Raw genomic sequence first — 66,224 nt, 5'->3', positions numbered from 1 at the left:
TAAATCAGTGGGTTTTGCCTCCTATATCCCACCTGCAAATTCTGAGATAATCTATCAAATATATATATATATATGTGAAGGACAATGAAAACACTGGGTTTCTAACACCATATCCTTCTTATGCAAGGGCCTTAGAAAGTGAAAATTCTGTCATAGGCTCTCAGTGAGTCATCTGTGGTCACTGCTTCTCTAAAAGTGCAGACCTTCTCAGCACGTCTGCCGTGGAAAGGCCGCAGATAGGTGGAAGGTTTGAGCCTGGAAATAAGGAGATCTGAATTCCAGTCCTGACTTTGCTACTGATTTTCAGCGTAACTTTGGGAAAGTCACGGATACTCTAAAAATGAGCAATTTGGACAAGACTAAGGCTCTTTCCTGCCTTCTACAGTTTATGGGTTTTCATCTGCAAAATGAGGCAACAGATACACTTCCCTACCTTTCTGCTAAAGCCTGGCGTCCCTAAGCAATTCAACCAGAAATAATAGACTTCCTTAGAGGCTGTACAGTAGCCAGAACACCCAGAGAGCAAGTAATCCTCATTTAGAGAAAGTCTAAATCCTGTGCCCCACAGATGAATTCAGTTGTCAGGGAAGTAGCAACCATGTAACATGATCTGAACAGGTCCTTGGCAACAGAAAGTCTACCTCAGCCTCTCTCTGGTCACAGGCAGAGTGGCTTCTAGCAGTGTGTTGGGCCCTCAGCTCTCCCATGAGTGGGCAGGTTGCCCTATTATCTCTTAAGCCAGAATGGGAGTGTTTCCAAGACAGTTACCATCATTCCCAGCAGAGAGCCACAACCTGACATCAAAGCCAGGATCCTAAAAGGCCAACAGCAACTCAAGATTTGGCTGAGGTCCAGGCGGGAGAGTCCCAAGTGAAGAACGGCATCAAGAGGTTTGAAGAAGGCCCCAGTGCGCTACTAGAACCATTCAAGGGAATCAAATCCAGGCCCTTTCCTCTGGAGTTAATCCCAAGTTCATTTCTTCTAAGATGATGGGAGTCAATAGTCTTTTCCTTGTTTACTTCAAATTTAAAGCCTAACAGTGCCTTCTCAACATCCTTAGCATCATCACATTAATTCAGTAATACATGAGAGGTGTCTGGATTCTGAAATCCAAGCAGCAAACGGGACGTTCTCACGCCCACCCTCAGATGCAGCCTTCCAAGGTCGGAAAGTGCCTTCTGCTCGGGTTAGCATGGCTCGTTTGAATTCCAGTGCAAAGTTCATTACTGATCAATAGGCCAGGTCCACAAACAACCTCATTTGGGGGCTCGAAAAATCCATTTCTAAATGAGTAATCTATGACTGCTTCCACTGTACAAAGTCAACTGTTAAGTGACAAAATAAGAATAGAGCTCTTTGGGAAGACATAGAATTAACTATTGAAGATCTCTATGGACTGTTAAAAGTTGATGTTTGGCCGGGCGTGGTGGCTCACGTCTGTAATCCCAGCACTTTGAGAGGCTGAGGCGGGTGGATCAAAAGGTCAGGAGATTGAGACCATTCTGGCCAGCATGGTGAAACTGCATCTCTACTAAAAATACAAAAATTATCCGGGCATGGTGGTGGGCACCTGTAGTCCCTGCTACTCAGGAGGCTGAGGCAGGAGAATTGCTTGAACCCAGGAGGTGGAGGTTGCAGTGAATCGAGATCATGCCTCTGCACTCCAGCCTGGTGACAGAGCAAGACTCTGTCTCAAAAAAAAAAAAAAAAAAAAGTGGATGTTTGAGTTTAATCAGAGACATCACAGCTAATGTCTCACAAATGACTAGATCAGATTTGTTTTTCCTCCTCCACATTAACAAACACTTCAGAACATCAGACACCATACGCTCTGGGGAAAATAATAAAAGCTAATATTTATTAAATACTCATGATGTGCCAGTTGCTATTCTAAGTACTTTACATTTATGTAATCCTCATAATAATTATGTAATCCTATGGAATGGGGCCATTGTCATTTTGCAGATGGCAAAACTGAGGCACGGGTAAATAAGTTGCCTCAGATCACACGATGATGCAGCAGAAAGATTTGAAGACAGGCTGCTGAACTCTAAAGCCCGTACTTTGCTACACTGTTGGTCAAGCTGTAAAATCCTGTATAAAGTTAGACCCAGCTTATACTGACTCATGGGCCACTGTGAAAATGGAAGAAGTACTGGCTAATAGCTCAGCCGTTGGAGATGCTTGGCTGCAAACACATGGAGCATGTCTGTGTGGCATGGTTCCCTTTAGCACTTGGCATCATGAAGTAGGGAGAGGGCCTAACTTGGAAAAAGCCAAAAGAAAAGCAATCCTTAAACAACAGTATTTGCTCAGAAAATCATCGAGGGATGATGGAGGAAAAGGCATGATCCAGTCCCCACTTGGATAGGTAGAGTTCCAGTCAACTACTCCACAGATGGGAAGTGAAGCCCGCACTGAGGCTTGATGCATAGCAAGTCACATGCTAGAAGGAGTTTGGTATAAGACAATAAGAAAGAGGACCACTGGCAAACTGGGAAGCATATGATGCCAAAGGCACTAAAAACTGTTTTATAGTTTAAGCACTTATGAGTGCTTGGCTAAGCACATCACATTTGTGGGTCAAAGTGACCCATGGGCCACAGCTTTGTCCTCCTGGTACCGAGATGACTTCCTACAGTTCTCTGGAAAAGAGGTTGTGAGCAAATTCACAGTATGAGAAAGCCTGGTTTACTAAAAATATCCAGCTATTTTTTTTTTTTTTTTTTTTTTTTTCGAGACAGAGTTTTGCTCTTGTTGCCCAGGCTGGAGTGCAATGGGTGATCTCGGCTCACTACAACCTCTGCCTCCAGGGTTCAGGTGATTTTCCTGCCTCAGCCTCCTGAGTAGATGGGATTATAGGCATGTGCCACCACCCCTGGCTACCTTTGTATTTTTTAGCAGAGATGGGGTTTCTCCATGTTGGTCAGGCTGATCTCAAATTCCCGACCTCAGGTGATCTTCCCATCTCGGCCTCTCAAAGTGCTGGGATTACAGGCGTGAGCCACTGTTCCTGGCCTACTCAACTTTTAAGTTCAATTAATTACATGGGGTAGTGGATAAAAGCACAACTTAGTCAAACTACTTCACTCCATTTAGAGAATCAGTTTACTCTTAGGCAAAGTGGGGTTTAATGCCAACTGCTTCACAAGAGTTGTTGAGGATGAAGAGCAAGCATGTAAATGAATAGGCTAGCATGGCCCCGAGTATACAATATTAAGGTAAATTTTATTGGTTTACTTCTACCGTGCGAAGGCAATGGTGGATTTGGTCGACGGATGACTGAATCGGGGGCACTAGTGCCACAATTAAGCTTTCTTTACCTCTTGGCTTTTGCTCCTGTGTGAGATTCTTTTGATCTGACTTCTCTGCATGGCAGGAGTACATGGCACTGTAGGTCTCATGTCCTTAGAGCATATGGCCAGTGAAGCGAAGGGCTGCTTTCCCTAATTCCAGTATGAACAATACCAGATAAGGACAATTAGTCTGGCTTGGCTCAAATGTTCATCCCTTAGGCAAGTGCTTCTCAAAGTATGGTCCCCGATCAGCATTAGCATCCCCTGAGAACTTGTTAGACATACAAATTCTCAGATCCCACCTTGACCTAAAAGCTGTAGGTTTGAGGCCTTCCAATCAGAGGTGTTTTTTGTTTTCTGGTTTTTTGTATTTTTGTTTTTTGAGATAGAGTCTCCCTTTGTTGTCCAGGCTGGAGTGCAGTGGTGTGATCTCGGCTCACTGCAACCTCCGCCTCCCGGGTTCAAGCAATTCTCCTGGCACAGCCTCCTGAGTAGCTGGGATTACAGGCACGTGCCACCACACATGGCTAATTAGTAGAGATGGGGTTTCACCATGTTGGTCAGGGTGGTCTCGATCTCCTGACCTCAGGTGATCCTGAGGTGACATGAGTCACCATGCCTGGCCACAGTCTGAGTTTTAAAAAACCTGTAGATGGCCGGGTGCAGTGGCTCATGCCTGTAATCCCAGCACTTTGGGAGGCCGAGGCAGTCAGATCACTTGAGGTCAGAAGTTTGAGACTAGCCTAGCCAACATGGTGAAACCCATTTCTAATAAAAATACAAAAATTAGCTGAATGTGGTGATGCATGCCTGTAATCCCAGCTACTCGGAAGGCCGAGGCAGGAGAATTGCTTGAGCCTGAGAGGGTGGAGGTTGCAGTGAGCCGAGATCGCACCACTGCACTCCAGCCTGGACAACAGAGGGAGACTGTATCTCAGAAAAAAAAAAAAACCTGCTGATGAATTTGATGCATACTAAAGTTTGAGACCCATTGCCCTAGAATGGCAGTGAGGTACCACAATTGGCCTACCTTCAGACATATGCTCAGTGGGGGTATTACTAAAAGGGAAGATGGTGTATTGGACAAACAAAAACACCACAAATCCACTATTATGTCCTTTCTTTCAAAAGTTGATACACAGGAAGTATGATTTACCCTATTCCCAAGAACAGGTGAGGATGAGGACAGTGGGTGTACTGGTTAGAGACAAGGCTTATCAGAAAGCTGCATGTTCAGGCCAGCTGCAGTGGCTCACACCTGTAATCCCAGCATTTTGGGAGGCTGAGACTGGTGGATAGCTTGAGCCCAGTTTGAGAACAGCCTGGGCAATACAGCAAAACTCCATCTCTACCAAAAAACAAACACACAAAATCAACCAGTACATGCGCCTGTGGTCCCAGCTACTTGGCAGGCTGAGTTAGGATTGCATGAGCCTGGGAGGTGGAGGTTGCAGTGAGCCAAGATTGCACCACTGCACTCCAACCTGGGTGACACAGTGAGTCTGTCTCAAAAATGAGAGAGAGAGAATTAAAGAAAGAGAAAGAAGAAAATAAAGAAGAGAAAGAAGAAGAAGAGAAAGAAAAGAAAGAAAGAGAAAGGAAGGAAGGAAGGGAAGGAAGGGAAGGAAAGGAAGGGAAGGAAGGGAAGGAAGGGAAGGAAAAGAAGGAAGGAAGAAAGAAAGAGAGAAAGAAAAAAGCAAGCTGCACCTTCAAGGAGAGCTTTGCCTTTGTCGCCCTTCTCCTGGCCACCCTCCAAACTCTTCTTTATAAGATCCCTATTTGCAATGGGAAACTCCTTGAGATGTTAGTTAGCTCAGATTTCTAAGGACCTCTTTTTCCTCATTTTCTCCTTCCCTTCATTTATTACATATCTTTTGAACACCTACTGTCCTGCTCTCATGGAGCTTGTTCTGAAAGTGAAGTCATAGGAGTTAACAAAGAATTTGAACCATGGAGTAAATACAGTCATCTGCCACATAACGACGTTTCCATCAGTCACAGACCATATATATGACGGTGGGTTCATAAGATTATGGTGGAGTTGAAAAAGTCCTGCCAGGTGCGGTGGCTCACGCCTATAATCCCAGCATTTTGGGAGGCTGAGGCGGGCAGATCACCTGAGGTCGGAAGTTCGAGACCAGCCTGACCAACATGGAGAAACCCTTTCTCTACTAAAAATACAATATTAGCCGGATGTGTGGCACATGCCTGTAATCCCAGCTACTCGGAGGCTGAGGCAGGAGAATTGCTTGAACACAGGAGGCAGGGGTTGCAGTGAGCCGAGATCACGCCATTGCACTCCAGCTTGGACAAGAGCAAAAGTCCGTCTCAAAAAAGAAAGAAAAGAAAAATTCCTATGCCCTAGTGATATAGCCATGGTAAGTTTGTAGGGCAACACATTACTCATGTTTGTGGTGATGTTGGTGTAAACATACCTACTGCACTGCCAATCGTCAAAATTTTTTTTTTTTTTTTTTGAGACGGACTTCCGCTCATCGTCCAGGCTGGAGCACAGTGGCATGATCTTGGTACTCCAGATCATTGCAACCTCCGCCTCTTGTGTTCAAGTGATTCTCCTGCCTCTGCTTCCCAAGTAGCTAATATTACAGGCGTGCACCACCATATCAGCTAATTTTTAGTAGAGACGGGGTTTCACCATGTGCTGGCCATGCTGGTCTGGAACTCCCAACCTCAGGTGATCTGCCTGCCTTGGCCTCCCAAAGGGCTGCGATTACAAGCATGAGCCACCACGCCCGGCCCAGTCATATAAAATTATAGCACATACAATTAAATATGGTACATATTACAAAAGTTTAAAAGTTAAAAAAATTAGAAAGTTTATAAAAGTACAGTAAGCTGTTAATTATTGAAAAAAGAATATTTTAAATAATAAACAATGTAGCCCAAGTGTGGTGTTTATAAAGTCTGCAGTAGTGTACATTCATGCACCACTTACTCACTGATTCACCCCGAGCAACCTCCAGTCCTGCAAGCTCCCTTCATGGTAACTACAGGTATACTGTTTTTATCTTTTACACTGTTTTCTGTGTTTAGATGCACAAATACAAGCACTGTGATACAATTGTCCAGGATATTCAACACAGTAACACGCTGTCCAGGTCTGTAGCCTAGAAGCAACAATACCATCTAGGTTTGTGCAATTACATTCTGTGATATTCCATGAGGACGAAATTCGCAATTCATGCTTGTAAGTGGGATGTGTCTGGTCTAGAGGATAAGAAGTCAGCTATCTGAACAAAGTGGAGAAGAGAGCTGCAGGGCAGAAATAATAGCACAAAAAGACTTGAGACAGGAAAGAACTTGGCATTTTAGAAGGCATGAAGACAGCCCATGAGGCTAAACGGTTGATTCAAATGAAAAGGCAGAAAGCCACCTCATCCCCGTTAAGGAGTCTGGGTTTTATGCTCTGCATTACAGGAAGCTATTAAAGTTTTAAGTAGGGGAATGACATCAATTTACTTATTCACCTTAATGTAACTGCTGTGTGAAGAATGGATTATATAGGGTTAAACATGGAAGTTAGTCTCCAGCACCAATTGCTTCTGGTTTGTCTAACGCATAAAAATGCTGCATCTTGGCCGGGCGCGGTGGCTCACGCCTGTAATCCTAGCACTTTGGGAGGCTGAGGTGGGTGGGTTGCCTGAGTTCAGGAATTCGAAACCAGCCTGGGCAGGATGGTGAAACTCCGTCTCTACTAAAAATACAAAATTTAAATGAGCATGGGGATGTGCCCCTGTAGTCCCAGCTACTCAGGAGGCTGAGGCAGGAGAATCACTAGAACCCAGGAGGCGGCGGTTACAGTGAGCCAAGATTGCACCACTGCACTCCAGCCTGGGCAACAGAGCAAGACTGTGTCGAAAAAAAAAAAAAAAAAAAAGCTGTCAATATGCTAAGTTGTAATTAGGTACTAAGACTCAATGAGTAGGTATTTCACGTTCTTTGTTCTTCACAAAAAATCAGAAATCCAGTTCATTAAAATCCATGCCCAGGACCAGGATTTCTTACTTCAAGTATATCTTCAAAGCCATTAACTCAAAGTTTAAGAAAGAGTCCTGAGAGCAGGACTTGCAAAAACAGGCCATCTGAAAATGCCTTACTAGAATAGCACCTGTCTCACAACCAGAAATAACAATGCCGGCCAGGCGCAGTGGCTCACGCCTGTAATCCCAGCACTTTGGGAGGCTGAGGCGGGCGGATCACCTGGAGGTCAGGAGTTCGAGACCAGCTTCAACATGGCGAAATCCCATCTCTACTAAAAATACAAAATTAGCCGGGCATGGTGGTGCATGCCTGCAATCCCAGCTACTTGGGAGGCTGAGGCAGGAGAATTGCTTGAACCTGGAAGTTGGAGGTTGCGGTGAGCTGAGATCGTGCCATTGCACTCCAGCCTGGGCAACAAGAGTGAAACTCCATCTCAAAAAAAAAAAAAAAAAGGATGCCTATGAATTATTCTTCCTTGTGTCAAGATAACACTACAGATAGTGATGAGTGTAAGCAAGACCAAACCTCTTCCCTTCCCTACACCTTGCACACTGTAAAGTTGTAGCTGTTAATTTATAATGTGTTTACCAAGTTCAATTAAGCTTTGCATAGGGGATCATCATTCTGCATTGTTTCAAAGCTGAAGGCCTGGCTCTAATTCTGGCGTTGGCAGAATGCAGCCTATTCCTGCACCTCATCTGGGTAATGCTGGAAGCCAATCTCAATGTCTGATAGCACAGTCCAGGCTTCTCAATTCACACACAATGCTTAAAACTTGCTTTTGGGTCCTAGCTGACCAGATCAGCTACTGTGGTGGCCGCCAGTGAGAAGGTGAACTTTTTTTTCATAGCCAACCAAATCTTCTCACAGGCATTCAGAGTACCCAGTGCCATGACAAGACTCTTAGGGAGGCCCCTTAGTTATGTTCCTCAACTTCTTTTTCTCAGTGCTAACAGATGTGGAGCCCACAAGCACAAATATTAGAGAAGGGGTTCAAAGCAAATAGGTGCTGCTCCTTCATCGCCATCAGTTTTAGATGCTTAAAACATGTGCCTATTGTTAACATTCCTTCACTCAAAGAGAAAACAAACTTTCTATGGGAAGCACCTGAAGATGACTAAATGTGCCAGTGAACAGTAATTTTTCTCAAGAAACAGAAATGTAACGTAATCTCGACCATACTTTTATTAAAAAACTGTATGTGAAGAAATGATAAATGGCTTCAGTCAGTTAATAACATTAATCAGATGCATCCAGCTATTGTCCTAAGGCAGTGCCAGACTGGGAGCAGTGACTCAGGCCTATAATCCCAGCACTTTGGAAGGCTGAGGCAGGAGAATCTCGAGGCCAGGAGTTTCAGGCCAGCCTGGGCAATATAGTGAGACTCCATCTCTACAAAAAAACCAAAACATTAGCTGGACCTGGTTGAGCGCACCTGCAGTCAATCCCAGCTACTCCGGAGACTGAGGTGGGAAAAATCACTTGAGCGCAGGAGTCTGAGCTTATGGTGATCCAGCCCGGGTGACACAGCGAGACCCTGTCTCCAAAACAAAAGCTTGTGCCTAACTGCTCAGTGTGATAAAGCAAACAAAAACAATGTGGATAATTAAAATGTGCAAATAAATCTCAAACCCTTTTTGTAATTCACTGGTGCCTCTGATGGAAGAAGGCTGTAAAATCAGGAAATAGGTTGTAAAGGGACTTATCTGGATGCTCTGTATCTATGCTAAAGAGCAAGGAAATAGCAAAAGGACAAATGAAGAGCAGAAAGTCTAGAAAATTGTGCCTGGACAATCCATCTCTGAATAACCAGCAAGTGCCCAATACGGCTTCTAATTTCTCAGGAAACAAAAATGTACCAAACCTGTATTTCACAAGTTTGGGAAGGGATCATCTACCAACGGTTCCAAAACCTGCTAGTGCATCAGAATCACTTGGAGAACCTGTTACAAATTATAGATAGCCAGGTATGGTGACCCACACCTGTAACCCCAGCACTTTCGGGGGCCGAGGTGGGAGGATCATTCGAGCCCAGTTTGAGACCAGCCTGGGCCACATGCCAAAAACCCATCTCTACAAAAAAAAAAAAAAAAAAAAAAAAAATTAGCCAGGTATGGTGGCGTGTGCCCGTAGTCTCAGCTCCTTGGGAGGACTGCTTGAGCCTGGGAGGTGGAGGTTGCAGTGAGCCCTCATTGCGCCACCGCCCTCCAGTCTGGGAGATAGAGTGAGACCCTGTCTCAAAAATTTGTTTCTCCTCTCCCACTCTGATAGGAGAAGGGTCTCCATTACTAATAAACATCCAGAGCCCTAGGTAATTGTGCTCTGGTTGTCCTGGCCTCTGAGAACTACTGATCTACCAACACTCCCATGGTGGGGAAAATGGGGATTAGAAGAGACAAGTGAGCAGAGTGAGCCATGATCACAGCACTGCACTACAACCTGGGACACAGAGAAAGACCGTCTCAAAAAAAAAAGAAGAAAAAAAACAAAGAGTACAGAAGGACAGGTCAAATCGTCCTCTGTCTCTTCCCGCCCAGTAAAAGAGCAGTTGATATTTAAAAGAAAAAATTTTAAAAATAAAAATATAATAAAAATTTAAAAACCGAAAAGTGGTTAAATTCACATAGGTAAATTTAACATTACTTGAAGGATATTAACCTAAAATCCAACTTTTCTGGTGTCCACAAATTTTAAAATTAAGGCTTAAAAAATTAGTTGAGATTACACCAAGATGCATTTACACGCGTTTCATCAGTTGACTCCATGACTGCTACCCACTGCTTTTGTAAGCAGATAGCCACCAAGTATTTTTGTGACTTAGGCTGAAGAAACGTACTCTCTCTCGTTTACCACTTCCAGTCTCAAGACCTTAGGCCGCCGGGCGCGGTGGCTCAAGCCTGTAATCCCAGCACTTTGGGAGGCCGAGACGGGCGGATCCCGAGGTCAGGAGATCGAGACCATCCTGGCTAATACGGTGAAACCCCGTCTCTACTAAAAAATACAAAAAACTAGCCGGGCGGCGAGGCGGGCGCCTGTAGTCCCAGCTACTCGGGAGGCTGAGACAGGAGAATGGCGTGAACCCGGGAGGCGGAGCTTGCAGTGAGCTGAGAGCCGGCCACTGCACTCCAGCCTGGGCGGCAGAGCAAGACTCCGTCTCAAAAAAAAAAAAAAAAAAAAAGACCTTAGGCAGCTCTCCTTTTGACTACAGTATCACCCACTTTATCCGTGGATATACTCTCTAAGAAGCCCACTGCGTATCTCAAACTGTGGATAGTACCACATATACCTACACATACATACCTATGATAAAGTTTAATTTATGGATCAGGCACAGTAAGAAATTAGGAACAATATTGGTAAAACAGTAAGTTTGTCTTTTTTTTTTTTTTGAGACAGAATCTCACTCTGTTGCCCAGGCTGGAGTGCGGTGGTGCAATCTTGGCTCACTGCAACCTCTGCCTTCTGGGTTCAAGCGATTCTCCAGCCTCACGCTCCCAAGTAGTTGGGATTACAAGTGTGCATCACCATGCCTGGCTAATCTTTGTCTTTTTAGTAGAGACGGGGTTCACCATGTTGGCCAGACTGGTCTCAAACTCCTGATCTCCAGTGATCCACTGCCTTGGCCTCCTGAAGTGCTGGGATTACAGGTGTGAGCCACCATTCCCAGTAAATACAATTTTGTAAATTGTATTTACAAAAGTTATAACAATAGATTGTAATAAAAGTTATGCGAGGCTGGGTGCAGTGGCTCACGCCTGTAATCCCAGCACTTTGGGAGGCCAAGACGGGTGGATCACCTGAGGTTGGGAGTTCAAGACCAGCCTGATCAACATGGAGAAACCCCGTCTCTACTAAAAATACAAAATTAGCCAGGCATGGTGGCACATGCCTGTAATCCCAGCTACTCGGGAGGCTAAGGCGGGATAATTGCTTGAACCCAGGAGGCGGAGGCTGCAGTGAGCTGAGAATGCACCATCGCACTCTAGCCTGGGTAACAAGAGCGAAACTCCATCTCAAAAAAAAAAAAAAAAATTATGTGAATGTGGTATCTCTCTCTCAAAATACCTTCTTGCACCATAGTGTGTGGGGGTATGTGACATGGCAGAAACGGTGGATAAGGGGGATTACTATACTTTAGTTAAGTGTTGCTCCTTTTTAAAAATCAATGCTTCTTTATGAAGATTTGTATGCAGGGGATCTGTGACCTCAATGCTTACTACTCTGTGAAATCATACAGTTTTATATCACATGATAAACACCAATAGTAGGGAGCGAGTCTTCTAGTACTGAAGAGATTCCCTATAAAGAACACTCACAGAAAGTTTGTGTTAGCTAAACTACAAATATCTGAAAGTATTTCAACTTGTTGGGTTTTGCATTCAAAAGGATAAGATTCGTTTGTTTCTTCCTGGTTAAGCTTTCCAGAAATTTCAAATCCCACAGCCAAGCTTGAACATATCTAGCCCATATCTAAATCAAGAGATTGCAGCTATTGTTTGGTTTTAGAAGCTTTGGTGCTATCAAGCCTAAGTACATGATTAAATGATATTAAATGCCAAACAATAAAAAATACTTCCCACAGGTGTATATATATATATATATAGAGAGAGAGAGAGAGAGAGAGAGAGAGGTATTTTAAAATAATTATACACAACTCTTTTAAAAGATATGGGGAATACTTACATAATCAACTCTAACTTTAGCCCTTCACAGCTGTATTATAACTTTATTTAAGAACTTAGTAAACGTCAAAATTGATGGTTCTTAACATTGTATGTTGAGAATACAAAGTGCCTAAAAATGACACATTCTGCCCAATGCTAGTTCCTTCAGTATTACCACCAAACTTCTGTGAAAGACTTGTATTGAAAAGAAAGACTAACTGCAACATGGAAGATGATTTTTTAAAAAGTTCATTTACCAATTTTAACAATCTAGAAAAAAAGAAAGTCTGACTATAATACTTGATGACAGACATCATGTTTAAGTAGAAAACACAAGAATAAAAAGGCAATTCTCACAGAAAATATTGCACAACCTCAGTCATTTCCTCCAAATCTGCTTTATGTAATTGGGTGGATATAAATTAATAAACAGAAATTTAAGCAAGATACATGTAACAATTTAACAGAACCTGATAATCTAATTTCTTCAATTTTTCTCAAATTCATCTTTAAGTCTTTCCATCATGGGGCTCATAAAGAAATTTAAGCAACATATGGATACTACAGTTGAATGTCAAATCTTTACAAAGTACTTATGACATACTACATTCCTCTATAATGCAATTATGAATAACCTTCATGACGCTGTGTTTTGCATGTAGAAAAGTGTTAGAGTTCAATATTCAACCCAATATAAAATAATAATAAGAAACACTTCTGATGTTAGGTTGAGATCACTTTTCCTTTTGCTAATGAATGATTTTTTTTAGCTGTATGTAATATCACTGAGGTGAACCAATAAGTCACCTTTGAGTACATATGAAAAAATAAACACATGCTAATGGATAAAACATTACTACTACATCTTTACTAGACCATCTCTACCTCTAACACTTCAGAAGCTTAGAGATTTAAAGTATTCTTACATTAACTGCAAGAAACAAAGGAGAAATTCCTTCTTTTTTGAGATCACAACTATGAAGTCATATGGTTATACAAATTCTGTGTTTGTGTGCAAAACATAAAATACAATTATCTTTATTCTCCCTGCTTAGTTTTGTCAGTCAGCTAGCAGGATGTAATAGATACCTTTCCAAGAAACAGAGACTGAGATGTGTTTTATATAACTTCAATAACCTCAGCACTACAGTAATCAGAGATGCAGTATCCTTTTGCTATGGTTCAAGACGAGGGAAGGAGGTCAGAAGAAAGAATAAATCAAAATTGTTACAACTGAGTAATTATTTCTCATTAGGTCTCACCAAGGTGCCACCTTCATTTTTACATAAACATGGTGGCATAATTCAATCTCAATAAATCAGAATTCTTAATATTTAAAATTTAACTTGACTTTCCATTATCACCATATTAACAACCAAAATAATTAGATAAAACACATAGAAAAGGGCAATATTAAACCCCACTTTAATAGAGTTTGTTTCTTGACACATTAACTTATTTTTTATAGAAAAGGGATAGTGCATCTCAGTTTGCTTACAAGCTAGGAGATCACTTTGAATTCTGCATTTCCTAACTGCAAACAGAATATAGCACTTATAACAGGTTATAAATAAACTGGTTTTCAAGCATAGAGCCAGCCCCAACGATAATAATACACTATTTAAAAAGACCTAAGGCAATGAATTCCATTTCCAATGGAAAAAAAGAACTGTGCAAACAAGCTTAAAACTACTTTTTTGTGTGTGCCAGTGTTATAAAATGTAGCTTTTAATAAAACCTTGACCCAAATGCCAGCAACTTCAGAAAAGAATTTGGGTGGGGAAGGGGAAGAGAAGAAAGTTATTTCATTTAGGAAAAATAACTACTATCTTTTTCCTAATCTTCAATACACACAATTTAAACAAATACAGCTGCTGTAACACTTTACACAATTCCTATGTACTGGAGCAATAACAAGATCTAAATACAATTATATTTTTAAACATTGGGTCAAGGCTTTACATAAAAATACCATCCTACTTTTCCCACTAAGTTTCTAAAATATCACGTACTTTTCCCCCAACATCTGCAGCCATCCAGGAATTTTAAGGAAACTTTTGTGCATGATCTTAATTCCTAATCCCTGGCTCTTTGGGCTCAGTGACAAAAGATCAAAACCACCAAAATGGTGGTTCACTTGAAGTCAGATGAGAGACCCTGGCTCAATTAGTCTCATAGGATGAAAGCAGTGCTGCATCAACTGGCTCCATGCAGGAGGGGCACGTGAAGGATCTCATCAACCAGTCATCTATACAGTCCAGGTGATAGATGTGCATGCACGGCAGAAATCGAATTGGGTCCCCATAAACAAAGTCCATCATACAGATCACACACCTGTTGGGAGCAATGGAGAGAAATCAGAAGGCATTTTCAGAAGTGTCCTATTCAGAAAACTGTTTAAATCCCATTAAAGACAGTGTTAATCTGAGTAACACATCAGAATGCTTTGCCTGTCATCTTATCACCAAAGCATGCAAATTGAATTTTTTCCTAATGCTGATCTATACACAATCTCTTATTTAAATCCCCTGAGAATTTGCAGGACTTAGGAGCAATCAACAGAGCAAAGAGAAATGGATTACATATGGATCAAGTTTACTGCTGTGCTTGTAAACAGCTACATACTATAGCAGATACCTTAAGGAGAATGGGATTATTTTAGGTAGAAAAGCATCAGTTAGATCAACTTTGTTTTTTTGCACTATTTAGTGTAATCCTGGACTAAGATAATTTTCATTTTAATAACTGTAAAACAGAAACACTAACTTCAGCCTACTTACTGGGTCGCTGTAAATTAAAGCTCTCTTCATTAACTTTCTCTTTATTAATTTAATTTAATTTTATTTTTTGAGACAGTTTCAAGTGATTCTCCCACCTCAGCCTCCCGAGTAGCTAGGATTACAGGCACATGCCACCGTGCCTGGCGAATTTTCGTATTTTTAGTAGAGATGAGGTTTCATCATGTTGGCCAGGTTGGTCTTGAATTCCTGGTCTCAAGTGATCTGCCCACCTCAGCCTCCCAACGTGCTGGGATTACAGGTGTGAGGCACTGTGCCCAGCCTGTGAAAATTTTTAATTACTATATAACATTCTCTTGCTAGTAGCCAGTAATAGAGCTATGAAAAAAAATTAAACATTCTCTTGCATTAAGCAAAGGATTTCAATATATTAAATGTCTGACTTTCTAAAGTGCAGGAGAAAAGGCAAAATTTTCAAAAGCAACCTGAAAATAAAACTTTGAAATGTACAAATTAATGAAAACTTACTCCCGGATCTTTTTTTCTGATCCATCTCTTCCAGGGTCATAAACTCCTTTAGGCAGATGTTGTATAAGGCCTATTCTTTGAGCTATCCTAATTTGTTCCTCTTCAGTCAGCTGAGTTGCTAGCCGAGTCTGGCTAGGTGTTGGGTGGTAGACTGGAACTGGAACTTGTTCCTAAAATATTAAAATATGGAGGAAAAAGATTATTTTTTCAAAACCTTTTGAGGGCTTATTTTTTAGTCAGAGATAGAAGGGAAAGGGAGCCCTGGGAGGGCAGGAAGCTGGGCTAGTGTGTGGCTGTACTGACTGTGTTTCACCCTGCCTTAACTTCAGCTATTAGAACAAAACATACAACAAAACATTCTCATTCTGTCTAAAGGATATAAACACAAACATCACTGAAGAGCTGGCATGGAATGTTAAATGAACTATTTCCACGGGATAAGAGACCAGCTTGGACAACACAGCAAGACCCCATCTCTAAAAATAATTTAAAAAAATTTTTTAATGGATTGGACTATGGCAAAAATAAATCTGAAAGTCATCTAAGACTAACTTTCCCATTTCCTAGGACCAAGCTTGCCTACAGTCACATAATTGACAATACTGAAATTAGAATTCTACTGCTCCTAATCCAATGGATTTTTTACACAATTCATTCAAAGGAGTCGTATGTATAACCCCCACCTTTTATTTGAGACAGGGTCTCCCTCTGTTGCCCAGGCTTAAATGCAGTGGCGCAAACACAACTTACTATAAACTCAACCTCTCGGGCTCAAGCAATCCTCCAACCGCAGCCTCCTGAGCAGTGGGACCACAGGGGTAAGCCACGGTGCCTGGCCTATAACAATAATATTTAAAACTGAGCAACACTGATGGAATGAAGCTGGGATAGAGTGTGGCCTAGGAGGGATGAGGCTCCCCATCCGCAAGCCCTCACCTTGGTTACCTTTGCAGAATCCTCAGAATCAACAGAACAGTCTGAAAAACACTACTATCTCAGAAGATGAGATTTTCAGTCTGAAGAATTAAATTATGAGATTTTAGTCTCCGCTCAGCTACTTACTGTGATTGCTTGGACCAAGTCCCTTAATGTATTTGAATAATGTATTTGAATAAAGCAGATAACAGCACCCACTTCAGAGAGTTGATACAATCATGAGATAACTAAGAGCTTTGTAAATGCCAATATTTGTAAATTATTCTATCTAACATCTCCCCATTGTCATGATTCTCCCCATCATGATTCTCTGCTTTGCAGACTGTAAGCTAAGTGCTACTGTCCTTGGCTTTGGTCCTGACTTTCTGGCTTCTCTTTGAATACTACAAACTCTTAGCCTCTGTTGTGATCTCTGCCAGTTCTGAGTTCTGTGACCCTTGAATTACTATTTCCAGTCTAGACTACCTTCCTGAATCTTAGTCTCAGTCCTAGTTGACCAGTTTTGACGAACTGTCATCCACATGCAAACTGGGAACAAACTGGTTTAAGACTTTGGATGATATAAAGGGTCTCTTAAATCCTTGAATCTAACAAACACAAATAATTAAATTGTTTTAGACCAAATAAACTCCAACTATGGGTTTTTCAGAGGCTAGATTTCTTCAGTCTTGTGGTTCACATATGTGTAGAGAATACAGAAAGCAGAACAGAAAAGGAAAGTTCTACTTTATGGGGAAATATTAATAAATATTAAAGAAGAAAATAAAAACTATATTTTAATTCATGTTATGAGTGTATTTTCTCCTTTGGTATTTTTTTGTTAAAACAAAGGAACCCTCTATGTATCTTTTAGATATTTAAAATGATTCAACAATCTAATTTCAGTTTACATGCAAATTTTCAGAAAACCATAGAGGAAAGGAAATGACTAAGACCTCCTGATATTTTAAAGATGAATGTGGCCTCACCCTTCTCACCACACATGCCTAATTTTAAATTTTAATTCCCATGATATTTGTTTAAAAACGGCTTGATATCTGAGTTACCAATTGTTTTTGTAACTAGAGAGCCACTGATTTTCTAGGCAGTAAAATGGAATCTTGATTCAATTGTTGGCTAACAGACACTGAGTGAGTAGATTACACAGGGGTATAAAAACAACAATTTTAAAAGATGTGATGGCCAGGTGCAGTGGCTCACGCTTGTAATCCCAGAACTTTGGAAGGCCGAGGCAGGCAGATCACCTGAGGTCAGGAGTTCGAGACCAGCCTGGCCAACAAGGTGAAACCCCATCTCTACTAAAAATACTAAAATTAGCTGGGTGTGGTGGTGCACGCCTGTAATCCCAGCTACTCAGGAGGCTGAGAAAAGAAAATTGCTTGAACCCAGGAGGCAGAGGTTGCAGTGAGCCGAGATCTTGCCACTGTACTCCAGCCTGGGTGACAGAGTGAGACTCCATCTCAACAACAACACAAAGATGTGGATTTGGGGGTGGTTCCCACCATTCCCTGCTGACTCTCTATATAAACAAATACTATATGGTTTATGTTCAACACCCGCTTTCCCTCTGAGAATCTGGATTTTTGTCATATGTTAGGCAGTGGGTGCCTAATCAGTACCTGGGGCACTGAGTCCCCAAATGAGCTTCTCTGGCAGAAAACCTTTCATATATGTTGAAGGAATTAAGCACGTCCTGTGTGATTCCACTAGGAGATAACTCTTGGAAGCCTGCGCTTAGTTCCCTTTGGACCAAAGCACCTCTCCCCTTAGCTGGTTTTGCTTTGATTCTTTGCTGTAACAAATCATAGCTGTGAGTAAGATTATATGCTAAGTCCTATGAGTCCTCCTGTTGAATCACCAAACCTGGGGACCGTTTTGAGGACCTCCAATGCCAGTGCTAGGTTGTGCTTCCACTTTATATTTGCAAAGCTACTGTGTTTTGTTCCCAGCTGAAAACAAATGAAAAAAAAAAAAAACCCTAAATATTTTGATTAGCCTGTTTCAGGGCCTAAATATGGATCTAATGATAAAAGGCATACAAACACAACTCACTGCAACCTCCAACTTCTAGGCTCAAGTAATCCTCCCATTGCAGCCTCCCCAGTAGGTGGGATTACAGGTACGCATCACCATGCCCAGCAATTTTTTTGTTTTGGTAGAAACAGTGTCTCGCTGACCAGGCTGGTCTCAAACTCCTGGCCTCAAGCGATCTTCCAGCCTTGGCCTCCCAAAGTGCTGAGATTACAGGTGAGAGCCACTGTGCCCGGGCTATCTGGGTAGTCTGATAAGGGCAGGGGCTATGTCTGTTTTGCTTACCAATGTTTGCTACCTACTCAGCACGGTATCTGGCACACAGTTGGGACTCAACATAATTACATAACTGAAAAACATAAATCAAAGCACGTATGTTCTTGCAATATACATTATATACATATTAGAACTTTGTGGATATGCTATGAAAAATTGCTAATGGGGCTGGCACAGTGGCTCACGCCTGTAATCCTTGCAGTTTGGAAGGCCAAGACAGGCGCATAGCTTGAGTTCAGGAGTTTGAGACCAGCCTGGGCAACATGGTGAAACCCAGTCTCTATAGATACAAAAATTAGCCAGAAGTGGTGACGTACACCTGTAGTCCCAGTTACTTGGGGGACTGAGGCAGCAGGATCACTTGAGCCCAGGAGGTTGAGCTACAGTGGGATGAGATCGCGCCACTACACTCCAGACTGGGTGACAAAGTGAAAGAAAAAGAAAAGAGAAAAACTGCTAATGATTTGGATTAAATAACAATAACAAAAAGAAAAAAAATTGCTGTCTCAAAAAGAAAAAAGGCTAATGATTTGGATTAAATAACAGTAAAACAAAAAAGGAAAACTTGATATAAATTACACCCAACATTTATTTTCCCAAGTGAAAATACTTGGGTTGTTGCCTCTTTCAAAGTTCCACCTGCCCGTCCCACAGGAACTTCAACAGGTCCAAAACTAAACCAGATATACTTGTATAGGCATTTCCTGGAATTTCTGCTCTGGCATTTAATTATGTATGTGGCCTTACACAAGCTTCTTAATATCTCTGAGTATTAAGGTTCCTCTCAGCATAACAGACAAAATGCCTATCTTAATAAAGCGTTGGAGGTCAGGTGCAGTCATTCACCCCTGTAATCCCAGCTACTCAAGAGGCTGCAACAAGAGAATTGCTTGAACCTGGGAGGCGGAGGTTGCAGCGAGCTGAGATCACGCCCCTGCACTCCAGCCTGGACCACAGAGCTAGACTCCGTTTAAAAAAAAAAAAAAAAAAGTGTTGTAAGGAATAAGCAGATAAGTAAGGCACTTACCAAGATAAGGGCTTAATATATGGACTGTTCTCTAATGACACCAGTCACTGGAGATAGACATCTCATCCTTCCTGATTCCTCTGACTTCCTCTCTTCCGTTTTCCACTATCATCTACTTAAATGTCTTATACAGTCTTATCTAACGACCATCTCTACATTGTTGATTAGGAGACACACATGGGCTTGCCCTATGAGTTTAAATTTTAAGATGGAATTCACAGAGAAGCAAATTTCAAATAAATTTAAACAATCTTTTCCTTAATACTTTTAGTTCTCCATATGTCTGCACGCAAAAGAGAGAAAGAGCAAGAATCCAAAAGAAATCATCTGCCTTTAAGAAAAGGAGAAAAGGAATAATTTAAAATTAAAATATGCACTGTGGAAAAATGCAGCAGCATGGAAGGGGATAGAATACAAATGGAAGACAGGGTTATAAAATATGCTGAAGCTGGACAGAAGATAGGGTCTTGATCTTGGCTCACTATAACCTCCACCTCCCAGGTTCAAGCAATTCTCCTACCTCAACCTCGAGTAGCTGCGAGTACAGGCACACGCCATCATGCCCGGCTAATTTTTTTATTTTTAGTAGAGACAGGGTTTCACCACGTTGGCCAGGCTGGTCTCGAATTCCTGGCCTCAAGTGATCCACCCGCCTTGGCCTCCCAAAGTGTTGGGATTATAGGCGCGACACAGGTGTGAGCCACCGCACCCGGCCAGAAAATAGGGTCAAACACCAAAAACAGCAAGGTCTGGTCTGATGAGAAAAATCTCTGAAGCATTCCGGTTGTCTGTTAATATATAAATGAAGCACCTATAAAATGATGGATGTTGTCAAGAATGTACTGGGCCCTAATCTTAGGTGGTTTAAGCCAAGAAAGACACAAAACAGGTGAATGTAAAATGACGTGTTTTTCTAAAGGGCACTGCATTAAAAGTTGGATTCAATTGAGGGAATGTGATACAATTTCAGAAACTAAAACAATGCAGTGGGGAAGTGCCTAAATAATGTACTGAGGCTGGAAATAGTACAAGTCTGGTTTGTGGTGAAGGAAAAATAAAGTCACTGCTAAAGAATGCAGCTTGTCACCAAAAGCTGTATCTTTTCCTCCAGTAGGAAGTAAGAGCCAGCTCTTCTGATCTTTCTCTTTATATCCTTACAAGCTGCTGCTGGCACCACCTTCTTCCCAGCTGCAGTCTCCTACTGGGAAATGTTTTCTCTGAATTTTGCCAGACTGACACTTAAGATCATAAAATGGAGGATTTAGAATAGTTGGTCTCAACATATATTCTAGTTCTGATGTTCAATGAAATCTTGACCAAAACAAAAACCCCAGATTAGCATTGATGCAGTTCCTGAACAATTACACACAGATTTAAAAGCTAGCATCACATCTATCTTCCTGATAAATATAATTTTTTTTTTTTTTTTTTTGAGAGAGGGTCTCATTCTGTTACCTGGGCTGGAGTGCAGTGGCACAATCTTGGCTCACTGCAGCCTCGACTACCGCCTGGGCTCAGGTGATCTTCCCACTTCAGCCTCCTGAGTAGCTGGGACTATAGTCCCATGCCACTATGTCCCGCTAATTAAAAAAATAAATTTTGTAGAGACAGTGAAAAACTGTTGCCCAGGCTGGTCTCCAATTCCTGGGCTCAAGCAATCCCCCTGCCTTGGATTCTCAAAGTGTTGGGATCCCAGGAGTGAGCAGTCAAGTCCAGCCTTAAAAAGTACATCTCGGCATTGAGGAAATACAGTATTACGATAAGGTGAAAGGCCTCTATTAACTTTAACACCTTAGAGATACAATTCACATTCTATTTCCCTATTTAAAATACACAAGTCAATGGTTTCCAGTGTGTTCAGAGCTATGCAACCATCATTTACCAATTTTAGAACATTTTCATTACCCCCAAAAGAAAGTGTACTCATTAACAGTCACTCCCCCAAACTCCCTGGCCCTAGGCTACTACTAACTAATTTGTTTTTTGTCTCTATAGATGTGCCCTATTCTGGGCATTTCATAGATAAGCATTACTCAGATGTGTGGGTTTCATTCCAGACCACCCTAATAAAACTGATCACAGATCGCCATAAAAGATGTAATAATGGAAGGGTTTGAAAGCACAAGAATTACCAAATGTGGCAGAGAAATGAAGTGAGCTGCTGGAAAAATGGTGCCAAAAGAATTGCTTATTGCAGAGCTGCCACAAACCTTCAGGTTGTGTAAACACACACACACACACACACACACACACCTGTCAAGTGCAATAAAACAAGGTATGCCTGTGTATGGCATCATACTAATATGTGGTCTTCTGTGGCTAGCCTTTCACTTAGCATGTTTTCAAAGTTCACTCATGATGCAGCATTTATCAGAATTGCAATCCTTTTTATTGCTGAATATTCCATCACCATTTTCTTTAGTCAGTGATGGACATGGGTTGTTTCTACTTGTTGGCTGCTGTGAATAATAGTGTTATGAAAATTAATGTATAAGGTTTTGTACATGTTTTCATTTTATGGGCTATATATACCAATGAGTGGAACTCTGCAAAACCTTTTGTAGAACTGCCAAACTTTTCCAAAGCATCTGCACCATCTTACAATCCCATCAAAAGCTGTATTGGTAAATGATGGTTGCATAACTCTGAACACACTGGAAACCAATGAAGTGTGTATTTTAAAAAGGGAAACAGAATATTCCAGTTTCTCTACATCATTGCTTAAACTTGTCTTTTTTTATTATAACCATTCAAGCGGATAAGATGTATCTCATTGTGACTTTGATGTGCCCTCTCTGACAGCAAATTACCTTTTTGTTATCTCCTGGACATGAGTCCCTTATCAGACCAATGATTTACAAATATTTTCTTTGAGAGGCTGAGGCAGGCAGATCACCTGAGGTCAGGAGTTCAAATTATTAGAAGTAGGAAGAGATACTTCAAGGGCAGACACACTAACAGCAGATGAAGAACTGACAATGAGATAAAAAAAAAAAAATCAATAAAAAGTAGGTGCAGGAATGCAAAAGCATAACAGATTTCACCCACTAACACAAATTGTCCTACATAATTCAAGATTCTGGATGCACTATTCTGTTACCTCCAGGGTATAATAAACTTACCTAATAATAATTTCGAATCAGTAAGATAAAATGACAATGTGCTCAGAAGTCATTTCAGTGATTTCTGGAAGGGAGTGAAGATGAAAAGGGAGAAGCTGTGAAAGTTTACAAGAGGGCCAGTTGAGACGTCTTCTCCTACATATGCTATTTGATCATGAACTTATTAAGTCTTTGACAACAGAAAATATTCAATTACTGATTGACTTAAACTTTGACCTACACTCCTCACCAATCTTTAATTCACTGAAGTGCTTCAGAAAGGAACAGGAAAAGGTATCTCTTACTTAGAGATATTTTTTGATATCTTTGCAACCATTTGAAAAAGTAAAATAACCTCCACCTTTCAGTTGAAGAAATAAACTCAATTAAGGACCTAATTGAGGTTAGAGAGGAAAAAGGGTTTGCGTAGTGAAGGGTTTCTCAACCTGGGCAATACTGACATTTTAGTAAGACAATTCTTGGTTGTAGGGGGCTGTACTGTACATCACAGGGTGTTTGGCAGTTCTCTCCATCCACTAGATGCCAGTAGCACCCTCTTCCCTGCCACGTTGTGAAACCAAAAATGTCTCTAGACTTTGCCAAATGTTTCCTGGAGAGCAAATTCATCTTGGTTGAGAACCACTGGCTTAGGATCTTAGAGTAAACAGGACAACACAAGGCTGGATAGTTTCTGGTGTTATAAGAAAGCCATAAAGGATGGGATACACGTCCTTTTTCTAGTAGTTTTTTAAACAAGGCCTCCAGTTGTCACACGAAAATGGGGTGGGGAGTGGTGCAAACAGTAAATATACAAAGGCCTAGTGGACATAATACTAAATAAAACACATCCACATTACACTGAAATGAGCCTTAATTGATAGGAATTGGTGCCTTAGTAATAACTACACTATAAATTCAAGAGAGAAAGGTTAGACAGAGAGCACAGATTGTCCATCAGGGAGAATGGCAAAAGAAAGGAAATCACCAACTGAGAACAGAAAAGAAGACATGGGGACACTTTGCTGAGGCAGGGCTGTTTACTTCCAAATGAAAAAAGAGATGTTATACATATGGGTATTTCTGATAATTTATGTGCCATATGTTGTGCCTACCTTTAGGATTTATGAAACATTTTTAGAAGACCCATTTCATTTTAAAGAAGTCTCATTACTTCAAGTATCACTGTATAACCTACTTAATTCCAATATCCCATTCCTCTCCTGGACTCTACTGGAAATGAACTCCTAGAGGCTCCTGTGACTGCCTTTGAAAAAAATCCAGTGTATTATATAATATTTTCTGCCTCACTGTGCAGTTACCCGTATTGTCTAAATGCATTTCTCCTAGTTGCCCTGCTGTACTGCCCAACCTATTTCTTCATCTTTAAAATGAAGAAGATCTCCAGTAGTCCCCACTTATTGCAAGGTTTCAGTTAACTGTCAACCATGGTCTGAAAATTATGGAAAATTCCAGAAATAAACAACTGATGTTGTAAATTGCGTGCCATTCCGATTATCACTGATCACTAGAGAAATGCAAATCGGCTGGGTGCAGTGGCTCACACCCGTAATCCCAGCATTCTGGGAGGCTGAGGCAGGAGAACTGCTTGACTCCGGGAGGAGGAGGTTGCAGTGAGCCAAGATTGCACCACTATACTCCAGCCTGAGAGACAGAGACTTTGTTTCAAAAAAAAAAAAGAAAACAAAAGAAATGCAAATCAAAACCACAATGAGATACCATCTCACCAGTCAGAATGACTACTATTAAAAAGTCAAGGCTGGGCACAGTAGCTCACACCTGTAATCCCAGCACTTTGGGAGGCTAAGGCAGGCGGATCACTTGAGGCTAGGATCTTGAGACCAGCCTGGGCAATATGGCAAAACCCCATCCTACAAAAAATACAAAAATTAGTCGGGCATGGTGGTGTACACCTGTAATCCCAACTGCTCGAGAGAGGCTGACACCCAAGAATGGCTTGAATCGGAGGGGGCAGAGGTTGCAGTGAGCTAAGATCGTGCCACTGTATTCCATCCTGGGCCGCAGAGCGAGACTATCTCCAAAACAAAAAAGGTAAATAAAAAATAAAGAAAATTAAAATAAAAACTTCAAGTGGACCCAATCATATGGGGCCCCCACACTTTTGTGAATTTTACCTCCAAAACCTCTACCAGGTCCTCACATGAGTGCTTCCAGGAGGCGGAGGGGAAAATAAGCCATTTTAAATATGCCAGAGCATTCTGCTCCTAATAAGCCATATCCTCATGCTAAACTTTTAATTTAATATACAGTTTTACCAGAGCTTAACCTACCTGGGGAAAGGGAACTACCCAACTCCAGCCCCTCCAGCCATCCTGTCCCAGTTAAGGTGTGTGGGAGGTACTGAGAAGCACTGAGAACTGCAAATTAAAACAAAAAAATACCACTATATACCTATCAGAATGGTGAAAATCCAAAACACTGACATTAAGTCCTGGCAAGGATGTGTGGTAACAGAAACTCTCATTTACTGCTGGTGGGAATGCAAAATGGTATGCTTTGCAACCATGTGCGGTGGCTCATGTCAGTAACCCCAGTTTGGAAAGCCGAGGCGGGAGGATCACCTGAGGTCAGGAGTTTGAAACCAGTCTGGCCAAAATGGTAAAACCCCGTTTCTACCAAAAATGCAAAAATTAGCTGGACACGGTGGCACATGCCTGTAATCCAAGCTACTGCGGAGGCTAAGGCACGAGAATCGCTTGAACAAGGGAGGTGGAGGTTGTGGTGAGCTGAGAGCATGCCACACTGCACTCCAACCTGGGTGACAGCAAGACTCCGTCTCAAAAAACAGTAACAACAACAACAACACAACAAAAAAAATGGTAGGCTTTGGGTGACAGTTTGATAATTCTCACACAACCAAACATACTATTACCATTTGATCCAGCAATTGCACCCTTTGGTATTTACCCAAAGGAGTTGAAAAATTACATCCAACCAAAACCCAGAAACAAATGTTTACAGGAGCTTTATCCATGACTATCAAAATGCGGAAGCAACTATGGTGTCCTTTGGTAGGTAAAAACTACAGTATATCAATACAAATGGAATATTATTCAGCATTAAAAAATGAGCTACCAAGCCATGAAAAACATGGAGGAACTTTAAATACGTATTACTACATGAAAGAAGCCAATCTGAAAAGGCTACCTACTGTATGATTCCAAATATGCAACATTCTGCAAATGGCAAAACTATGGAGACAATAAAACCATCAGTGGTTGTCAGAAGTTGAGGGGAGGGATGAACAGATGGAACACAGAGAATTTTCAGAGCAGTAAAACTATATGTATGATACAATAATGGTGGATGCATGTCACTATACATGGCAAATCCATGTACAACACCAAGAATGAACTCTAAGGTAAACAATGGGTTTCCGGTGATAATGTTTGGGCAATCGTTGAATATATCAATGTAGGTTCATTAAAAAAAAAATGTAGCTCTATCAAAATTCTAGCTGGCTCATTTGCAGAAATTGACAGTTGATTCTAAAATTCACATGGAAATACAAGGGACTAAGAATAGCCATAACCATCTTGAAAAGGGAAAAAAAAACAAAAGACTCACACTTTCTGATTTCAAACCTTACTTACAAAGCTACAGTACAGTACTAGCCTAAGGACAGACATATAGACCAATGGAACAGAAGAGTCCAGAAATGTACTCTCACATTTATAGACAATGGATCTTTGGCAAGAATACCAAGATAATTCAATGAGAAAAGAAAACTATGTTCAACAAATCGTGCTGGAACATCAGGCTAGTCACATGCAAAAGAATGAAGTTTGACCTCCTCCTTGAAAATACCAAAAGCTCCCCAAAGAAAAAAAAATAGACGAACTGGCTTTAATCAGGATTAATCACTTTTGTGCTTCAAAGAACACCAGCAAGAAAGTGAAACACAGCTGGATGCAGTCGCCCACGCCTGTAATCCCAACACTTTGGGAAGCCAAGGTAGAACTGCTTAAGCCCAGGAATTCAAAGCCAGCCTGGGAAACAGAGCGAGATCTTGTCTCTACCAAAAAGACAAAAATTAGCCAGGTGTGGTGGTGTGCACCTCTAGTCCCAGCTACTCAGGAGGCTAAGGCAGGTGGATTGCTTGAGCCCAGGGTTTGAGGCTGCAATGAGCTATGATTGTGCCACTGCACTCACGCATGGGTAACAGTGTGAGACCCTGTCATTAAAAAGAAAAATAAAAAATTAAATGTAACAAATTTATCCAGAGTACAAACTGCTTAGTCTCTATGTCAGCTATAATGTACATATTATACATGATATATAAATAGTAGAAACATATATCATATATACATATCACATAGCATATAAACATTATTTAAAATAATATAGTTCCTCTTTACAGATACTATGTGATAATTAAAAAATGTATTTTATGCATTAAACAGTATGTTGGAGGCAATGTAAACACTCCCCTCACCAATGTATAAGCTATTGTTATTCTATGCAAGTATTCTATTCAAGAGCCTACACAATGAAAAGAAAATTGGAGCTATGTTTTTTTCTCCCAGAGTAAAGTTAGTAAGAGCCAACATATACTTATGTACTATTCATTTGAAAAAGGAACTAGGCTGGGTGCGGTGGCTCATGCCTGTAATCCCAGCACTTTGAGGGGCCACGGCAACCTGAAGTCAGGAGTTTCAGACCAGCCTGGCCAACATGGTGAAACCCTGCCTTTACAAAAATACAAAAAAATGGCCAGGTGCAGTGGCTCATACCTGTAATCCCAGCACTTTGGGAGGACAAAGTGGGCGGATCACTTGAGTTTGGGAGTTTGAGACCTGCCTGGCCAACATAATGAAATCCCCTCTCTACTAAAAATACAAAAATTAGCCAGGAGTGGTAGCATGCACCTGTAATCTTAACTACTTGGGAGGCGGCTAAGACAGGAGAATCGCTTGAACCCAGGGGATGGAGCTTGCAGTGAGCCGAGATCCTGCCACTGCACTCCAACCTGGGTGACAGAGCAAGACTCCATCTCAAAAATAAAAATAAAAATTACAATTAAAAATACAAAAAAATTAGCTGAGTGTGGTGGCATGCACCTGTAGTCCTAGCTACTCAGGAGGCTGAGGCAGGAGAATTGCTTGAACCCAGGAGGCAGAGGTTGCAGTAAGCAGAGATTGTGCCAACGTACTACAGGCCTGGGTAACAGAGCAAGACTCCATCTCAAAAACAGAAAAAGAAAAAGGAATTCATCCAAGGAGCTAGCAAGGGATATCTAACTCTAATCAAGGAGACCATGTTTTATTCTTTGATTAAAAAAAACAACAACAACCATAACTTAGTCAACAGAATTATCTCATGAATGTGCCAACACAAAGGGGGTTAAAGTTTTAGGCGGAACCCCCAATATTCATCAATGCCACATTTTGGTCACCAAAGAGGTATGCTTTGTTGTGGAACATACTTTTCCATGGTTTCAATAAATTATTTAGGATGATCTGATTGTTTTATTGTGTAGAGCTTTAAAATCCTCACATTCTTTGATTTAGCAATTCCTTCCCTTTTTTTTTCAGAAATGGGACCTCACTATGTTGTCCAGGCTAGTCTCCAATTCCTAGGCTCAAGCAATCTTCCCGCCTCCACATCCCAAAGTGCTAGGAATACAGGCATGAGTCATGGTGCCTGGCCAGATCTAGCAATTCCTAAAAAAATTTATACTAATAAAATATTCTAAAACAAGAAGTGTTTTATTGATTAAACATTCATAGTATTATTTAAAATATCAAGAAAGCAAAAAATGAAGTGTTGAGCAAATTATAGCACCCTAAACATTCTTCTTCATAAAATTTATGGCAGTGTATTTTATATCCATTTATCTACATCCCTCTCTAGAATGCGGGTACAGAGAACATGGAGATCATTGTATTTACCTTTGCATTCTAGGATCTAACACAATCTCTACTTTCCCTCTATTCTTTATTTCCTTTTTTTTTTTTTTTTAAAGAGACAAGATCTTGCCGTTGCCCAGGCTGCAGTGTAATGGTGTGATCATATCTCACTGTAACCTTGAGCTCCTGGGCTCAAGTGATCCTCCTGCCTCAACATTCCAAGTAGCTGGGACTACAGGTGCATGCTGCCACACTTGACTTTTTAAAATTATTTGTAGAGATGGGGTCTCGGTATGCTGCCCAGGCTGGTCTCAACCTCCTTGCCTTAAGGGATCCTCTCACCTTGGCATCCCAAAGCACTGAGATTATAGGCTTAAACCACTGTGCCCGGCCTTATTTTCTAAATATTATGCAGAGAACAACTACCATTCTTTTTTATTAGTAAAATATAATATACTTTAAACTCCTATAAATCAAGTTTTTAACAGACAGGTAACCCAATTAAAAACTGGACAAGGTCAGGCACGGTGGTTTGCATCTGTAAACCCAGAACATTGGGAGGCAGAGGCGGGCGGATCACAAGGTCAGGAGTTTGAGACCAGCCTGGCCGACATGCTGAAACCCCATCTCTACTAAAAATACAAAAAAATTAGTTTTTTTGAAATCCTGTCTCAAACACACACACACACACACACACACACACACACACACACACACACACAAACTGGACAAAAGACTTCACAAAAGACAATACCCAAAAGGCCAACAAGCTATTTGAAAACATTCTTAACTCTAGTACTCATTGGGAAAATGCAAATTAAAACCACAATGAAATACAGTTGACCGTTAAAGATGGGGGTTAAGGGTCCCGACGCCCAGTGCAATTGCAAACCTTCATATCATTTTTTTTTTTTTTTTTGAGACAGGGTTTCACTCCAGTTACCCAGACAGACTGGAGTGCAATGACGCAATCTTGGCTTACTGCAACCTCCGCCTCCTAGGCTCAAGCAATTTTCCTGCTTCAGCCTCTCAAGTAGCTGGGACTACAGGCGACTGCCACCACATACGGCTAACTTTTGTATTTTTTTTAGAAATGGGGTTTTGCTGTGTTGCCCAGGGTGGTCTCGAATTCCTGAGCTCAAATGATCTGCTGTCTTGGCTTCCTAAGACATATACCTGGGATTACAGGTATATGCCCCACGCCTGGCCTAAATTTTGACTTCCCAAAAACTTAACTACTAATAAGCTACTTTTGACCAAAGAAGCCTTACAGATAACACAAACTTGATTAACCCATATTTCATATGTTACATGTATAACATATTGCATTCTTACAAAATAAGCCAGAGGAAAGAATATTAGGAAAATCATAAGAGGAAATACATTTACAGGGCTATACTGTATTTTCTTTTTCTGTTTCTTTTTCTTTTTTTTTTTTTTTTTTGCTTTGAGATGGAGTCTTGCTCTGTCACCCTGGCTGGAGTGCAGTGGAACAATCTTGGCTCACTGCAACCTCTGTCTCCTGGATTCAAGCAATTCTCTTGCCTCAGCCTCCTGAGTAGCTGGGATTACAGGCACGTGCTACCACACCCAGCTAATTTTTGTATTTTTAGTACAGTCAGGGTTTCACCATATTGGCCAAGCTCATCTCGAACTCCTGACCTCAAGTGATCCCTCCACCTAGACCTCCCAAAGTGCTGAGATTACAGGCGTGAGCCACCTCACCTGGCTCCAGCTAATTCTTTTGATTTTTTGTAAAGATGAGGTCTTGCTATGCTGCCCAGGCTGCCTCAAACTCCTGAGTTCAACTGATCCTCCTGCCTCAGCCTCCCAAAGGTGTGGAATGACAGGCATTAGCCACTATGCCCAGCCCAAATTTTAATTTTTTATAATAGATGTGAATGTTTTATGGTAGTAAATGATAAAACGGACTAGTATCTACATATTTTATGCATCCATCATGACACACCTTAATTTTTTTGATATTTCAAAAAATGAGAATCACCTGTTGATTCAAATTGTCACAAATCTCAAAAATTCCAACATACTTGTCTAAACAAATTAGCACTGTAAGTGGACCCCTGCTGTTCAACTCTATGTTGTTCAAGGGTCAACTGCATTTCTATACTTCTACACACCTATTGTCTAAAATAAAACATCTACAATTCTGGAGATCTGTTGTATAACACAGTGACTACAGCTTAGCATAATGTATTGTGTATACTTGAAAACTGTTATGAAAATACATCTTAAATATCCTCACAATAACAAATCATAACCGTGAGGTGAAGGATCTGTAAATTAGCTTGCCTGTGGTAATCATTTCACGATGTATACATATATTGAAACACCATGTTGTACATCATAAGTATATATAATTTTATCAATTATACTTCAAAGCTGAAAAAAGTTTCAAAAATAAAGATCGACAATACCAGGTTCTGGTGAAGATGTGGCACAAATGAAACTCTTATATTGTCAGTACAAGCAGAAAATTAGGGCAACCACTTGGAAAACTATTTGGCAACTTTTTTTGAAACACATCAACCTGATAGATTGACAGGAAAATGATAAATAGGTACGTGTGAAAGCAAATACAGCAAAATGTTTACTGCAGAATCTAGGTGGTAGGAATGAATATGGGTATTCCAACAATTCTGTAAACTCTTATTTTTGAAAATTTCTGTAATAAAATGCTGCAGGAAAAACTATACACAAGGCTCCATTATCCAGTAACTCTATCCCTGGATATATATTCAAAATAGGTGCTCAGGTATAACATTCACAGCATCTTTCTTTATATGGCCAAAAATTGATACTACCCGAATACACACAATGGAATGAATAAATAAAATGTGGTATATTTACACAATTTTGAATACTGCATAGCAATGAAAAAGAATGTGAACTACTGCCATTATGTAAGAACACAAATTTCACAAACAATGCTAGAATGTTATTCAGTTTGAAATTCAGGACCACACAAAACAAATATGGGTGATAGGAGGTCATACCAACCAACAATTACCTTTGGAAAAAAGCTACTAACTGTCGGAGGGGGCAGGAGGGAGCCTTTTGGGGGCTTGGAAATAGACTATATTATAGTTGTGGCTGTATTTTGCAAGCGTACCAGGCTATGTAATTAAGAAACCTGCTGGGTGCAGTGGCTCATACCTGTAAACCCAGAGCTTTGGGAGGCTGAGACAGGAAGATCACTTGAGCCCATTGTCATCCTGGGCAACACAGCGAGAGCCCTATCCCAACCAATCGACCAATCAATCAGTCAATCAAAAGAAACTTAAGATATTCTGTTAAAGACACACTAGTTTCTGTATATTACATTTTAATTAAAATTTATACACACACATACTTTTACTGTACAAAATTACACAATTCAATGACCTCCAAATTCATGTCTACCATCTAATGATTAGTCCCACCCGACTGACTCCAAAATCCTTGAGAACACGAAAATCCTCAGGTGCCCAAGTCCCTTATAAAATGGCATATTTGCATATAACCTGTATACCCTCCCATATACTTTAAATCATCACTAGATTACTTATAATACCTAATACAATGCTACATAATAGTGACACTATATTTTTTTATTTGTATTATCTCTTGTATTATTTTTTATTGTTTTCTTTCCCAAACATTTTCTGTGATTGGATGGATCAGAGGATGTGGAACCTGTGAATACAGAAGGCTATCTTCTTGGCTCCAAGCTCCACCACTCAATTTAATCAGGGCAGTTCTGTTGTTTTTATTCATTTTTTATACTCAAGTTCCAAGTAAGATTATCCCAAGGATTCAGAAGCTAAAAAGTACATTTGTGATTCACTGCCCTATCACAAACTGATCACATGACTTCAAAACTATATACCAAACAATCTAATACTTGATTACCTACTATTTCATGCTGACCTCATAACTGCTTCATGTCTTGTCCCTTAACTGTAGGCTCCTAGGGGTAAGAGACTCATTATTTCTCCTTTCCCTGTGGAGCTTATAACATACTTGCTAACTGATAGAAGAAACTAGAGGCCGGGCGCGGTGGCTCACGCCAGTAATCCCAACACTTTGGGAGGCCGAGGTGAGCGGATCACCTGAGGTCGGGAGTTTGAGACCAGCCTGACATGGAGAAACCCTGTCTCTACTAAAAATACAAAATTAGCCAGGCATGGTGGCACATGCCTCTAATCCCAGCTACCCGGGAGGCTGAGGCAGGAGAATCGCTTGAACCCAGGAGGTGGAGGTTGCAGTGAGCCAAGATGGTGCCACTGCACTCCAGCCAGGGTGACAGAGCAAGATTCCATCTCAAAGCAAAAAAAAAAAAGAGAAAAGAAACAGAAAAAGAAAATACAGTATAGCACTGTAAATGTATTTTCTCGAGACATTGCACTCCAACTTGGGCAACAAGAGCGAAACTCCGTCTCAAAAAAAAAAAAAAAAAAAAGGAAACTAGGTATCAAGCATACTATTTCTTACCCTTAAGGCCTCACTACTCAGTTATGGTAAACTGCTTCTTTTTCTTCCACAAAAGAAGGGTTTAAACTGTTATACAAAATTACATGTAACTTTAACTAACTGGGTCAGTTATAAAGTCTCACTCTTCTTAAAGCCATTCAACTTTATGAGCGTTCAGAAAATTTTAAGGATTTTTGAAGCAAATATATTTGGAGGGTTGCTTTCTTTATTCTTACACTTTCATATCCTTTAGTTACCTTGCAGTATGTTTTCTAGATTAAGTAACAAGATAATTACTCGTTTGGCCCCTGGGAGTACACTCTAGGCTAGCAATTTAATTAAAAGATAGGGACACACGCATTCATATGAAATTTTAAGTACCCATTGTCAAAACAAGGAACTCAACTAAGAGTTCAAAAGGCTAATTTGAATATAAAAAGCAATAGGTCAATTTGAATATAAAAAATCAATAGGTCAAGCAAATTCTCCAAAAGGATAAAATATATTTACTTCTCCCTTATCACTTTACTTTTTTTAATTTTTTTTATTTTTTATTTATTTATTTATTTTTTTGAGACGGAGTCTCGCTCTGTCGCCCGGGCTGGAGTGCAGTGGCCGGATCTCAGCTCACTGCAAGCTCCGCCTCCCGGGTTTACGCCATTCTCCTGCCTCAGCCTCCGGAGTAGCTGGGACTACAGGCGACCACCACCTCGCCCCGCTAGATTTTTGTATTTTTTTAGTAGAGACGGGGTTTCACCGTGTTAGCCAGGATGGTCTTGATCTCCTGACCTCGTGATCCGCCCGTCTCAGCCTCCCAAAGTGCTGGGATTACAGGCTTGAGCCACCGCGCCCGGCCTTTTATCACTTTACTTTTCAACTTTGGCCAGGCCTAGTGGCTCATGCCTGTTATTCCAGCACTCTGGGAGGGTGAGGCGGGAGGACCGCTTGGGGCCAGGAGGTCAAGACCAGCCTGGCCAACACAATGAGCCACTGTCTCTACAAAACAAAACAAACACATACTTCCATTAAACCTGAGGAACCTAACTGAAGACAAAAAAACCCACACACTTTGACTGGATGTGGTAGCATGAGTCTGTGGTCCCAGCTGAACCTGGTTCAGTCGGTGGAGGCTGAACCAGGAGGATGGCTTAAGTTCAAGAGTTTGAGGCTGTAGTGTGCTATGATCACACCTGTGAAGAGCCACTGCACTCCAGCCTGGGCAACAAGGTGAAACTCCGTCTCTGAAAAAAATAACTAAACACTGCGGCTATCTAAGCCAGCTTTTCCTCAGCCTTTCACTCACATTTCCACCCAGACTTCTCTCACCACCTCACTCTCACTTTCATTTAGACCACAGGTGAAAAAAGCCTGAACTCTGAGCATGTTAAAAATACCACACAATATTTGTTAATTCAATATTGAAAGTTACTGGTAAGGAATCAACTTTTTACAGCCATTTATTTATTTATTTATTTATTTATTTATTTATTTATTTATAAGAGAGAAGATCTCACTCTGCTGCCCAGGCTGGAATGCAATGAATGGCTCAATCATAACTCACTGCAGCCTCAAACTCCTGGACTCAGGTAACCCTCCTGCCTCAGCTTCCTGGTTAGTTGGGACCAAAGGCACAAGCTACCATGCCCAGCTCCAATTTTTTAGTGTATAGTTCAGTGATCACATATATTCATAAAGTTATGTAGCCATTACCACCATCCATCTCCAGAACTTTTCATCTTATATAACAGAAAACTCTACCCACTAAACAATAACTCTCCACTTACAGACTAAATTTTTTCTTATAGAAATGGGAGTCTCACTGTGTTGCCTAGGCTGGTCTCAAATTCCTGGACACAAGCAATCCTCCTGCCTCAGCCTCCCAAAGCGCTGAGATTACAGGTGTGAGCCACCATACCTGGCCTTCCCCATGCACCCATTCACTCAGTTGCCCAGGCTGGAGCACAATGGTGCCATCACAGCTCAACGTACCTTCCAACTCCTGAGCTCAAGCATTCCTTCTGCCTCAGCCTCCTGAGTTGCTGGGACTACAGGCATGTGCCAACACACCTGACTAATTTTTTTTTTTTTGTAGAGATAAGATCTCGCTATGTTGCCCAGGCTGGTTTCGAACTCCTGGGCTCAAGCAATCCTCCCCACTTGGCCTTCCAAAGTGCTGGTAGCACAGGTATGAGCCATTGCATGCAGCCTGTCTTCTATTTTTCTTTTTGAGATGGAGTTTCACTCTTGTTGCCCAGGCTGGAGTGCAATAGTGCAACCTAGCCTCAATGCAACCTCCACCTCTGGGTTCAAGAGATTCTCCTGCCTCAGCCTCCCAAGTAACTGGGATTACAGGCATGTGCCACCACGCCCAGCTAATTTTGTATTTTTAGTAGAGACGGGATTTCTCTGTTGGTCAGGCTGGTCTCAAACTCCAAACCTCAGGTGACCCACCCACCTTGGCCTCCCAAAGTACTGAGATTACAGGTGTGAGCCACTGTGCCTGGCCGCTTGTCTTCTTTCTTGACTGTGTCTCAGCCAAGGCAAATTTGCAAATGAAGAGGGAAGTGATAAGAGGTTGACTGTAGATACAATCAGAATTAAGAGATGTGTTTTATTTCTTTTCTTGCATTTGCGAATATGTCTTTTATGTATTACCTTACTTCAGGTAGAGAGTTAGGGATATATTTCTGTCTGCATTCATATAGGTTATTGAAAATAGGCTGTTGGTGGCTGGCCCAGTGGCTCATGCCTGTAATCTGAACACTCTAGGAGGCCTAGGTGGGTGGATCACGAGGTCAGGAGTTCAAGACCAGCCTGGCCAACACGGTGAAACCCCATCTCTACTAAAAATAAAAAAATTAGCCAGGCATGATGGCAGGCGCCTGTAATCCCAGCTACCCAGGAGGCCAAGACAGCAGAATCACTTGAACCCAGGTGGCAGAAGTTGCAGTGGACTGAGACTGCACCACTGTACTCCAGCCTGGGCAACAGAGTAAGACTCCAACTCCAAAAAAAAAAAAAAAAAAAAAAAGGCTGTTGGCTGGGCATGGTGGCTCACACTTATAATCCCAGCACTTTGGGAGGCCGAGGTGGGTGGACTGCTTGAGCTCAGGAGTTTGAGACCAGCCTGGGCAATATTAGTGAAACCCTGTCTCTCCTAAAACTACAAAAAATAGCTGGGTGTGGTGGTATGCACCTATAGCCCCAGCGATTTAATCAGGAGACTGAGGTGGGAGGATTGCTTGATCCCTGTCTCTACAAAAAATAAAAATTAGCCAGGCAAGGTGGTGCACGCCTGTAGTCCCAGCTACTCAAGAGGCTGACGTGGGAGGGTGGCTTGAGCCCATGAGGTTGAGACTGCAGTAAGCCGTGATCATGCCACTACACTCAGCCTAGGCAACAGAGTAAGATTTTGACTCAAAGAAAGAAAAAGAATCCCAATCTACCTAAGTATTTATATTAAAACTTTTGAAGATCAAAATTCTGCAATAAAGGTTTCTACTAAGTATTACCTAAAAAATATTTTAAGAAAATCAAGTGCTCAGATCTTATGTACCAAGTAACTCACCATCTCATCTTCTCAAGTTACCCTATAATTAGCTCTAGAATTAAACTCTGAACACAGACTGTCTTACTCCTAATGATGCATACAATCTTAAAGCCAAAAAATCAGCCTTTATTAAAGTGCATTCAGATTGAGAGATCAGGCAGAAACAAAGAAAAAACCCGCAACAATGCGGTCACACAAATAACAAATAACTGGTTACTTATTTATAAGTCACCTAGGCAAGCTGAACTTCATAGAACACAAAACCAAATTCAAAAAATATATAATGAAATTAACTTTCCCAAAGCTCAACATACTTTATAAATTAGAAGTGATAGGCCAAACACTAAAGCACAGGATTCTGGGAATGTTTAATAGACACTAACAACCATACAATCACACACTCTTACAGCAAAATGCTGATCATGACATTCACTAAAGTGTAAGTGCCTGCTATGTGAAAACTGTAGTTCTAGCAATGCGAAAATGAACCAGACTTGAATTCTAAAAGAGCAGATGTGACACTATCACAAATAATTAAAATTAAAAGGGTAAAATGTCCTAAGAATGGTGCACAAAGTAATAAAGGAGTTCAGATTAAGAAAAGTATATGTAGGAGAAATCAGAATTCGTGGATTCTTGGCATTTGAACTGGGCCCTGAATATTAGAAATGAGACTGGGAAGGATTAAGGAAGAACATTCTGGGCAATGGGTATAGAATGGGCAAAGACAGGAAAGCAGAAGACATATATGGAATACAGCAAACTGTTCTGCATGACTGGAGTATACAGGTTGTATAAAAGAAAGCACAAGGCTATGAAGAGCTGAAAAAGTATACACAGAGCCAAATCCTGACTTTGAATGCTAAGTCAGATATCTTCAGTGGTTAGTTATAACAAAGAATCATTAAGGGCCGGGCATGGTGGCTCACGCCTGTAATCCCAGCACTTTGGGAGGCCAAGGAGGGTGGATTACCTGAGGTTAGGAGTTGCACAGAAGCCTGACCAATACGGTGAAACCCCACCTCTATTAAAAACACAAAAATTAGCTGGGTGTGGTGGCGCATGCCTGTAATCCCAGCTACTCGGGAGGCTGAGACAGAATTGCTTGGACCTGGGAGGCGAAGGTTGCAGTGAGCTGAGGTGACACCACTGCACTCCAGCCTGGGCAACAGAGTGAGACTGTGTTTCAAAAAAAAGAAAAAGAATCATTAAGGATTACGAGGCAAGCGATCTGATCAGGGATGAAATTTATCTGGCAACATGGAATGAAAGGAATGAGGAGGGGACATCAATTATGTTGCTGTAAGAACTGATGAGGACTTCAATTATGATGGTGACCTTACAAGGTGAAGAAGGCACAGTTCTAAGTTAGTCTATCATCAAATATTCATTGAGTGTCTACAATATGGAAGGTAACATTCTACTCCACTAAGATATCTTACAAGTTTAATGTATCATTCTCATTCTTGAGGAAATTGTGATGTGGAAAAATAACTGTTAAAGCAACAAAAGCTAATAAGGCAATATTTCCAGATAAATGTTACAAACACAAAACAAACCGTACATGACAAATCAGCAGTGAGAGGAAAAAAATGGTCAGTGAAGGCTTTATTAACAAAGGTGGAGTTGATCTGCCCCTCAATAAGAAGGCTGAACTTCTTGAACATGAAGGGAAGGGATAAAACTTCACAAAGGTAAATTGTTAAAAGCTGAATAATTTGTATAATAAAGCCAAGATATGTGAAATAAATTTGGGGATATTTTCCACCAAAATGTTAAACAAAATGCTAATAAGAAAAAAACAACGCTTTATCTAAATTTAATTTTGTGTTATCAGGAAAATGAGGCATTAATATATACCATTACAGGCAGGGCACAGTGACTCACATACGTAATCCCAACACTGGGAGGCATGGTGGGAGGATCAGTTGAGCCCAGGAGTTCGAAACTAGCCTGGGCAAAGTGAGGCTCCATCTCTAAAAAAAAGCCCATTCCCCACAAAACATTATAGCTTTGCATGCTTAAAAATAACCATTACATTCTAGATTTTTTATAAGGAAGGGGGTTATTTTTAGTGCATTCTACAGGATAAACCAATCCTTTTAACAAGAAAAGAAGGTTTTTGTTTTTGTTTGGTATTTTAATAGAGATGGGGTCTCACTTTGTTGCCCAGACTGTTCTCGAATTCCTGGGGTCAAATGATCCTCCTGCTTTGGCCACCTAAGTGTTGGGATGACAGGCATGAGCCACTGTGCCCGGCCAAAAAAAAAAAAAGAAAGCTTTATGCAGGTGCAATTTGAAATATCCAAAATGTTACATTTTCTTATTTGTCAAAAAAGCTCCCCAAAACAATCTGATAAATCCTTTCCTTCTTCATATTTTACATGTAAGCAGCAGAGTCAGAATTTGAACACAGGACCATCTGACTCTAAAAGCAGAGCTATACTTTCATTCAATGCTATACAAACTTAGGATTTTAAAATTTCAAATGTATTAATCAAAAAGTATAGGTCGGGGAAGAAGAATGGCGAATCTCAAACTATATAATTACCGCAAAATTGAGACGTATCTACCCTTCTTTTTACATATTCAGATTAGAAAGTGTAACATGGTTTGTTGTTGAATGAATATTATGCTCTTTTAACAGAGTGCCTCCCTCAAATGAGCACATAACAAAGCTCACAGTGACAGAGGGGAACCTCAAGCTGTTTTACATATGTCTTTCAGGACTGGGCTGCCTACCTGGCCTCCCCCTCTCATGGACCTCCCTCCTTCAGCCTTTCCTGGCTTATCCTCCCACTCACTGTCCTTCCAAGACTGTCTTGGCTGGGCATATTTCCTCTGTATTCTTTTTAAACATTTACGAATATGGGAGTTGGGTGGAGGGTGCGACAAATTTGTTTCTACTTTCTAATTCGATAAACACCCTAAATCTCTTCCCATTCAATACTTCAAGGATAGAGATTCAAGTACTTCCTTTTTCTCCCCCAAGTACTGTACCATTACATAAATATCTTGTGGTGATATATATACAGGGCAAAACCCCCTAAATCACTAAATACATTAGTTTAAACAAATTACTGTATTTAATATTACTGGAATTTGACTTTTTGGATTCCTTAAAACTGATCTACAACAGCCAGACACAGTGGTATACCCCTATAGTCCCAGCTACTCAGGGGACTGAAGCCACAGGATCCTTTGGAGACCTGGAGGTGGAGGCTGCAATGCACTATAATTGCACCTGCACTCCAGCCTGGGCAACACAGCAAGACTTCATCTCTAAAGGAAATAATTTTTTTTAAAAACCTAAGCCAGGCAGAGTAGAAGCACACCTGTAACCCTAGTTACTCAAGAGGCTGAGGCAGGAGTATCCCTTGAGCCCAGGAGTTTGAGACTAGCAACATAATGAGACCCTGTCTCTATTTTTTAAATTTAAAAAATATAAACGGCAGGTGCAGGGGCTCACGCCTGTAATCCCAGTACTTTGGGAGGCCAAGGCAGGCAGATCACCTGAAGTCAGGAGTTTGAGACCAGCCTGGTCAACATGGCGAACCTCCATTTCTACCAAAAGTACAAAAATTAGCTGGCCTTGGTGGCACATGCCTGTAGTCCCAACTACTTGAGAGACTGAGGCAGGAGAATCACTTGAACCCAGGGGGCAGAGCCAAGATCGCACCACTGCACTCTAGCTGGGCAACAGGGCGAGACTTGGTCTCAAAAAAGAGAAAACAAGAAAAACCCAAACATATATATACAGAGAGAGATCAGCCTGGGTAACACAGGGAGGCCCAGTCACAAAACAAAAAAACAAAACAAAAAACAACAACAAAAAACTGATCAACAATATAGAAGCAAAAATGGCACTAGGAAAACGCAGAGTTCTTGCAAGCAGTTCAAGTATACCTGCCTCAAATACATTAGTTCATTTAAAAGAAATCTATTCATTCATTCAACCAAATTACTGAATGCCTAATATGTGCCAGGCGCTGTTATAAGTACTTAGGAAACACCAATTAAAAAAAAAAAAATCGGCTGGGCACGGTGGCTCATGCCTGAAATCCCAGCACTTTGGGAGGCAAAAGGCAGATGGATCACGAGGTCAGGAAATCGAGATCATCCTGGCTAACATGGTGATACCCCCGTCTCTATTAAAAATACAAAAAATTAGCCGGGCGTGGTGGCGGGCGCCTGTAGTCCCAGTTACTTGGGAAGCTGACGCAGGAGAATGGCATGAACCCGGGAGGTGGAGCTTGCAGTGAGCTGAGATCACACCACTGCACTCCAGCCTGGGCAACAGAGCCAGACTCCTCAAAAATAAATAAATAAATAAATCCCCTTTCCTCTTTTCTATCTAGTGGGAGAAGGCAGATGATAGACAATGTAACTTTCTAACTTGTGTTAGAAAGTAACAAATAGTATTGGGAGGGAAAAACAGAACAGGGTGAGAGGGACTTCCAGGGTATTAGGACAGGTTGCACTTTCAAATAGGGTGGTCAGAGAAGGTTTAAGGTGGCATTTGAGAAAAGACTTGAAGGAGGTGAGGGAGTAAGTCAGCCATGAAATCTGGGGAAGAGTACTCCAGACATCATAAGGAGGACAAAGGTCCTAGAATAGCAATGAGGCCAGGGAAGCTGGAGGGAAGCCAACAAAGGGGTTAGCTGTAGGTGTCACGGGACATGTGTGGAAACAAGGGGTACAGATTATGTACGGTTTATGGGACACTATAAGGAATCTGATTTTTACTTTGAATGAGACAAGGATCCACAAAGGGTTGGGCAGACTGTAGAGTTCAGTTTTAAAAAAATATGGCTGTTGTGTTGAGGGCAGGCCTTGGCAAGGACAAGAGTGAAAGGAGGGAGACTAGTTAGGAGGCTACAAAAGAAACTATGGAAAGAAATATGCACAAACTTGGATCATAATGGTGCAGGGGGTTTACTTTTAGGCAAAAACAAAAACAAATTTGTCAGATGTTAATAGGAAATAAATGGAACTGGCTCTTGTCATTATATGTACATTGTACATATAAAGCAGCAAACAATGACATCTTTTAACTTCTCACCTCAAGAGAACATGTTCCTTTACAATCAGCTATTCACTGTTAATTACATACAATTTGTTGAAAAGGTTACTTTTATCAACTGAAAGTACTATAAATCTGCTGTGTGAGGTAGCTCATGCCTGTAATTCCAGTCTTTGGGAGGCTGAGGGAGGAGGATCACCTGAAGCCAGGAATTTGAGGCTGCCAAGTGAGCAATCCACTCTAACCTGGATGACAGAGGGAGATTCCCAACTCAAACAAATGAATAAATAACTGTGGATTGCTGTTTCTCAGATCATCTAAAATAAACATTCCTAAAACAGATCTTACTTCTTTGGGGGTGGGGGACAATACTTTTTCTCCAAAAGTTTCTTTTTATGCTTCCATCTTTTTTTTTTTTTTTTTTGAGTCAGAGTCTCGCTCTGCTGCCCAGGCTGGAGTGCTGTGGCCGGATCTCAGCTCACTGCAAGCTCCGCCTCCCGGGTTCACGCCATTCTCCTGCCTCAGCCTCCCCAGTAGCTGGGACTACAGGCGCCCGCCACCTCGCCCAGCTAATTTTTTGTATTTTTTAGTAGAGACGGGGTTTCACCGTGTTAGCCAGGATGGTCTCGATCTCCTAACCTCGTGATCCGCCCGTCTCGGCCTCCCAAAGTGCTGGGATTACAGGCTTGAGCCACCGCGCCCGGCCAATGCTTCCATCTTTTAAAGTAATTTTCTTACAATTGATACTGAATTTGTGTATTAGTCTGCGTCATTCACTTCAGGAAAGCGCAACCATAAAAAACTCCCACTGTCAAAAATATAACATTTCCAAAAAAAGTTCCTTCATGACACCAAAAACCCCTCATCCCTCATCATCATCTAGTTCTTCTGGAAAAGGCAAACACAGTTTCCATAAATTCTAGTACCTTTAATAGTACAATTATCATAAGGATAGGAGAAAGAGAACAAGTCAAAGATATTCAATTTGCCTGGAAAGAAAGGGGATAGGAGGCAGGAGAATTGCTTGAGGCCAGGAGTTCAAGACCAGCCTAGGTAACATAGGAGCCCCTGTCTCTTTTTTTAAAAAAGAAGGGGGTGAGGGTAGGGAGCATAAGAGATTTTAAAATAAAAACTTCAAGCCAGATGCGGTGGCTCACGTCTGTAATCCCAGCACTTTGGGAGACCAAGGTGGGTGAACTGCTTGAGGTCAGGAGTTCAAGACCAGCCTGACCAACATGGTGAAACCCTGTCTCTACTAAAAATACAAAAATTAGCTAGGCGTGGTGGCACGTGCCTGTAATCCCAGCTACTCAGGAGGCTGAAGCAGCAAGAATCACTAGAACCCGGGAGGCAGAGGTTGCAGTGAGCAGTCAGATCATGCCACCGCACTCCAGCAAGGGCGACAGAGCGAGACTCCGTCTCATTAAAAAAAAAAAAAAAAAATGAAATAAGCACTCTTGTTGTATAGTAAATATAGAGGGGAAAGAGAGTGAAGGATAAACATAGCTTGCTTGCTTCACTCAAAAGTACTTGTAAAGACACCCAGATTCAGCTTTGATTTTTAAGAGACTACCCTTGTGACAACTTACTTTGGAAAAAATAGTTGTGTAAATACAGAAAATACTAAATTCAACTTCATTAATTAATTCAACATTTAGGTGCTTATGTGCCAGAAACTGAGCGAGGGGAGAGTCCTTGTTCTCAAGGGCTTTTACTTGTAATCTATCTCCCGGTTACTGAGTACCTACTGAGGCAGATGCCAGGGATACAACAGCAAACCGGAAACAGATTCTCTACCTTCATGCAGCTTGTACTGAAGGAGGCGAATGCAAGGATGAGACACACATCTAACAAAGATACAACACTAAAGTGTTATAGATATTGCTTATGGAAGTGTAGAGGTTTCACTGGGGACGCAAGGGATTCGGGCTGGAAGGAAAGGGAATGCTGGGACTTCAAATATGAAAGCTGAGTTCTCAAAGAGGATTAGATGTCCACCTGGCTGACCTGGGGGAAGGGCTCCAAGCAGACAGGAACTGGAGCAAAACAAAGGTGTGAACAGCATGGTGTATTTGGTAGGCCTGGAATACAGAATGTAAGAGAGAGATAAGTCACGGAGGCTTCTGTATACCACAATCAAGACTGGACTTTACTGATATATACGAAATGCCCCAGAAGAATTTTATTCAGAAAACCAGCATATATGATCAGGTTTTTCTGGTGTGATGAGACATTGGTTTACACAGGAATGAGAAAACACTAGATAATGATGTCATCACATGGAACAACAAAGGAGCCTGCCAAGTCAGAAAACTAAACTCTTCAGGAAAAAATTAAGTACTACTACTACTGAAGCCCTCTGGAAAAGGTTGTATTCAATATCATCTAAAATGGAAAAAGTACAGGAAAGGTTTTCAAACATATATTATGGATTATAACATCCACATACCTATTTAGAGTTTAAGAGGTCTTCACTCGAATTCTGCAACACATCTGGGACTACTGATTGTTGTACAAAAAGCAGTAAAACATATTCAGGAGAGTCTTTGATACAAAGGGAGAACACGAGTAACCGAAGGAATTTCCCAAGCTAGGTTTAAAGGTTTCCAAAGTTGAAGCTAATCAAGTTTTCTTAAGTCAGCACGTTTAAAAGGTGTGTCATATGGGTGGAGCAAAAGGAGGAGGGATTAAAATTAATATATATATATATATATATAAACAAGTAACTCGATGTCGCTAGGGTTAAAATCACCACTTGGAGATCCGTCTCCCAAGCAGAGGCAGAAATGAAGACCTGCCAGATCCAATTAACAAAAAGACGAGGGAGGGGGTAAGAGGATGACCACACATGAAAACATAAATGGGGCGGGGGGGGGGGTGGTGCTTGGCAACCACCTATCCAGAACCCATAATCCAGTTGGCGGTGCGATGAGGAAATCATACGATTCAGACATAAAGGCAGGAAAATGTCACTCCCAAACTCCACAAGCGAACCACCAGACACTGGCCAAGGGAATGTGATCACACACTCTGATCCCAGAACTCAAGGGCAGAGAGTATCATCCCCACACGGTGCCCGAGGGGAGGCGAAGAATCAACCCTATTCTGAGATCAGAGAGTAAATGCCCTCAGATCCAGCCCTAAGGGGGTCAATGCCGCCCAGGCCAGGCCTTGCCGAAGCCAGGGGCAGAGACGGCCCCGAAGCCCCGTCAACCTCCACCAGAGCTGCCTCTACTTGCTCCCCCCAACACACACCCTCCCCTACCTGATATGGCGGCGGCGGCTCCTGATCCGGCTCCGTCCCCTCGCCAAAGCTAGCCCGGTCGGACTGAGACTCGTGAAGCAGGGAGATGTCATCCGAGGTGGGGGATTTGAGGCAGTTCCCCATCTTCTGGAGCTGGGGTGCGTGATCTGGGGGAGGAGAAAGCAGCGGTGGGGTCGTTTGCACGCTCCGCGGTCCGCCTCGGTTGGCAAGGTGGGGTCGGGCGGCAGGCCGGGGATCAGGCGGAGGCGACTCCACCGCCCCACGGTGCCGCCAAGGGGCCGCTCATGCCAGCCCCCGGGGATGGGGGCTCAAGGCTGGGCCGCGGGCTCCGCTGGGGTCGCGGCGTTTGCCTCCTGCGAGGCAGCGATGGGGGGGGGGGCGGGGAGACGAAGCACTTCCCCACCCCGCCCCCCCGCGGGGCGGCGGCGGCCACGGAGCTGCTGGGCCTAATCCAGGTCAGCAGGGGGGGACGCGGCCGTCGCGGCTGCCTCAGCTGCTGCCTCAGCTGCTGCTGCCCCCGCCGACGCCGGAGCCACGGCCGCGGGCCTCATCCTACTCCGCCTCAGCGCGGCAGCGGCGGCCAGAACGAGGCCGGCTCGGGTCCTGCGTCATCGCGCAGTGCGTGCTCTGGTTCCGCCCCCAGCGGCAGGAGGCGAGGGCGGCTCCGGCGGCTCCCATCCCCCTCTCCACCAGCGGCTGTTCACCGTCCTGCGTCAATTTTTGCTCGTCTCTGACTGTTTGGCTCCGTACCTGACTCCGAAACCAATCTCCCGTCTCCCGCGCCTCCCCACATTCGTTGCTCCCGCCCCGTCTAAGGCTCAGTTCTTACCTGTGCACTGCCTGACAATCTTCTCACCGCCCTCCACGAGGCGGTCTATTTATATAAACCCATATCGGAATGGATCAGGCCCATGATTAAAATGTTAAAAGGCTTCCCCTTTATCCCATCAGAATAAAGTCCTAGCTCGCTAGTGAACCCTCCCTACCTCTCCAATCATGTCCTTATCCTCCCACATCACAGCCGGAGAGACTCTTCTTCCAGTTATATATCAGATTGTTCATTTCTTTCCAGTCCCAGCACCAAAGTCCAAGCCACCATCATCTCTCACCTTGACTTCTGCAATAGACTCTCAGCTGTTCCTGAGTTCATCATTCCCTACATCCAATTCACTGTTGGCGCAGTTGACAGAATTATCTTTTTAAAATTTAAATCGGATCATGTCATTCTCCTTTTAAAACCTTCAATGTCTCCTCAAGGCTGTCCTTAAAACAATCCCTAAATGGTTTACAAATCTGACTCCCTTTCAATCTCATTATCAGCATTGTCACCTCTTTCTCAAATTCTAAACTAGGCTCTCTAAAATGCTTTTCGTTATCTGGAATACTATTGCCTCTGCCTGGGGCCTACGTCCATATTGTTTCTCTCACAGAAACCCGCTTCTCTCCACTCCCAACCTTTCTGCTTCTTATCAGGCTAATCATTATTCTCAGGAATCCCTCTGGATGCAACTTCATTTCCCCTGGGGAGACTCTCCTGACCCTCCAGTCTGGGTTAGTCGCTTCCTCTGTGCTCTCACACAGCCCGATCAAGCTGAATCATCTGTCCCTCTGTGCAAGGCTGGCACACTGCCCAAGGTAGAGTATGCTCTCTCCTTGGTTCAATGAACAGCTCAAACAACATATGCAAAAGAAGGAAGCAAGAAGGATGACAGTGCTCCTGATAGACGTTCATTCAACAGGTGGATCTTGACTGCCTTTCGTTTTATTCATCATTTACTGAATTTGTGTGTGTGTGTGTGTGTGTATACCAGAACCCACGCTAAGGACTGGGGAAAAGGATGATCACACCTGGCTTGTTGCTGATAGAGCCCAGAGACCACCTGGGAAGACAAGTAATCAGATGAGTCCTAAGCCCACACCCTGCCACAGACCGCAAGGTTTTTAGAGGAACCAGAAGACAGCAATTAGTTCATTTGAGGAACAGAAAGGATTCTTAGAGGTAGGGCTATATTAAACTTGAATGGGTCTGAACACTCTTACTCTGCAGTCCCTATTCTACGAAGTCACTATCTTATTTAAATGCACTCAAATTCCACATTAAATATCACCTTTTTGATATAAAATTTTTGAAAAGACTCATAGTTTTGGGCTGGGTGTGGTGGCTTAAGTCTGTAATCCCAGCACTTTGGGAGGTTGAGGCAGGTGGATTACTTGAGGTCAGGGATTTGAGACCAGCCTGGCCAACACGGTGAAACCCCATCTCTACTAAAAATACAAAAATTAGCCAGGTGTGGTGGTGCACACCTATAGTCCCAGCTACTCGGGAGGCTGAGGCAGGAAAACCGCTTGAACCTGGGAGGTGGAGGTTGCAGTGCAGTGAGCGGAGATTGTACCACTGCACTCTAGCCTGGGTGAGGGAGTGAGTAAGACTCAGTCCCCCCCCCAAAAAAAAGGAAGGAGAAAGAGAAACAGAGAGAGAAGGGAGGAGGGAGGGAGGAAGGAAGGAAAGAAGGAAGGGAGAGAAAGAGGAAAGAAAAGAAGGAAGGAAGGAAGGAAGGAGGGAAAGGAAGGAAAGAAGGAAAAGAAGGAAGGAAGGAATGAACTGACTCATGATTTTGGTTTTGGAATTGTTGAGCTTCCGGGAACTCATTTAATTTATGACTAGCTAAATTTACCAGAAATCAGAGGTACTCTGGAATTTTTACGAAGTCAGAAAATTTATCCCACAAATTATTATCACACCTAAATAAATTTTTATTAATAATAATTTATAAAATTATTTGACATAATATTTACACAGTGCTAGAATTTGTAGACATTGTTTGCTTTTGGAGACAGGGTCTCACTCTGTCACCCAGGCTGACTTGATCGAGGCTCACTGCAGCTTCAACCTCCTGGGCTCAGGTGATCCTCCTGCTTCAGGCCTCTTCAGTAACTAGAACTACAGGTGCACGCCACCATGCTTTGCATTTGTTTTTGTTTTTGTTTTTGGTAGAGATGAGGTCTTGCCATGTTGCCCAGGCTGGTCTCGAACTCCTGGGGTGAAGCGGTCCTCCTGCCTCAGCCTCCCAAAGTACTGGAATTACAGGTGTGAGCCACTGTATGCCTGGCCAGACATAGATTTATTTATTTAATTTTTTTTTTTTAACTTTTGAGACAGAGTTTCACTCGTGTTGCCCAGGCTAGAGTGCAATGGTGCGATCTTGGCTCACCGCAACATCTACCTCCCTGGTTCAAGCGATTCTCCTGCCTCAGCCTCCCGAATAGCTGGGATTACAGGCATGCACCACCACACTCGACTAATTTTTTGTATTTTTAGTAGAGATGGGGTTTCACTATGTTGGCCAGGCTGGTCTCAAATTCCTGACCTAAGATGATCCACCCACCTTGGCCTCCAAAAGTGCTGGGATTATAGGCGTGAGCCACCTCGCCAGGCCAGATTTATTTTAAGTTTTGTTTTTCATACTTTTTTTCCACAGGTGGATAACACTGACACAAGCTCTTGAAAAGTTCTATAGTGCCTTATGAAAAGAAGTGATATTGCTAAGTCTAAAACTAGCTTGGGCTGGGCGCCGTGGCTCACGCCTGTAATCCCGTGCAGGCAGGCGGATCACGAGGTCAGGAGTTCTAAACCAGCCTGGCCAATATGGTGAAACCCCATCTCTACTAAAAATACAAAAGTTAGCTGGGCATGGTGGCATGCGCCTGTAATCCCAGCTCCTTGGGAGGCTAAGGCAGGAGAATCGCTTGAACCCGAGAGGCAGAGGTTGCAGTGAGCTGAGATGGCGCCATCACACTCCAGACAGAGTGAGACTCCGTCTCAATAAACAAACAAACAAACAAACAAGTTTGGTTGTTTGCCAGAAGATGGGAGGAGCATTTGAAGCCCATTACTGGCTTGGACATGGTCCCTGCCTTCAAATAGCTCAAACTCAAGTAGATGAGACAAGTAGGTGAACAGTTAGCAGGGCTACATTCAGATCTTTATTCTACTTTTATTTTTAACTTTTGCTTCCATGAGCATGTATATATCACTACCTCACAAAGGTACAGCTTTAGACCTCTGCGTCTGGTGAGAGAATAACTGTTGCATATTCCCCTGAGTTCAGGGGAAATGACATTTTAGAAAAGGTGAATGGTTATTGACCATTATTTTCTTGTGGATGAGTAAAATACCAGCTACAATTTTAACATAGTTTAAAAAAACGATAGAAATGGTCTTTTTTTTTTTTTTTTTGAGATGAAGTCTCACTCTGTCACACAGGCTGGAGTGCAGTGGCACAATCTCGGCTCACTGCAACCTCCGCCTCCTGGGTTCAAGTGATTCTCGTGTCTCAGCCTCCTGAGTAGCTGGAATTATAGGCGGGGGCCATCATGCCCAGCTAATTTTTTGTGTTTTTAGTCACGACGGTGTTTCACCATGTTGGTCAGGCTGGTCTTGAGCTCCTGACCTCAAATGATCCACCTGCCTTGGCCTCCCAAAGTTCAGGGATTTCAGGCATGAGCCACCATGCCCAGCCATGTGGTCTTGATAATAATGAATAAAACTACCAGAATAAAGTTGTGTCTGTCACTTATGTGGTGCTTCCTATGTGTAAGGCATTGTCCTAACTGCTTTACTTCTGTTCAATTAATGCTAATTAAATGATCTGCAGAGTGACTAGGGCCTAACACAGTCATGGCTCTTTTGGATACTCACAAGCTAATCAGATGTGAAAATAACATTGTCTTTGGCCCAAGCGGAATAATAGCCACCATAGCAAACACTTGTAAAACACTCTCTGTATGAAAGCATGTGTTTTATTTGCCCTCTCTGGTAATTCATTCAACCCTCAAAACTCTATGAAATGGACACTGCTGATATCCCCATATTACAAATGATGTAAGATATAAACATGTGCTAGCGTTGGTTCATACTAGCTCATATGAGCCAATTGTTAGAATTTTGGGAATTATGTGACCTAGTTGTTAAACATAGTCATTATTAAAAATTAAATTATATAAACTTACGGTTAAATAGGTATATTAAAAACAAACAATAAATACCCAAAACTAATGGCTAACTACTTTACTGTATTTCACTATTGTCTGTGTTATTAAGGTTATTTCCTTCTAGTGTATCTCTGTGGTAGAAATACTTTATAATGACAAGCCGCTGAACATCTCTCCCTAATTCTGTGTTTAGTGATGTCAGATTGGTAGCTTGAAATTGCCCATGGTGAGAGTATTTATACCTTGGAAATCAGCAAATGTAACAGGACTTGATTGTTTTGTTGATTGTCTACACTTAACCAAGTGACTCCAATTCCGACCTGGCATCCTACATTCTAACCGCATCACAGTGCTTTCCATAGCCTTGACTTTCAGTATGCCTTTCCACCTCTATCCTCTAACTTTTGCCATGCTGCTACCTTCTGTTGAAATCAAGCATCTTTTAAGATTTTCAGATTATTTTGTAATTCATAAGCGTGATGACTGGGTATTCACGTGCATGTGTGAGATGTGCCACCCTGGAACCTTGATACGATGTCAGTACATTATGGGTCTGACATGAAAAAAAAATTATCCTGAAATACCACCTTCTTCATGAGGCTGTCTCTGATTTCATTCAGTTGGAATATATGCAATGATAAAAAAAATGGGATCTATTATTATATTATATTATGTATGTCTACTGCTAATCATATATGAATATTTTAACACAATTTTTTCTTATTTATTTATTTATTTATTTATTTTTAGAGACAGGGTCTCCCTCCATCACCCAGGCTGGAGTGCAGTGGAAATATCATAGCTCACTGCAACATCGAACTCCTGGGCTCAAGCTATCCTCCCACATCTGCCTCCCAGGTGGCTGGGACCACACGTGTGCACCACCACACCTGGCTAATTTTTAAAATTTGCGTAGAGCCAGGTGTGGTGGCTCACACCTGCAATCCCAGCCTCCCAAAGTGCTGGGATTACAGGCGTGAGCTACCTCACCCAGCCACAGTTGTTAGTGTGTATAATCATAGCTGCCATTTATTAGACAGAACTGGACAAATAAAGAGACCTGGAAGGTATAGTGATAGTCATCTTTTACAGAAATACAAATATGGCTTCAAAGAGATTAAGTAACTTGCCTGATGTCACAAGGCTATTCACAGGTAAAGGGAATGGGAGATGGCTTATCTTGAATGCCTTTGGCATAAATGTGTATTCACATATAAGGAAGTAGCTATTCGGTGATCTTCTTCCTAACCTGGTTTTGGAAAGGAGCCCTTCGGAAGTGTCCTTAGACCAAAGAGTGCGACTTAATTATAAAATATAATTTGTTTATTATTATTATTTTTGCAGTAGCAAGATTTAACAGAGTGAAAACAGCTCCCATACAATGGGAAGGGACCCAAAGGGGGTTACCACTCCCTGCTCGAAAGACTGGGTTTATATCCCAATCATTGTCCCTCCCCCTGTGCTCTCAGGCGATATATGATTTGACTATTTCTTTACCTCCTGCTTTAGCCTAATTTGTATTCTAGTGAGCCCTCTTTACTACCTGTGAGCTGAGTTACAAGCCCCGTGTTTAAAGGTAGGTGCAGTCACCTTTCCCAGCTAGGCTTAGGAATTCCTAGTCGGCCTAGGAAATTCAGCTAGTCCCGTCTCTCAGTCCCCCCTCTCAACAGGAAAACCCAAGTGCTGTTGGGGAGGTTGGCCGACGACCACTCTAACTGCTTCCTGCTGAACTGGGTGTAATATGGGTCGTGCAGTTGAGATTTCCTTGGTGGGGTGCCTTCGATGTCATTAACACTGGAGCACGGGCTAGCAGGCTGGTCCAGGGGTCTGCAGTAGATCTTAGTCATGGACTGCATTTGGGGCTCCATTTGAAGAACCATTTGTAGTTTTACAGCTTTGATTCTAGAAGAGACAAATTTAACAAGGAGGTTAAAGATATAGGGATTGAAATGTATGGCCTGAAGTGCAGGGGATTATTTCTTTGGCACATTCACAGGCCCTGACGATCTGCTTGATAGTTTTGAAAAGGCCTGGTCCAGTAAATAATAATTTGGCCATCTGATGGGTGCTATCAATGCGAAAGTGAAAGGTTTGGTGAAGGATTTTAAGTAATTTCCACTGGTTAGCTGCAGGCAAAAGTATTTTTCCTTCTTCGGTGGCTAGCCATCCTGAGGGGAAGAAACTATGTCCTCATGAGGTTGCCCATTCTGTTTCTCCTGCTGAGTACTGGGGCTTGTTTCCTGGAGGGGATTACCCCATACTAGGGGTCCTTCTATAAGCATTTCTAATGGAGGGTCCCGCCTTGCGGCTCTTTTGGCTGCAATATCCATTTGGCGGTTCCCTTCTATTTCCCTTTCCTTTCCTTTCTGATGACCCTGGCAGTGTAAGACTGTCACCCCTTTAGGTTTCTGTGCAGCCAATAATAACCTCCTAATGGCTTCCTGATGTTTGATAGGTGTTCCCTCGGAAGTTAGGAATTCCTTTTCTCTCCATATTGCTGCGTGGGCATGGAGGACTAGGTAAGCAGACTTAGAGTCTGTATATATATTTACCCTTTTTCCTTCTCCTACCTCTAGTGTATAATGGCCCCTGCTTTTGCAAGGATGTCTCTCCCTAACAAAGGAGTGGGGCTTTCAGGCATAATTAGAAAGGCATGTGAAAAGAGTAAAGCTCCCCAGTCACAACTTAGTGGCTGGGAAAAGTATCTAGTGACTGGCTGTCCTAGGACCCCTCAGATAGTGACAGATCTGGAGGACAGTTGTCCGGGACAGGAGAGTAAGACTGAGAAGGCTGCATCGGTGTCCAGGAGACAGTTAACCTCCTGGCCATCAATGGTCAAGCATACCCGGGGCTCTATGAGGGTGATGGCATGGGCTGGCGCTTGCCCTGGGCACCCTCAGTCCTACTGCTGGATCATCTGGTTAGTGGCTTCTGACTCAGAGGACCTTCATCCCCTGGGGCAGTGGGCCTTCCAGTGATTCCTTTGACATAAGGGGCATGGATAGGGGGGAGCTTATTTCTATTCAGACAGTCTTTTTTAAAGTGTCCTTGTAGACTACACTGGAAGCAAGCCCTATTAGGCATTCGATTTGCCCAGTCTTTCCCTGTTCCAGAGCTTCCAAAGTCCACTTGCCTGAGGGCCATGACTAAAGCAGTGGCCTTTTTTTAATCCCGTTTGTCCCGTTCCACCTGCTCCTCCTGATCTCTATTATAAAACACCGAGGTTGCCAAGTTCAACAGGGTTTCTAAGTTTTGTTCCGGGCCTAAGGCGGACTTTTGAAGTTTTTTTTTTTCTAATATCTGCAGCTGACTGAGTGATAAACTTATCCTTAAAGATTAGTTGGCCATCAGTGGAGTCAGATGACAGAGAAGTATGCTTCCTCAATGCCTCCCTTAGTCTCTCCAGAAAGGCAGTAGGATTTTCTTCCTTTCCCTGTGTTATAGTGGACATCACTGAATAATTTATAGGCTTCTTCCTAGTTTTCCTTAGTCCTTCTAGCATGCAAGTTAGCAAATGTCTGCGGCACCAATCTCCATGTTCTGATTCTGTGTCTCAATGAGGGTCTACACTGGGAACTGCCTGCTGGCCTGTGGGGAATTGTTCTTTTTCCTCTGTTGTCATCCTATCATTGACCTGACGGAGATACCAGAGATCGCCAAACCCTCAGGCTGCAGTTATGGTGGCACTTCTCTCATTTGGGGTTAGTGTCTGATCTAGCAGTAACATTGTATCTTTCCATGTCAGATCAACTTCCCTTGGAAGTTAGGAATTCCTTTTCTCTCCATATTGCTGCATGGGCGTGGAGGACTAAGTAAGCACACTTAAGAGTCTGTATGTATATTTATATATTTATATACATATAGTTCTGAACTGTTGAGGTGTGATCACAATGAGGTTTCCTCTAAAGGTTATTTTTCTACTTTCAGCAAAGCAGTTGCCGCTACCAGTTGAATGCATTTGGCCCATCCGACGGTTCCTGGGTTAAGGATTTTTGATAGGAAGGCTACTGGTTGTCAGGGGCTTCAGTGCTTTCGGGCTACGCCCTTGTTTACACTGTCAACAAGGTAGTATTGGAGTGTTATAGGGTCATGGAGAAGACCTTCAATTATCAATTATAGGTTTTAAATTTACCCTGGCTTTTAAAGGAATAGGGCACACTGTTTTTTTCTTTACTACTTCTATCTATCTCTCTCTGCCTCTCTCTCTTTGTAGATGGATTTTGGGAAGAGAGGGGAAGGATGTTCGCTTATTGCCCCCATTTGCCACTATAGGAATATGCGCCTCCCTTTAATTTACTCAATTTACTTTCATCCTGATCTATTATGTTGTTGTAGACCCAGTTCCAGTGGTTAAAGTACTGGGTTATCAGTTCTAAGGCCCTGGCAGTGGTGGTGGGGAACGGGTCCCACATAACTGTCCATGTGGAGAGCTGTATGACTAAATTGGGCGAGACATCAGGGACAAGAAGCCCTGGGTTCATGGCCTAGATGCCTAAGGACACAGTGTAGAGCTTCCTTAGATCCCTTTGGAGATACAACCTGCTGTCATGCTTGGGAGAGGAAGTGAAAGTCTGAACCATTAGTACCTAGGAGGCAGGGATCAGAGGAAGTAGATTCAGAGGTAAGGAGAATTTTGGGGCTACACTTTCAAGAAAGTCATGGTTGGGACCCAGGAGGTATGGGTCAGAAGGAAAGGTAGGGGTGCACGCATGGGCGACTATTGAATAGAGACTTCTGGCTGCACCATGATCTCAACCGGCTAATGCCAGGAATTAAGGATGACAGCTTTCTGCCTCTAGTCAACCCTTGGCTTCCCCAGGAAAACTGAGAAAGTGGAGGCTGGTTCCAGGCAGACCAACGCTCCCAACCCAGAAGGGTTGGGGGTTGTTAGAAAACCTTTTTCCAGGAAGCCTCATACCTGAGTCTTAAGTCCGGCAGCCGTGCTAATCGTTTTTAACTGACAGGTGCCCGGTATCTTCCTCCAATTCTAAGGAAGGATAGGACAGAATAGCAAGTGAAAGTGGTCCGATATTACTCACTGCTTTGGAGAATCCCTGTACGGGCCACCAGATGTTACGGGCAGGTCTTTGTTCTTAGAGCTCCCAAGATGTGGCAGGCCGCTCCCAAGATGGGGGCAGGCCTTTTGTTCTCTGACCTGGGGTTCTTGGCCTCACGGATCCAAGGAATGGAACCTTGGGCCATGCAGTGAGTGTTATAGCTCTGTTGGAAGCCGTGGGTCATGGAAGAGAACCATGGAACCCAGCAACTAGTATTCAGCTCAATTAGGATGAAGCCGGGACTTAGCCGTGCAGGAACAATGGTGAGCCTTTAGCCCGATCGGGAGTGGCAGCAGGCGCCTTGCTGGATCAGAAATGCAGCGGACACCCTGCCAGATCTGGAGGGGTGGAAGTCAATGGTGGGTCTGGGATGGTGGGGAATAGCAGTGGTGGACGGTGAGTGAAAGCTCAACTCGAGCAGTACCAAACATGGACCAGAAACGTGTGCAGTTGCAAGATTTAACAGAGTGAAAACAGAGGTACCATACAATGGGAGGGGACCCAAAGTGGGTTGCCTAATTATAAAATATAATTTAAAATGGAATATTAGGGCTGGGCGTGGTGGCTCACACCTGTAATCCCAGCACTTTGGGAGGCCGAGGAAGGTAGATTGCCTGAGCTCAGGAGTTTGACACCAGCCTGGGCAACATGATGAAATCCCGCCTCTACTAAAATACAATAAATTAGCGGGGTGCAGTGGTGGGCACCTGTAATCTCAGCTACTCGGGAGGCTGAGGCAGCAGAATTGCTTGAACCTGGGAGGCGGAGGTTGCAGTGAGCCAAGATTGTGCCGTTGCACTCCAGCCTGGGTGACAGAGCAAAACTCTGTCTCAAATAATAATAATAATCATAATAAAATGGAATATTCTACCCAAGACTATTGCAGGAGATTATAATGCAGAAACAGATTATGAGAATCCAGTATCTTCTTTTGAGCCAGATATTGTATATACATATATATTTTCTTTTCTTTTCTTTTTTTTTTTTTTTTTTTTTTTTGAGACGGAGTCTGGCTCTGTTGCCCAGGCTGGAGTGCAGTGGCCGGATCTCAGCTCACTGCAAGCTCCGCCTCCCGGGTTTACACCATTCTCCTGCCTCAGCCTCCCAAGTAGCTGGGACTACAGGCGCCCGCCACCTCGCCCGGCTACTTTTTTGTGTTTTTTAGTAGAGACGGGGTTTCACCGTGTTAGCCAGGATGGTCTCGATCTCCTGACCTCGTGATCCACCCGTCTCGGCCTCCCAAAGTGCTGGGATTACAGGCTTGAGCCACCGCGCCCGGCCTTTCTTTTCTTTTCTTTTGCTTTCTTTTTTTTTTTCTGAGACAGGGTCTTGCTCTGTTGCCCAGGCTGGAGTGCAGGGTGCGATCTTGGCTCACTGCAACCTCTGCCTCCAGGGTTCAAGCAATTCTTCTGCCTCAGCCCCCCGAATAGCTGGGATTACAGGTGTGCGCCACCACGCCTGGCTAATTCTAGTTTTTGTATTTTTAGTAGAGACGGGGTTTCATCATGTTGGCCAGGCTGGTCTCGAACTCCTGACCTCAAGTGATCTGCCCACCTCGGTCTCCCAAAGTGCTGGGATTACCGGTGTAAGCTACCACACCCGGCCTATTATTATTTATATTTTACTGGCTTATTTCTCCAAGAAAATGAGCCAGATATTAAAGTGATATTGCAAAAATGTAGAATTTTTTTTGTTTGTTTTGGAAAATACAGTTATTTTTCACAAACATGTTATTTATCTTAACATTTAATGGGCTTAATTTATTACTTTTAAACAAATTAAATTTTTTAAATATTTCTCAATTTTGATTTCTAATATGATAAATATTGATATATTTTATTTATTTGTTTTACAGGCAGGGGCTTGAGCTGGCTCTGTTACTCAGGCTGGAGTATAGTGGCATGATCACAGTTCACTGCAGCCTTGACCTCCTGGCTCAAGCTATCCTCCTGCCTCAGACTCCTGAGTAGCTGAGACTACAGGCACACACCATCATGTCCAGCTATTTTTTTTGTAGAGACAGGGTCTCACTATATTGCCCAGGCTGGTCTTGAACTTCTAGGCTCAAGTGATCCTCATGCCTCAGCCTTCCAAAGTGCTGGGATTACAGGTGTGAGCTACCAAGCCTGGCCTCTCAATATTTTTCTTTTTTGTCTCTCTATCAAAACATTTTCTTATTCTTTTCTTCTTTTGCATATGGGAAAAGAAGGAACTCAATACTTTTTAATCCAAAAATGGAAAGTTTGAGAGTTGCTGTTCTAAGGCCTTCTTACTCAGAGGATGCTCCGTTGATCAGCACTGATTTGAATATCCTGTGAGCTTGTTAGAAATGCAAACTCTCAGGCCCCACCTGAGACTGACTAAATGAGAATATACATTTTACCATGATCCTCAGGTGATTTGTATGCACCTCAGGTGATTTCGTATGATTTGTAAGGTTTCAGAGGCTAAGCATGGTGGTTCACGCCTGTAATCTCAACACACTGGGAGCTGAGCTTGAGTCCAGTTGGTCAAGGCTGCAGTGAACTATGATGGGGCCACTGCACTCCAGCCTGACAGAATGAGATCCTGTCTTAAAAAAAAAAAAAAAAAAAAAAAAAAAAAAAAGGCCGGGCATGGTGGCTCGTGCCTGTAATCCCAGCACTTTAAGAGGCTGAGGCAGGAGGATCAGTTGAGGCCAGGAGTTCGAGACCAGCCTGGCAAAAATACAAAAATTAGCTGGGCATGGTGGGGCTTGCCTGTGGTCTCAGCTACTTGGGAGGCTGAGGCATGAGAATCACTTGAACCTGGGAGATGGAGGTTGCAGTGAGCTGAGATTGTGCCACTGCACTCCAGCCTGGGCTACAGAGTGAGATTCTGTCTCAAAAAAAAAAAAGTTCCAGGCGCGGTGGCTCACGCCTGTAATCCCAGCACTTTGGAAGGCCGAGGAGGGTGGATCCCTTGAGGTCAGGAATTCGAGACCAGCCTGGCTAACATGGTGAAACCCCATCTCTACTAAAATACAAAAATCAGCTGGGCATGGTGGCATGGGCCTGTAATCCCAGCTCCTCGGGAGGCTAAGGCAGGAGAGTTGCTTGAACCCGGGAGGCAGAGGTTGCAGTGAGCCAAGATCACACCACTGCACTCCAGCCTGGGCGAGACTCCATCTCAAAAAAAAAAAAAAAAAAAAAAGGTTTGAGAAACACTGGTCTAGAGGAGTTAAAAAGTCTTCTTGAAGGAGATGACACTCAAGTTTTGTATGAGGAGGAGGAGGAAGAGCAGCTGGGTGGGGTGGGACTGACTGTAGACAGAGGGCTCAAGGAGGGAGAAGAGCTTGGGTGAAGGCATAGTAGAGAGAAATGTCATGATACACTGGAAAACTACACAGAGAACATATCTAAATTCTTGGTAACATGTAGACATCTAAAATATTAATTATGGTGATTACAATATTCTACAGTAAAAATCAGGAGCTAAAACTGCCTGTAGTCCTCTTCCTGGGGACAAATTTTAATTGTTTTTCATCTTCAGCTTCCCACATGGGATAAAATTTTAAATTTATAAAATAAAAATAAAATAAGGGAAAATATGTATAATTATATATATAGATGTTCACTGAAGACAATCTCAAAAGCAGCAATCTATTCAATCATAGAGAAGTGATTAAGTACAGTAATCATATATTCATTCCATGAGGTTATTTTCTGAAATGATCATACTTCACAACGTCAGTCTCTATTCTCTTACCTTGCTTTGTTTTTCTTGATAATACCTGACATTTTACTATGTATGAATTGTTCATGGCATGTCTCTTCTACTGGAATTAAGCTTACAGGGTAAGGGACTTCTCTTATTCACTACTAGCAATCCTCAGCATCTAAAATAGTCTAAGCTGGGCACAGTGGCTCACACCAGTAATCCCAGCTACTCAGGGGACTGAAGGAGGAGAATCTCCTGAGCCCAGGAGTTCAAGGCTGCAGTGAACAATGATCTTGCACTCCAGCCTGGGCAACAGAGTGAGATTCTATCTCCAAAAAAAAAAAAAAAAAAAAAAAAAGAGGCCGGGCACAGTAACTCACGCCTATAATCCCAGCACTTTAGGAGGCCACACCAGAAGGAGAGCTTGAGTCCAGGAATTGGAGACCAGCCTGGGAGACCATGTCTCTATAAATAGTAATAATAAAAAAAAAACTAGTGGAGCGTGGTGGTATGTGCTTGTGGTCCCAGCCACTCTGGAAGCTGAAACAGGTGGATTGTTTGAGCCCTAGAGTTTGAACCTGAGAGACTGGGGCTACAGTGAGCCGTGATCACGCCACTGCACTCCAGCCTGGGCAACAGAGACAGACCCTGTCTCTTTGTTTTATTTTTTCTGTTAATGATGAGCTTCTATAGAGCCTGTCTCAAAAAAAAAAAAAAAAAGCCTAGCACATTGTAGGAAGTGTATAGTTGTTGGCTATATGCATGAATGAAACATAAAACTTTATTGGGATATAATATTTAGTTAAAAATACAGAAAATACAATGAAATGTGTTCTCTCATTGAAACAACGAAAAAATGACATGTTGACAGAGACTCGAATTTTGGAACTTGGAGACAATAGTCACCAAGGTAATACAGAAAAATCAAAATGGTTCAATAGGAGAGGATTGTCAGCAATGTTTTTCTCTCTCTTTCTTGTTAATATTATTGTTTCAAAACTGTGCAATGAAAAAAATTAGAAAAATGAGGGCAAAGTTATGGACAGAATATTATGTTTGTCAAGCTTATTTTTGACAAATGGAGCCCTGTATTCCAAGATGGGAAGGGACAGTCCTTGGAGCTTTCAGGGAAAGTAAAGTACAGAGAAGCAGAATGATTTGCTTAGTGTTTGAACAATAGGTAACAGAACACTGGGCAACTTCTGTATTTTTTGTAGAGACAGGGTTTTGCCATGTTAGCCAGGCTGGTCTCACACTCCTGAGCTCAAGTGATCTGGCTGCCTTGGCCTCCCAAAGTGCTGGGATTACAGGCATTAGCCACCACACCCAGTGTTCTTCATCTTTTAAAACTCAACACTATAGTCATTTCTCTGGGAAGCCCATCCTGATCCTCCCCTTTCCCCACTGTAGATATTTCCTAGTCCTGTGTTCTGCCAGCATTTGGTATACCTCTCTATTAGCATCTAGCATTATCTTTGAAGATATCTACTCACCTTATTAGACTGGGGCTATCCCAGCTAGTTATCCTTTCCCCTTGAATCTGAGTAGACTCTGTAACTGCTTTGATGAATAAAATATGGTAGAAATGATGCTGTTTCAGTTTCCAAGCCCATATCTTAAAAGACTAAAAGCTTCCACGTCCTATTTCCTGGAACCCTGCTTCTTGAGGTCCTTAGGTGTCAAGTAAGATATCTGACATTTCTTTTGGAGAGACCTCATAGAAAGGCATTGAGACTAGAAGGACCTGGCTGAGCCTAGCCTTTATGAGAGGGTGAAGGGCCCTGCTGAGTCAGCCTTTCAATTGTCCTTGCCAATATGTCAATAATGGAAGTGGAGCAGTCTTGGAACCTCCGGATTGTCCCAACTGCTAGCCGAATACCATCAACTGACCCCTGTTAATTCCTGGTGGGGCAGAAGAATCGGCAATCCAAGCCTCACCCCTAATATTGGCCCACAGAATCGAGAGAAATAATGCATTTTTTAAAATAAAGCAGCTAAGTTTGGGAATATACAACTGATAACTGGAACAGAAATTTGATACCTGGAAATGGGGTGCTTCTATAACTATAACCACCCAATGGGTTTACCTTGCCTACTGCCTAAACAGAGCCAATTTATCAAGACAGGGGAAATGCAATAGAGAAAGAGTAATTCACACAGAGTCAGCTGTGCGGAAGACTGGAGTTTTATTATTTCTCAAATCAGTCTCCCCAGGCATTCGGGGATGGGTTTTTAAGAACAACTTGGTGGCTGGGGGAAACCAGTGAGCCGGGAGTGCTGATTGGTCTGGTCATAGATGAAATAATAGGGAGTGAAGCTGTCTTCTTGAGCTGAGTCAGTTCCTGGGTAGGGGCCACAAGATCAGATGAGCCATTTTATCGATCCAGATGGTGTCAGCTGATCCATCAAGTGCAGGGTCTGCAAAATATCTCAAACACTGATCTTAGGAACAGTTCAGGGAGGGTCAGAATCTTGTAGCCTCCAGCTGCAGGACTCCTAAACCACAATTTCTAATCTTGTGGTTAATCTGTTAGTCCTACAAAGGCATTCTAGTCCCCAGACAAGAAGGAGGTTTGTTTTGGGAACGGGCTGTTATCTTTTTTTAAAACTGTAAACTATGGTCAGGCGCAGTGGCTTATGCCTGTAATCCCAGCACTTTGGGAGGCTGAGGTGGGTGGATCATTTGAGGTCAGGAGTTTGAGACCAGCCTGGCCAACATGGTGAAAACCCATCTCTACTAAAAACACAAAAATTAGCCAGGCATGGTGGCAGGCAGCTGTAATCCCAGCTACTTGGGAGGCTAAGGCAAGGAGAATTGCTTGAACCTTGGAGGCAGAGGTTGCAGTGACGTGAGACTGCACCACTGCACTCCAGCCTGAGTGACAGAGCGAGACTCCGTCTCAAACAAAACAAAACTATAAACTAAGTTGCTCCCAAAGTTAGTTCAGCCTATGCCCAGGAATGAATAACTTAGAGATCTGACCTAACGAACTCCATCTTGCTTAAAGGTTAGAAGCAAGGTGGAGTTGGTTAGGTCAGATCTCCTTCACTGTCTCAGTTACAATTTTGCAATGGTGGCTTCATAACAACCCAAAATATATGACATTGGCTTTGGGACTGAGCAATGGGTGGAGATGTGAAGGGTCTCGAGGAGTCTATTACTGCATGCTGGAAAGGCCTAGAGGATATTGTTGGTGAGGACTTGTTATTGGAAGCTGGAGGAAAGTTTGGCAACGCTGTCCCTTGAGGTAACATGGAAAATAGAAAGGTACCTAATGAAATTATGGATCTGGCTGGGGAGGTTCCAGGCAGAAAGTACAGTGTCAGCTGTCTCTTCCTAGTTGGCTATGATGAGATTTGAGAAGGACCCAGGGTAGTATTTCTCGTTCGAATAAGAATCTCAAAGGAGCTGGGCACGGGCGGTGGCCACCTGTAATCCTAGCACTTTGGGAGGCTGAGGCGGGTGGATCACCTGAGGCCAGGAGTTTGAGACCAACCTGAGCAACCTGGTGAAACTCGTCTCTACTAAAATACAAAAGCCAGGTGTGGTGGTGTGCGCCTGTAGTCCCAGCGACCCGGGAGGCTGAGGTATGAGAATTTCTTGAACCCTGGTGTCGGAGGTTGCAGTGAGCCGAGATTGTGCTACTGCACTCCAGCCTGGATGACAGATTGAGATGCTCTGTCTTAGAAAAAAAAAAAAAAAGGAAGAAATGGCCTTAGGGTAACAATTAAGACCATGGTGTTGCCAGTAAAATGGTATCACAGGGCAAAGACAAGTCAAGCATGCAATGTAAAACCTTTTGTTAAGAGATCAGAAAGATTTAAGGCAGTGTCTCATAGATACTTGCAAAATCATTTCCAAGGAAAAAATTCTAAGGAACTTAATTTTGTGCCTTATAGACCTTCTGTGCTAAACAATTGAGTTTCTCAGTCTTACTGCTGTGGTGCCACGGCAGCTTTACAGGAGGCCCAAGGTAAAGAAAGGCTATTTGAAAGAGATTTGTGGGTGTGGTGCTTTGCTAATGGAGTGAAGTATAACTTGACATATGGGAAACTCCCCAAATTTTAGAAAGATTACATTAGCTTGGCCTGAAACCTACTGAGATAGTACAAAATGAAGAGTTCTTTAGATCCCCCCTTTTCCCCGCCCGGCCTAGTAGGGCAGAAAGCAGACTAAAAAAACTGCTCAGCTACAAAAATGGGCTATTTCTTATAAAAAGGAAGGATGACTCAGAGGGCAGAATCAAAATTCACAGAGAATCATCTGTAGGGAGCAGAACTGGCAAAATATGCCTAGCTGGATTTCAGAATTTCTATGCGTCAGTGACTGCTATGGGCTTTTGTTCCCCACCGCCACCTCTTTTGTTTATTGTTTTTGTTTTTTGAGACAGGGTCTTGCTCTGTCACCTAGCCTGGGGCACAGTGGCACAGTCACAACCCACTATAGCCTTGATTTCCTGGGCTTAAGCGATCCTCCTGCTGTGCACCCCACCTCTGCCCCAAGTAGCTGGGACCACAGATACGTGACACTATGCCCAGCTAATTTTTTTCTTTTTGTTTTTGAGATAGAGTTTTGCTCTGTTGCCCAGGCTGGAGTGCAGTGGTGCAATCTCGGCTCACTGCAACCTCCACCTCCCGGGTTCAAGGGATTATCCTGCCTCAGCCTCCTGAGTAGCTGGGACTACAGGTGCGTGCCACCACTCCCAGCTAATTTTTTGTATTTTTAGTAGAGACGGGGTTTCACTGTGTTAGCCAGGATGGTCTCTGTCTCCTGACCTCGTGATCTGCCCGCCTCGGCCTCCCAAAGTGCTAGGATTACAGGCGTGAGCCACTGAGCCTGGCCTAATTTTTTTTTTTTTTTGTAGAGATGGAGTCTCCCTATGTTACCTAGGCTGGTCTCAAACTCCTAGGCTCAAGGGAGCCTCCCTCCTCAGCCTCCCAAAGTGTTGGGATTACAGGCTGGGTGCGGTGGCTCATGCCTGTAATCCCAGCACTTTGGGAGGCTGAGGTAGGTAGATCACCTGAGGTCAGGAGTTCCAGACCAGCCTAACCAACATGGCGAAACCCCATCTCTACTAAAAATGTAAAAAATTAGCAGAGCCTGGTGACAGGTGCCTGTAATCCCAGCTACTTGGGAGGCTGAGGCAGGAGAATCGCTTGAACCCAGGAGGTGGAGGTTGCAGTGAGCCAAGATCTCACCACTGCACTCCAACTGGGTGACAGAGAAAGACTCCATTTCAAAAAAAAAAAAAAAAAAAAGTCTTGGGATTACAGGCACGAGCCACCACGCCAGGCTACCACCTCTTTTGAATAGAAGTGTCTATTGCTGTTCTTATGCCTCTGTCACCATTATAGCTGGTTATATAAGGAGCAGATAGCAGATAACTTATCTCTTTAGTTCACAAGTCTTCAGGTTGAAAAGAACAATACTTAAGGAGCTACACCCTAGGGACTACATCTGAGGAGCCCACCTCCACATCTGGAACTTATTCAGATGATGAGATCATGGACCTTGATCCTGAGTCTGATGCTGTAATATGCTGAATTTTGCTTGGTAGGTCCTTTGAAGATGTGAATATATTTTGCATGTGCGAGGAATGTAAATAATTTGTGGCCTGAGGGCCGACTGTTACAGATTAAAGATGGTTGTAAATTCTTTGATACTCTTACCATTGACAGGTGGGTGAGAGTATCAAAGAGTGCCTCCTCTTGAGTCTGGGTGGCCTCTGTGATTGCTTTGACCAATAGAATACTGCAGAAGTGACACTGTGCTACCTTCCAAGCCCAGGAAATTTAGACTGGTAACTACTATTTCCTGCCTCTTGGGAGCACTGTCTTTTGGAGCCCACCATGTACTTGGCTGGAGAGATCACATTAAAACTACACAGAGAGATAGAGGGGCCTAAATGAAGCCAGCTTTCCAGCCATTCCTGCCAAGGCTTAAGGAATGTGAGTGAAGGTTCAAGGCACGTGAGTGAATACCATCGAGTGACCCCAATTGACTTCATGTGGAACAGCAGAAGTGATCTGCCTAGCCCTGACTGAATACTTGACCCACACAATTATGAGAAATAATAAAATGTTTGTTGGGTTAAGCCCCTAAGCTTTGGAGTAGTTTGTTACACAGCAGTGGATGACTGAAATACTCCATGACTTTGGGTCAGTGTCTCCTCTCTAGAATTATTTCCCCAACTTCAGCAGTGTTAGGCTAGGTCAGGTGAACTCTAAGGGCCTTTATAGCTCTGATTTTTAGTTCCAAAGAATACTAGTTGAAGTAGGTTGGGGTACTTCTGATGGCATGTAGACATTTGTTGGATGACCAGAGGAACATAGAATTTATATAATTAGGTACGCAGGCCGGGTGTGGTGGTGCATTCCTGTAATCCCAGCACTTTGGGAGGCTGAGGCAGGCGGACCAGGAATTTGAGACCAGCCTGGACAAGATGGTGAAACCCCATCTCTATAAAATACACAAAAGCTAGCTGGGCGTGGTAGGCACATCTGTAGTCCCAGCTACTTAGAAGGCTGAGGTGGGAGGATTGCTTGAGACTGGGAGGCAGAGGTTGCAGTGAACCAAGATCGGGCCGCTGCACTCCAGCCTGGGTGACAGAATGAGACCCTGTTTCAAAAAAAAAAAAAACAGTTGCAATAAACACTTAATTAAATTAATTAATTAATTTATTTGAGACAGAGTCTCACTCTGTCATCCAGGCTAGAGTGCAGTGGCACAATCTGGGCTCACTCCAACCTCTGCCTCCCAGGTTCAAGCCATTCTCCTGCCTCAGCCTCCCAAGTAGCTGAGATTACAGGCATCCGCCACTGTGCCCGGCTAATTTTTGTAGTTTTAGTAGAGATGGGGTTTCACCATCTAGGCCAGGCTGGTCTCGAACTCCTGACCTCATGATCCACTCGCCTCGGCCTCCCAAAGTGCTGGGATTACAGGCATGAGCCACCATGACTGGCCACAATAAATATTTTAATGAGGATGAAAATGAGCTGAGTAAGTAGAAGTGAATGGAAGGACACTTTAGGAAGAATGAACAGTACGTGCAGACTCAAAAGTCTGGAAAGTTTAGGAAATTGTAATCATTTCAGAATTGTTGAAGTAGCAAGTACAAGAGAGAATGGGGGAGATGATGCTGGAAATTTAGGCAAGGGCCAGGTTGTGCAGAGACTCCTGTGCCTAGCCAAGTGTTTTAGGTTTTATTTGTAGACCATGAGAGTGCCATTGAACACAAAATTGTGATTAAATTGTCTTATAAGAAAAGTTATATATATAAAATATATAAATTATATATATAATATATAAAAAGTTATATATATAAATTATATATATAATACATAAAAAGTTATATATATAACTTTTCTTATAAGACTATATATATATATAAAATGTGTATGTGTATAGTTTTTGTTTCTGAGACAGAGTCTCCCACTGTCACCCAGGCTGGAGTGCAGTGGCACAATCTAGGCTCACTGTAACCTCTGCCTCTCTGGTTCAAGCAGTTCTCATGCCTCAGCTTCCTGAACACTGGGACTACAGGTGTGCACCACCATGCTGGGCTACTTTTTGCATTTTTAGTAGAGGTGGGGCTTAACATGTTGACCAGGCTGGTCTTGAACTCTTGGCCTCAAGTGATCTGTCCCCCTTGGCCTCCCAAAGTGCTGGGATAGCAGGTATGAGCCACCATGCCCAGCCATA

At 42.7% G+C, this 66,224-nt stretch overlaps 1 protein-coding gene and 1 non-coding gene across 2 annotated transcripts; one reads left to right on the top strand and one right to left on the bottom strand.

Moving 5' to 3' along the window:
* Window positions 1-12,204: 12,204 nt before the first annotated feature.
* Window positions 12,205-45,076, bottom strand: RNF11 (ring finger protein 11). The gene is made up of 3 exons (XM_010370397.2): window positions 44,796-45,076; window positions 15,229-15,398; window positions 12,205-14,296 (listed from the first exon to the last, which is right to left on the bottom strand). The coding sequence occupies exons 1-3, from the start codon at window positions 44,916-44,918 to the stop codon at window positions 14,125-14,127; spliced, it is 465 nt and encodes a 154-aa protein (XP_010368699.1). The 5' UTR covers window positions 44,919-45,076; the 3' UTR covers window positions 12,205-14,124.
* A 5,166-nt stretch (window positions 45,077-50,242) lies between these two features.
* Window positions 50,243-50,346, top strand: LOC115892586. Its single transcript, XR_004052452.1, has one exon. It is a non-coding gene; the product is annotated as a small nucleolar RNA U13 (small nucleolar RNA).
* The last annotated feature ends 15,878 nt before the right edge of the window (window positions 50,347-66,224 follow it).

This window comes from Rhinopithecus roxellana, chromosome 12 (assembly GCF_007565055.1).
Source record: "Rhinopithecus roxellana isolate Shanxi Qingling chromosome 12, ASM756505v1, whole genome shotgun sequence".
NCBI classification, from domain to species: Eukaryota; Metazoa; Chordata; class Mammalia; order Primates; family Cercopithecidae; genus Rhinopithecus; species Rhinopithecus roxellana.
Note: the sequence above shows the minus strand (reverse complement) of the source record. Positions and strands in the feature narration are given on the sequence as shown.

Excerpts from the sequence above, each read along its gene's own strand:
- RNF11 (XM_010370397.2), bottom strand. The coding sequence starts at position 44,918 with ATGGGGAACTGCCTCAAATCCCCCACCTCGGATGACATCTCCCTGCTT. Across the intron at positions 15,399-44,795 it reads AGCCGCCGCCGCCATATCAG|GAACAAGTTCCAGTTCCAGT; the intron begins GTAGGGGAGGGT and ends TTAATATTTTAG. Across the intron at positions 14,297-15,228 it reads TCAGAAAAAAAGATCCGGGA|GTGTGTGATCTGTATGATGG; the intron begins GTAAGTTTTCAT and ends TGCTCCCAACAG.